The 72,089-nt window shown below is 38.3% G+C and overlaps 1 protein-coding gene across 1 annotated transcript; it reads right to left on the bottom strand.

Moving 5' to 3' along the window:
* Positions 1-29,104: 29,104 nt before the first annotated feature.
* Positions 29,105-70,770, bottom strand: OTOG (otogelin; the record flags this gene model as incomplete). Its single annotated transcript, XM_027887916.1, has 26 exons — positions 29,105-29,403; positions 30,647-30,726; positions 35,149-35,194; positions 36,471-36,590; positions 37,018-37,122; positions 37,914-38,092; positions 39,000-39,075; positions 40,195-40,235; positions 42,088-42,186; positions 42,621-42,722; positions 43,606-43,716; positions 44,084-44,188; positions 44,947-45,159; positions 45,952-46,146; positions 46,828-46,966; positions 47,809-48,029; positions 50,539-50,722; positions 51,080-51,169; positions 52,447-52,583; positions 53,544-53,712; positions 54,328-55,964; positions 56,220-58,088; positions 58,490-58,569; positions 59,228-59,345; positions 68,230-68,508; positions 70,603-70,770. Coding segments are annotated over 26 exons (6,764 nt in total), but the record flags the coding sequence as incomplete, so codon positions are not given.
* Positions 70,771-72,089: the final 1,319 nt, after the last annotated feature.

The raw sequence follows: 72,089 nt of genomic DNA, 5'->3' as shown, positions 1-72,089 counted from the left end.
GTTCGTCACGTTCTTTTCATCGCCCCACTTAAGCAGTGAAAAAACCCTGTACCATAAAATGATTAAAGTTTTTATCTGCTGAGTTCCCACTAATAATTTTCTCCTCCCCAAGAAAGCCACAGACAGTGCAATCATGAGCAGCCCAGGTTAGGCACACCAGGACCAAGAAGAAAAAAGTAATTTGCTTAATCATGACAAACTCAGCACCAAGTGTCCCAAAACAACAGACTTCTAGCCCCCCCATTAATAGCATTTCCACAGAGCCTGGAGAGTGGGGTGGCTGAAGGCAGAGACAGTCAGTCAAAGAGGAGGTGACAAAGGTCCAGACACCCAAAGGACCCCTTTTTTGCTGATGTAAAGCCAGAGAGGTACCTCTGCCCTAAGCTCCTGTATGCTTTTCCTACGTCATCAGCTTTAGGAAGACACTATTTCCAGTCAGCTACAAAATCAGATTGGGTGGGTTTTTGGGGTTTTGATTGGTTGGTTGGTTGGTTTTGGTTTGGGGGGATTTTTTTACACCTGGTCCTTTCCTCCAGCTTCTTGGATCATTCTTCCTGATTTAATACGCAATTTTAGCTCCCTCTGTCATGAGGTATTGGTACACTCAGCCCTTGTTTAATAGTGTAAGCAGTCTTTACACTAGCCTACTAATTTTCATGAGTATAGTAAAATACCTGATTAAAAGTGTTTCTAACTCCCTGTAAATAAGTAATATAAATATATAATTGAAGCTTTTTTCAGAGCTGGTATTCAGCTGATGTTACTAATCATAATTTGCTGCACTTTTCTGTCGCAAGCGGAACGCTTGGTCAATGTAACTCGATAGTTGTGGAGGAAAGGGCAGGCCCTTCACTGGGGTAAGTTGTCAGAAATCCACTGAAAAATGCAGGACTGTAGCAAGACACCAGCTGAGCATTTGCACAGCTCTAGCCTAAGATGCAAAGACCGTTTTGCTGAATTTTATCTTTGTATGTTAACATTCCTCATCTTAAAAATAAGAATATATATATATAAAAAAAAAGGTGTACCGGGCAAATTTTAGCACATCGTCGAGAAACACTGACATTGCCATGGCTCAACAGATATTTGGCAAAGATGTCCAAGTACAATTCAGAATAAGAGGGAAAACTAGTCCCATATTTAAATTCAGAGAAGACTTTCACTCCCATTTAGAACCTGAGTTGTGAACTGGTGGAAGAACAGACCTGAAAATTATACAGAAGTGAGGAACATCACTTTCTGGGGTGCTTATTTCTCCTTTGCAAAGCTTAGATGATGTCTAACACTCCGAAGAGAGTCAGGAGACCTGTTCAAAAAGTCAGTGGCAGAGGACAAAAGCATTGTTGTAACTCCACATTGCTAAAATACTTGCACACTAAGATGAAGTAGCAAAAGTTGCTACACACATGTAACATGGCCTGTCTTGCTCAAATCCAAAATATGTCAGTTTAAAACTTGTATTCTTCTTGGACATAATCCCGAAAGGCTGAAATACAAGCAATAAACAATGACAAAGGATTTTTCTAAATATTACTGTAATGAGTTGAGCTATTTTGCTATCCCACTCATGAAAATAGCAACACGTGTCACTACTACTGACAACAGCCGAGGCATAACTTAAAGCCAGGTTTAGGGCAGTGGCACACCATGCTGAGCTTTCAAAAACTTTTTGGCTTGTTTGCTATTTCCTCCCATTTCCCTCTTCTAAGTGCTCAAGGCCTGAACCTGTAAGCAGCTCGTTCCTCTAGGGCCCAGCATTTACCCTCCCCACCATATTCAGGTGTCAAAGACGAATACAAAAGTCCTGCCAGCAGAAAAGGTGAGTGCACAGCTCCAAAGGCAAAGGTTTGGCACAAGAGTAACTGGTCATTCTTCTGTCTGTGTGCTGTGTGTCATATTTTTGAGACTTTCTAACTTTCAACACTTAATGGAGGAACAACGAATAAGTATTCTTCAAAATTATCACAAAGGAGAAAGCCCTTCTTCAAAGAATAAAACAAGCTCCAAAGTAACCTAAATACTGGTGGCACCTACCTATCCAGTAAGAGGTCAGGGGACTGACTGCTTTGCCAGATGCTATGCAGACATATTTCCCTTACATTTTGTACGAATGAAGAAGCCCTGTTTCAAAAAAGCAAGAGCAGCTGTTAAGCTGAACACTGGGCTCTTTGAAAGTTATGTGACATCTTTAGAAGGAAAAAACTATAACTTTATCCACAGAAATGTGTTGCTTATATAAGTGATGAAATAGAGGAAAGAGATGAAGGATTTTTTTTTTTTTTAGCTGCTCACACCATGACTAATGCAAGTCCTCTTTGGTTACTTGCCACTGAAACATCAGAGTGTAAAAATATTACCCACCTATGCAGTGGCTGTTGAAGTAAGTCATTTTGCTTGTACCACACTATAAATAATGGTATTAGTGGCAACTTATCTAATACTAGCAGATCCCCAGCACTTTACTTGTCTGGGCAAGCAAATGCCTCAACTCCACACATCTTTTAAAAGAGCAACTGCTGGCCCCACTAAATCTTATGCTCATACTTTTGGATTCTGTTTGGTCTGGGGCTATTTATTTATTTATTTATCATAGTTTCTGCTTTACAAGAATGCACAGGAAGCAAAATCTCCTTTAAGAGGTAGGGTTTCTTTAACCATTTCCTTGTACTTCTGAAGGCTACACCCCAGCTTTCTACTTGTGTTTTGTTTCATAACATACTTGCAAATGGATCATAGGTAGAAATAATTTAGTATGCCAACTCCATAATAAGAAAAACTCTAGTCTTGTCACTGTAAGCACAACCAGGTCAAGATCTATAAACCCAGGAAATAGTGAAAAACCCTTTTAGAATCTGTCTCTGTTGTTCGCGAGTTCTCTGGTAATGGGAAGAAGACAAAGCTTTTAAAGGAGTCCTGATTACCTTATATTCAACTTGGCTGCCTTTTTAACTAAGAAATTACCTAAATTGAAATAAATAACATTTTATTTATTTGTAATGTTAACTGGACAACGTTTTTGCGAAGAGCCACAATAGGACCCTTCTCTCCATCTGGGAAGATTTGTTCAGTGAAGGCTTTAAGGTCCCTTAGGGCATCACTGTACTGCCCTGAGGCACAGAACACACCTGTGGAGCACTTGGTAGCATTGACAGCACACACAGTTGCACAAAACTCACCTTAATGGCCCACTGCAGAAATCCGTGGGTGAAGCTGCACTGTCATGAGCCAGAAGAGCACTGTACAGCCAAATGCATTTTATAAGGTTTCTCCTCTGGTTCTGCAAAGGTTTTTTCTAATCAAACATGTAGTATAGGCCCAATAAAATCAGGACCTTTGGTGTTTTTTGAGTCTATTTTATTTTATCTTAACTGCATCCATGCCAAGAAGCTGAATGAGATAAAACCACTTTAGCTAAAACCCCCCAAAAAATCCACAACCCCAAACATACATTTTTCACCATGTTTTGTGTTAAGTGCTCCCTGAATTGCTAAATCTGGAACAATAGCTTTTGTGATCTCTTCAGGGGGACTAATACATGTAATTAAAGCTTTACCATCTGAAGTTTTAATTAATTCAAGCAAAGAAAACAGCAACTTCTCATTCTTGTTTCATATCTTTCCTTCAAGGGGTGAAGGCTGCCATGAGTTGTTTCCAGCCCTGTATTTACACGAGGTTTCACTGTGAAGCCTTGCTCCAGAGCAAAGATTTCACCCTGTCAGTCATCAGCTCCTCATGCAGCACCACTGCCACCTTCATTTTGCTCAGACCTCTTGAAATGCCTTGGTCTGTACCATTGCTGGAGCATGCAATATGCAAGTACAGAGGGGATTCCTAAGGATTTAGTAAATATGGCAGTTTTTAGGAACTTTTTCAGGGTTCATCTCACTGTCTGTCTCCTCGTTAATACCTAGAAATAGAGTTGTTTGAAGATAGGATGAAGCATGTGAAGGAAATTCTTCCCATCCACATGCTGGATCTGTTACGTCATAGAGTCATTTTGTTTGGAAGGGACTATTAAAGGTCATCTAGTCCAACACTACTGCGATAAGCAAGGACATTTTCAACTAGGTCAGCTTGCTCAGAGCCCCATTCAAGCTGACCTTGAATGTTTCCAGGGATGGGGCATCTAGCACCTCTCTGGTAACCTGTTCCAGTGTTTAGTCACTCTCATGGTAAAAAAAAATTTCTTCTTTATATGTAGTTTGAAATTACTCTGTTTTAGTTTAAAACCATTACCCCATGTCTTTCTCCTTAACTTTATCACTTCATCCCAGCACATCAAGCCAAGAGCATGCGATGAGTCAGTTCATGAAACAAACAGCACCGTGTTAACAAATATTATAATTTACCATAAACCACGTAGAAATGCCATGTGCTGTATTATTAGAGGCAGGTAGTCTCAAAAGCAGTGTTAAAGACAGTCTGTGTGATCAGGATCAGTGCCAGAAACCACAGGTTGCCCTTGCTGCAGCCATACAGCACAAGGCAGAAAACAAACATGAAAAAATTGGAGAAGTCACAAAATTTTAGGTACTCCTACCACAAAAGATAATGCAAGGCCCTGCTAGCAACTAGAATAGAAACCACAGCCTACTTTTATTTGCTATTTTATAGTAGTAATATTTACTAGAGATGTACAGGTGAAACCTTTTGCCCTGTTGAAAGTCAATGGTTCTAACAGCATTTTTCTTTTAGATAAACATTTATTTATTTTGAGTTAAGCTTTGATTTACCTAAACCTTTTTGGATTGAAAGCCTTCAGTTGTTAATTTTCCCACCAGATTTGATTAGTCTAATTTATACTCTCTTCTCTGTTGTGAGTGAGGATGAACTTACACTTCAAAGTCTTGAAGCTGTCAACACTCATTGAAAACACTTTCTCTTTCAGGCTTCACTGTTAAGAGTTATTTTTATTTGAGCAAGGATTTACTTTTCTTTTTATATAGCAACTTGACCATCTAAATAGCTGTAAAATGGGATTAATAAAATGCTTGAATTACTTGTGCATCTGGTTCATCCTTACACTGATGCGCCCAACCAGACTCATCCAAATAAAGTGTCCAGGGCAGAGTCCACATTGCCTCCAATGAATCCTCCTCCACAATCTCTGCATTTGGCTCTGAATCTGAAGAAACTGCTTCGTATTACCACGTAATTAACATACCCCTATTGCTCACTATGATAGCAAAAAACAACCCCAAATGAAAACACACCACAAAACAGAAAAACTAGCTTCTAACCATATAAATTACTTAACCTTCGCAGGGATTTCCTAAAAGCCACATCATTTGCAGGTCTCAAGCTGAGATCAGTTTTATGAAATACATTCATCATTTTAGCTGGTATTAGTATTTCAGAAAAAAAAATCAAAAATGGGGATAAAGAAACATTCACTTCCTTCCTCATGTGGAAAGTCAATTATGAGAGTAGATTAAAAAGGAATCCAAGTGAGACTCAGTTTGAAACCCAGCTTCAGCTTTCATATTGAATTCAAACTGCTGTTTCTGTTGTTTAAGATCATTTATAAACATTTGAGAAGACTTTTAAAAGACAAACGTAAGGTGAACTTATTCTATTATATCATATTTTTACCATTAGGTTTCACAAGTGTACATTCATTTTTCCAGTAGTGAGAGATTTTAGATATATTGCAATCTGATGTCCTTAGCAATGTAGTAATATTTATAAACAAATTGAATGTATTTTTTAAATCAAAGACTGCTTTAAATATCAAAAAGATCATGAAAAAGTGTTTTGAAAGATGAAATTAATGAGGTTTCTTTTGCCTACCACCAGGAAACAGAGTCTGGAGTGTCTACATGCCTACAGGATAAATTGGAAATAAATCCATTGGTTTCAGCCTAAAACCACACATCTTCTGCATTTTAGAAGTGACTGCCCCTAGTCAAGAGGCATTAAACATTTATGAAGGGGGGGAGGGGGAGTCAGGCTCAGCCCCATCTATCTTGCAATGTGCAACACCAGTCCATGTCATCTTCTGGAGAAGTAACCAGATATCTTCACTGAGGTGAGGAGAGATCCTATTTCATGATCCATGACTTGTGGAAGTTCTGGTCTCCTTACAACCAGAGAGGTTGTAAGGAGGTTGGCTAACACCGAGTGTCATATTAAACATGGATATCTTCTCCCTGGCCCACATGGACCTGCAGCAGTTGCCCAACTCTGTGTCTGCTCCAAGGCCACAGGTCCTGCTCAAGGCTGATGGTAAAGACGTTTCACCTGTGACCAATGCTGCCCTGTGTGCCTTCCCAGGAAAAGCAAAAAAAGAACATTATTTCAGCTCACATTTTCCTCCCCCAACTATACTTCTCCCCACCACTCATATGAACTATGGCAGTACAGACTGCGTTCAGGTCCACAGCACCTTCCATGGTTTGATTTCACTGCAAGAAAACTTACTCCTCTCTTGCTGTGGGACCAGGGAGCTAGAACACAGGTAAATAATAAATGCATGAGACCATACCACACATTCACCACTATTGATTTCCTCCACGCAGTGCCATCACTCGCTCTGGGCAGAGTCACTGGAGGAGCTGCAGCTCCGTACACACAACATGAAGTTACAAAACATCTTGTTAGGGAGAGTGGTAATAGCCATGAACTCGCTAGGCACTCACAAATCATTTCCACCAGTGAACTCTCTAGTCACTCACAAATCATTTTCACCCTGCCACGCCAACCATAAGCCCATGGCTGTGAGATGCTGCCACCCACGAAGCAGCACAGGCATTAATTGGTTCTGCCTCTCCCCAGTGAGCACCGATGGCTCAGCCTGGCTCCCTGTGACAGGGACCACCGGCCGCTTTTTATTCCCTGCTCATCAGCAGTTCACTGGGCAGCACTGGATCTTCATATCCACCCTGCTCTGCCTTGGGGGGAGGGCACAACATGCCGCCCTGACAGCCAAAACAACTCTGCCATGACTTGACCTCCATTCTCCCGCTCCGCAGGTGTCCCCCAGTGTAAACCCTAAAGACTTTGGAGCATCAACTGCCAAGGAAAGCCACTCCTACACCCCAGAAAGACAGCTGTGCTGTGGCCAAGGTAGTCACCTCTGCCCCCACGGAAACGTATCACAAACATGACCAAGTCCTTCCAACAGCAAAAATCTTCCAAAACCCCAAAACAAGCAGGTCTATTTGTCAAGCTGCACTGAAACCAATTACTGGCATATTCTGTGATTTTCTCTGTGAGTTGTCATTTTTGCTGGACCAAAGCGAAGGCCAAGAAATATTTATATAATTGATATTTACCATGGTGTGGGTATATAAACGTTTTGGGTATGAACTCTTTGCATAACTTAGAAGATAATACAGAAGTTAAAACTAGTGGGTTTTTTCATAGGAAAGAATATATTAAACAGGCGAAAAATCCATGGCATTTAGCAAACATTTATAACATGAACAGAGAGAATTACAAGTTTCAGGCAAAAGTAATTGATATTTTTCATCTCTAAGTTTCTGAAAAATTTAATTTGGCACAAAGATTAAAACATAGCCCTGGAGACCACAGGTGACAAGTTGGGTGACATAGGTAGCCAACTTGGGCCCAGAAGTGCCTAATATAGCTCCAAGAGGTAAAAGTTTTCAAGTGTTGTCTTCACTGACTAGCTGCAATTGTACTAAACCCTTTACCCAAATCTATGTAGAGGAAATTCAAATACGAACAAGAACAGACTTGAAATTATTGAACATAATTTTTTTGACTTTATTTTTCATACCTGAGTTAACCAAGTGTATACCTGTGTCTCTTTCCACAAACTATTTTTTTTCTTAATTTCTGCCTTTTTCAAGTGAAAGTTCCAGTAAAAAACTGAAGGAGTGGACAGCTTTTATTGTTTATTACTGTCAGGCAGACCGTGAACCATCACATAGTCATGTTCTTTCTTGTATTCAAGAGTTTGATATTTCCACTGTACAACAAAGCTCTGGAATGCAAGGCCTTGCATAGCTGGAGGCATTTAAGAGAGCAAGCATTAGATAGGTGAATATGAAAAAAATGTTTGAAGAGTTTGAATTTCAGTCTTGGATACAATAGAAGACTGAGACATGCACTTGGGTACATAGTATAAGTTTCTGTGCAAAGCTTTTCACATCTTTTAATCATGCTGAAAGAAATTCTGACAGAGACATATATGTTCCAGGAGCTAAAGAGATATGGTGCCAATATTCCTCTGTGTGCTTTTTAGTAAGTGAAGGGCACACTAGTGTTTCTACATAAATAGTCAAGAAATGAAAGTACAAAGTTTTAAAATTAAGAAGTTGATTTCAACAGGTGGAAAATATTATTATTACATTATGACTTCTGTTGACAGATTAACCTTGAGTCTCAAGGGACACATCGGCTTTCACTTATGCACGTAGGTGTAAAAGGTTACTCTCAGCCTACCTGAACATTTTTATATGAATGTTGAGCTACTTTACATCCAATTTGGGCATGGAAATAGTAATAAGATAATTCAGCAACATAAAAATAAACACATTATTTCAGCAATTACCTGGACTCATATAGTAGCAAGAAGGAAAGTTGATGTGAAGACCTAGATTATTACATCCTTCAGTTAAAAATATGGCAGGCAGGCAAGTCTCAATATTTGCTAATACACAGTAGGGATCTATCCTTACTTAAATACAGAACACAGTAGTGTTCTCAACACCAACCTCAACAACCTGACTTGCAGCATCAGGTTAAATTTACTTTTCATACATGTTCATCTTATTCCCAACAGTAAGTAAAACAGCAGGCATTTACAGAGGAAAATAAATCCCACAGCAAAAACTTATCCCACTCCCCCCAAATCTAGAGCACAGATCACATTATGGGCATCAGTGTCTCATCAGTCCCTGATCCAAAAAGCATCAACTGACATGAAATAATGAAAAAGCCAAAAGGCATAACAACGTGATTTTGCCCTATTCCATTTGTTACTCAAGTTTATCAGGAACAGAAAGAGGGAAAGGAGTAGCTTTCCAAGTACAAGGCACCTCTAGTTATTTCTCTAACTTGTGTGTTATAAATAATTAGATTTGTTCCTATACTGATGTTAATCCTTAGAATATTGACTATCATGTATTAATGAAAAATTAAGAAAGGATATTAAATATTAGTTAAGAATTAATTTTCCAACATTAAAATCTGTATTACCCTTAATTTAATTTACCAAAAATAATAAAAGCCAGAGGACCTTATTTTGGCAGTATATCATACTTTGGAATAATTTAATTAATCTGGTCCTAGTAAAATTTGGAATCAAAGTACAGCTGTTGAGCTGTAATGATTCTTGAATCCCTGGTATCACTCTGAAAACTTTTCCTTTCTTGCATTATTGCCCGATGGTCTAACATTTGGGAAGTTTAGAAAAACAGCATTGCAGTCAATTAATATTTGTCAAAAGTCTTATTTTTTCTAAAAGGATTGATAATCAGGACTGAATTATGCTGCCTTCCCTGGTCACACTCTTTGGCAATTGAAGCGCTCCCCGATTTGCACGCCTTTGCTTTTAGCGAGAGCCCAGATGGCGATTTTTACTGCAGAAATAAGCGTTGAAGAGGTATTTCCAACAACAGTCTGAGGTTGTTTTCCCCTCTTATTCAGCATACCCAGTATCCACCTTTTTGTTGCTGTTTGCTTGAGGCTGAGGGACTTTGACCCCACCAGTAACAACCCACACCAGAAGCTAAAAGTCACCCAAAACACACCCCACCACTGACCACCTTTGCTTCACACTTTAATTCTCCCTGCACAGCCCCTGCATTACAACTGCAAGCAGAAATGCATTTCCTTTGCAGCAGCTTTGAAACTGCCTTCACAGTTTATCTTTACGCTTAATTCTGCGCAGCTGTCGGGGATGGTGGCAGGCACCAGCCGCACGCGGGACCCCAGCGCAGCGCCCCAGCGCCGCAGAGGCGTTTTGTCATTTCTGCCTTTCTCCCCCTAATCCCCTTTGTTGGCTGCAATCCGACCAACGCCCCATGAAAAAACAGATGGCAGTAACCGATATGGTCTGTAATTGTGGCTAGTTAATAGCAGAGGATAAGAGTGAGATAAGGACCAAGCGCTGGTGGCCAGCTGCTCCTGAGTTAACCCTTCCCAGCATCACCTCAGCGGTGCTTAGCTGCTTGCAAAAACCCTGGGATGAATTATGGTTACTTCCAGTTCTCCTTCTCTGCTTTTTTTGTCATTTCACTCATTCAGGGCTTTCGTGCCTATGAGAATAATTAATTTAAAGCCTGATTCTTCCCTTCCACCTTCCAGTCAAGGATCTCAATAGCTCCTGCCATTTTGGAATTTTTTAGTGGAGCAGGTAACCGTGGCTCCATTTTAAAGAGAGGTCAAAGGGCAGGAGAGAAGTCAAGCGACTTTTCCAAAAGCCCAGATCCAGATTTATGCTGGTATACACCCAATATAACCCAGTTTAAACAAAGGATTTGCTCTGTGTGCCCTTGAAGTAAATAATAAGAGAAGTTCCTTATCCCAAACTATGAATGACAGACTGAAAAACAAAGAAAAACTGAAAGATAAACTTCGAAACTAAGATACATGAAGTACAACCATTTAATGCAAAATCAAGCTCTCTCCTAAATCAAGTGACTGAGATATTGCAGCTTTATCTTCAAGACATGTATTCCCACCCCATAAAAAACCAAAATAACACATCACTTCATGAGGTCCTCATCATGTACTGCTCATGTTGTCAGCTTTTCACTCCAGGAAAAAAGCCCAACTGTGGCTAAAATTCATTCAAAAAAGTCCATCTTGTCTATTTCTCATTTTAACTCATGGATATTTTAAAGTCAAGGCATTGGGGAAAAAATGTAAATCTGACAACACAGAATGGTGTTAAGATGCTTAAACTTAATTCACATCAAAATATCTTGTTTCAGCTTCCTAGGAAGGAGTAATATTTAATTTTACTTCAAAAGTACAAGGGAACTTCCAGTTTTACTGATCCAGATAGTATGAATAGCAAAAAGTAACTCAAATATAAACATTTTGGAGGTTTTTTGCTAAAACAAAACAGTTTAATAACTTACTCAAAGTTTTCCTTAACAGAAAGTTTCATTGCTTTTTTTTCACTGTAGACTGAGAGAGTGATTTTTCAAACTCTTAAAATCCTATGCAAACCCCCAGTATTTTCAGTCTTCACAGGATCTGTGACAGCCCTAACTTGCTTAAGCAGAGGATAAGTACTGGCCACATTCAACACAAAACCCTCCTATTTACAGCTCAGGGTAGCCATAAACACACACCAGAGACTTATGGATTTGGTCTTCTAGCTAAAAATGTTCCTGTTAAATAAAAAAAAAAAAAAAGAAGAAGAAGCAGCTATGAGATAATTTCACTACATATACAATATGTCACTTCTTTTGACTAAAGCCTTTGGTTTATCAAACTTCTCCACCTTCTTTAGGAAAGAAGATTGAATGACCATTGTCAGGCATTCCCTGAGCAGCTGCAGGCTGTATTCCAGAAGCACGTTCCCAACCCCACATCAGCTAGTGCACTGGTAGGTGCACTCCTTAGGTAGCCAATGCCATTTCACAGTTATCTCAGCTCTGAATATAGTGTAAACCAGAAAGGAATTAAGAAGTTCTGTATTTCTGTAGTTGTAGTGTTTCTGGAGTGATGTTTACAAAACGAGAGATGGAAACGTTTCTTTAGATTGTCTTTGGTTTTGAGGATGCTAAAGAGGTGTTTTTAAAAAATGCAATAGGATTGGGTATCTCCACTGTTTTGTTTGTCAGTAAGGAACTGAAGGTGTGATTGCATTTATATTTACCCCTTAATCATCTTCAGGCCACTCAGAATTCTGTGAAATTCAACTTTTTCCTTCAGCTCTGTTAGATCAGGAGCAAGTTTGGCCTCTAGCTGTTAAGGACCTTCTTTTCTATTTTTACTTTTACTTCTTTGTAGATAAAAGATATTTTTACCAGAGATGTGGATCCTTCTTCTCTTGATTAGTTAGAATTTTGTATATAGTTTAATTGAGAATCAGTTCCCAGATCATGGTTTTTAAACTTGCCACTGGCATTATGGGGGGTGTCTGCAGCAACAAAACAGAGAAAGTATCTCCTTAAAACTACTGAGCTAAATTCCGCTGTGCCATAGAGGCGTTTCTTGGCTAAAATATACAAATGACTATGGCTTGAACCACATGGAGCCATATGAAAATTTCACCCAAGTAGAGACTTTGTTGGGATTAAGCCAAGTATGAGCCACACCAGCACCGCTGGAGCAACCGTCACTTGATGCTGTATAGTGCAGGATTGTAATGATTATACATTTTCTAATCCTGCTTCCTTCTGGCAAAACAATAGATTTACTATGACTTTATGGCCACTGTATGTCAATCACTTGGGTTTCCATCACCAGCATTCCTCCCTCACCGCTGACACGTTGCTTCCACTTGGCCATAAGCCGCACACTAAACCCTTTCGTGCTGTGGAGTTTGATTCAGGCAGGAGGAACAGCCCAGCTCACGTGCCCCTCTTGGAAGTGCAGAAGGCTGTGACTGAACATCTTGTTTTTTCATTTGCTATAGACATTTGTTCTCGCAGCTGACCATGTGCAGGAGAATTTGCTCATGTTCCAGAAAAGGACAGCTGCACCACAAATTACCTTAAACCTCCTTGCTCCAGGGATTATCCGGGTACAGTGAAGTGTGTGTATCCCTAGGGCAGGGGTCTTTTCTTACTATAAACAGAGTTATTAACCTCTTATTTACCAGAAGTGTTTATAAACTCAGTAATGGAGACAATTTTGATATCACTAGTCACTTCTTTCTGGTAATAATTTTTTTGGAAGGTCCATCCACGTGCACTCACAAGGTGGTTTCCTTGAATACTTCGATAGTTTTCCCTCATGAATTACATCTTCTACTAGCTACTTGCCCTTAGGGGACAACATAGACCTCTTGGGGCTGTGGGCACATGAGACTGAGGACTCCAGTCCCTCTTTCCCACACTCCCCTTTTCGGATCCTGCTACAGTAAGCTCTCTGAGGCCTTCCACCACCCTTGTTGAGCAATTTCCATAGTAATTTTGCCAAGCACCAGCCTTGGCTCTCAGCATAATTATCTTGGCATTTACAGGAACTGAAGGAGCATCATTAACACCAAAGACAATCTAAAGAAATATTTCCATCTCTCCATTTGTAAGCATCACTCCAGAAGCACTACAACTACAGAAATAAATCTAAATGCAGGCAGTGAGCACCATCATCAGCTGACTACTTGTGTTCAGCATCAGGTGAAAAACCAGTCAAGGGAAAGGAAAAGACCAAAACGTTGATACAGGTCCAGTGAGACTACCAACTTTTCACAAATCTAAGTAATAATGAAGACACAGCTATATGGACCTTCAAGACATAACAGCATTCTGGCTATTTAAAATCAGTAGTTTTGTCTTCTATTTTTATTTTATGTTTTCCATTAATGCAAACATTTTCAATGTAAAGAAGTTTTTTACGTTTGCTTCATGTAAAACTATTTAGTCTCCCTCTGTCTTAAATACATTTACTACCTTTTCACTCCTTTTCTAAACCCACTTCCTGCTCTTTGGCACTGCAGTAAATTCTCTGCCACTGCAAACAGCCCTGTCTATTTTCGACAGCAGAGGTCCTGGCTCACTCCCCTCAAAGTTCTTCCCTTCTCTCTTTAAAGCATCTCAATAGATGAGAAGCTGACATATTTAACACATCCACAAACACACTCATTTTACAAAACATCTATCTAAAAGTAATGAAGATAAACCAAGAATTAAAAGAATAGAAAGGGAGTTTAATGGGACCCCCCCATAGAGAGTTCTCTGTTTTAGCATCACTGATGCAAACATTTGTGCAACTAAAAAATGTCTCTTCAGTCTAACTTCAAACAGGAGTTAAGTGGGAATCTCATGCGTTCTCCAACTCTTCATTTGTAACTGGATGCTAATTAAGTGGTTTGGAAACACACGCGAATCAAAAACCTGGACCATAAGAGATAGTGTGCAAATTTAAAAAAAAAAAAAAACCACCAAGCAAAAAACCAAACAAGTAAAAACCACTGTGACCAGTAACTGCTTCCTTAAAATCATTTTTAAGAACTACTGCTTCATTAAGCTCAGCTGTCCAGCTGCAACAATGCTCAGCAAACACGGCATTCATGAAGTTTAATAGGCCTGATGGAAGTATTCTCTAGTCACTGGCAGTTAACCAGCTGCCTCAAGGCTTCAGTACATGGCTGAGCACTCAACAAGGTGCAGTTACCTTTCATTGCAGTTCCAAGATACTAAATCAACTTGCAACAGGCAGGGGATCTGCAAAAATGGCAGAAGGCACCGTGAACCCAAGGCTCTGACCCCATCTGGCAGTGCTGGCTTGATGGCAATTCTGAAAATTTTTTAGAGCTTTCACCCAAGTTGATCCGAAATTGTCTTCCAAAATTCCTACAAGCTGCAAAATTGAACATAACTTCATATCTGAGGCATCCCTCTTAGTGTGCATATTAATCAGTCAGATTTTATTTAAGGCATCTACAATCTCGTTAATAGATACCAACAGAGATCCAAATACAGGATATGTTTAGGAAGACATTTTTTACATGCAGAAAGCACACTAGCAATATTCTCATCAGCAATAGATTCCAGCTGTCAAGACAAAACTTAATAGCAGATTCTGTTAAATACAAAAAACCCACCACCAACAAAAAACCCCAAAAAAACAAACCCAAAACCAAACCAACAGAACCAAACCTACTTAGCTTCTTACAAACAGAAAAAAAGCCATCCAAAGTGGATTTCACCATTCTTAATCATAAGCTGCCCTGACAAAAATACTCATGACCCTCCATGTTCAATGGCACAATGTGATTTGGCAGTATGTTGACTGTTCCGTGTACAGCCAAACACTTTGTACATCCAGATAATCTTGTATTTAATTTTTAGGCCATTACTCCATTCGTAATTCTCAGTAAGAACAACTTTGATTTATTTACATACAACTCATAGTTTCAAGATCTTACCTAATAAAAGTAAGGATATCACTACATAATAATTCATCAACGCTTTTGCAAGTACAAGCTGTAGCATCTTTCTAAGAAGTCTTTCCATTTGTTCCAAAACTTTCACTCTGATTCCAAGTGGCATTATCACTGTGATGCTTTTATCTAGGATGTATATTGTATTACACTTCTAGAAGTCAGAGGTTAGATATTGCTGGGAAAACTATGCAAAACAAATTCCTGAAGTATACTGGCAGCTCAAACCACATCAAGACCCATCTAAAAATAAGTCAATTTGTTCTGGTCCAGAAAGCAAAGTACCAACACCATCTCTTTGGAACAATCTTCCTTCCACTGTTACCAAACAAGCCAGAATCACTATCTGTCAAAGAAGGAAGCACAAACCACTGTTCTTTGGTACAATAGCAACTTATGAACTGGAAGGCCTATTTGAAAATAAAATGTCAGTGGTGCCTCTGACATTAGATTGTCAGCCAGTTGTCATTTCACCACAAAGTCCTCCCTCTCAGCATCTGAGGCTGTCTGCAGTGTCTGTGGGTTACATACAAATCTCACTCTTGACAAATTACAAAAACAACAAGAAGGCCAGATAATTTCTTTATCTCTCAAAACCAAACCAAACCAAACCAAACCAAACCAAACCGAACCCTAAAAAACAACCAACACCAAAACAAGCCACATTTGTAGTAGTATTCCTTTGTATCCATATGAGCTAGAGAAAAATTTTGCAACTTTTCCCATCACTGCTTCCACTTCAGCATTTAGAGAAGTCCAAGACATTGAGAGCTGCCAGCCCTGTTGGCAATTTTTTGGTAACAATTTCCATTTTATTGGGAAGTGTGGAACACTCATATCTCCTGACCTGGAGACCACAAACCCACCACCTTTGCCAAAACTGTCAGCTCCATTCTTCTACCAGACAATTCATAAAAAAAGAAAACTAGTATCTTACCTTATAATGGGTACATTGAACCGGAATCAGTGGGGACACCCAAACAAAATATACTTTATACCATGTATATTCAGACTAAGTTTTTCTGGATACTGCACTCATCTTTACACTCATACTAGAAATATTTGTTGATCAGTCCCTAGTTTTCCACAAGACTTTGTGCTAGAAAAACCCCTACACCTCTCATTCCGCCAGAGTCTCAGTTTTACTGTCCTCCTGTACAAGAAAGGGCTCCCCAAACAGCTGGCACACACACTCCCATTTCCAGATAACTGTGTTTCCATACAGGGTCCCAAAAGCAGGGAGAGGAACAGAATGCCCTCACACTCCTGCAAAAAAAAGGAAAAGGAACATAACATCTCCTCCACCCAAACCAGAAAGGGAGATGATACTTCAGCAGCTGATGGGAAATCACTGTGCCTGAATGAGACTGGAAACCTAATGGAAATTTCCTTCCTAAGAAAGTCTTCTGGGGTGAGGAAGACGGAAGAGAGTTGAAGATGTTTTTTTTTTTTCTTTCCTAGAAACTTTGGAGTTAAGAAAACAGTTGGTCGATTGGGATGCCAAAGAGCCTGAAGTTCATGCTTTAGGTGCATTTATTCCATTAACAGGCAGTTTCATATTTAAGAAGCAGAAACTATAGAATGTTTATTGACTTTTATTCCCAGGAAGGAGCCACACAACATCAGGATGTTTATGACCTTCACAAACAGCTCTGGTGGAAAGCAGTGACAGACACTTTTCAAATATGCACCCACAGGGAGCAGAGCCCTGAGGGGGTGCCCCCCACCCTCCAACTGGGGCAGCCGAGGGCAGAATTCACCCTTCTGATATCCTCATGGTTATTGCATCTGTGGGATGCAGCAAAGCAGAAAAGGAAGCGCTTCAAACTTCCAGAAGAGCAATTTGAAGACAGCCTGAAGCGTATCCCAAAGCCCATTTTGAAACATTCACCTTTTGAGATGCAGGCCCATCACTGCTACCAGCATCAGTCAGTGTCCTCCTAACCAGGGAACCTTTGTGCAGAGCACATGAGGTGTTGCTGGCTGTTCAGTGACAACAGGGCAACCCAAGCTCTCACAGTTTGCTCCACAGCACATCCAGTACGTTTCAGCAAGACAGATTGACTAGGGCTGCTTTTCCACAGCCCTCAAAGAGTTAAACACATCAAAGCCCATACTTCCATAGTGCTAATTATACTGTTCTAGATTAAAACAATAAAATATGCTCCACTTGCTTTCCACATCCTTTCTGTCTTGCTTAACCTTCATTAGTTAAGGAAAGATAAGTTACTAAACTGAGTGACTGCAGTTTGTGAGCAAATAAGGAACAAAACCATCTCAACCTGGATGTCTTTTCACCAACAGATATTGCAGCAAGTGTTGGTGTTTTCTAAAGCATCCTCATTTTTCACATGGCAAATAAAAAATGACAGTCAAGCATCAAGAAAGGTGGACAACGTAAACTACAGTTTTCCTGGCATCTCATGGCAAGCTCCATATTGTCCAGGGACTGATCCACTACAGAGCATTTGAAACCACAGAAGATATTCCTGTCTAAATAGCATCTCTCAGCTTTTATCTCTTTGTTTTCATTAGGTCTAAACCAAAGATCCATTTTTTTAAGGCTTTAGATTCTCTTAAGGAAAAAAAAAATAGGACTGAAAGAGTTAAACAGTTTATTGTGCTTTTACACATTTTAAGAGATCATCTTTCAACAATGGCAGTAAAATCAGCATGTAGTCTTAATTTTCTATGGTTGAACCTTGAACGTGAATCATTATATTACAATGTACTTATTGATTTCAACAGGAAGAGGATTAAGCCCAGAAAATCAGGCTAGGAACCTGAAACTGGACTGAGGAAAATGGAATTTTTCTGGTACTAAAAACCTCTTATGTTATGTAAAATACATTAGAATTTTAAATATGAGATTTGGCCATTTGGAAAATATTCTTAACATCTTGAACTCAGCAGTGATGTGACAACTCAGTGAACTGAAAATCCAATTAGTAACCAGTGCTTTGAATAAAAACCCCCTATTACTACACATATCAGATGGTAGTATCTGATTTTACCTACTTGCACAAACATACACAAATAAAATGAATGGTGTTTTAATGGAATCTTCAACAGGTATAAAGAGAAAACATATGTGACCACTGAGTGCTGTTTATTGGCCACCAGTACACATTATAACATACACATACCATATGACATACACACACAGATTATACAGAGCATTTATACATTTCAAATAAAACCAGAATATCACATAATTGAAATTTATTTTTCAGTTTTCCTGTTTTCAGGAACATTTTCAGTTACCTGTTTCTTGGAAGTACAAGGCTAGCTTTGCCACAGATGCTGGCACTTACTCCTGGTTCTCCCTCCCACCACCACTTAACTTGTTGGAGAGCAAGTAACACATTTCAGCTGCACATGCATTAATTCTCCATGCATTATTATTTGCTAGAGATGATGGCAGCACCCCCACCCTCTGAATAATTTACCCATAACCCTCGCTCGTAAAAATATTTATTTTGGAAATTTACAGGTTAGACAAGCAAATAAATTGGATAGAAGTTTTCTGTAATGGACATAATCCTCCATTAGTTTGCAATGTGAGCTACAGAAGTTCTCAGCTGAAAGAGTTCTTTGCTTGCCTGTGTAATTAGAATGTATATCTGTCTGTGGAGTCATCTGCCTGGGAGTTTCTGGTACTTACAGTCTTTGCAACAGAAACATGGAAAGGACCAGCCTGAGTGCAAAGATGGTCACTTTAGCCTGTAGAAATTTACCTAGTTTGCCCAGACACAGTTGTTTCCACATACCCTGGTTCAGACAATCCCAGCTCAGCCACACTCCACCATCCTGTACCTCACAGATGCCAGCTAGACCATCAAGAAAACAAACCACTCGAGAGGAAGAAGACCAGAAGAGGCAGGCTTGGGGCAGGGAGAAACAGAGAAAGCTGGCAGTGACAAGAAAGGCTGCTCTGATTATTTAGGGCTTTTTTGTTACCATCTGTATTTCCACAGCTTTCAGATGACTCGCAAAAGGAGATTAAATAAAACACGATTAGAAAATATACCCACTTTAAATATGTGTGTGTGTGATGCCCCAACGTATCACTCTGCCTCGTCTGGGCATTTCTAACCTCTGCTGACAGTGGCAGTCCAGCCACGGGGACACATGGCACATGGTTTGAGCAGACCTGCTGCTTGCAGCGTGAAAACTGGGAAGTGGTGTGAATGCTGGCACAGGCTGGTACCCTGGCAGTCCCCAGGCACCTTTTGCTCAAATGCTTTAGAAGAAATTTTGCTCAAATTCCAAATCCAACAGATATTTCTCAATTGCTCTGGATAAGAATTTTTCTACACAGGGAATAGCCATATCTTAAGGAACATGCTGCAAAAATCTTCAACTGCTTTTCATTTCAAATGACCTGGTGACAAAAACAGGGTCTGTAAGCAATGAGCAGGATACGTAGTTCAGTGAGTAAGCACACAACTCACCGAAATGTCCAGCTTATTACAAATTCTTTAATCAAAATTAGCTGTGCCAGAGAAGAGGGAAACTTATTTGTTAAACTTTAGCAGGCAGACAGGGATGTTGGTACCACATTGGTACAAATCACTCCTGTGGTACTTTCTCATTCTTATTTGAAGCAGTTAGGGGCAAACATGAAAGGCTGATAAAAATATTTATAGCTGTGCAAGGTGATTTGAACTAGAATATGGAAGTACTGAAAGTGACAAAACATTCATCAAGGAAAAGGAAAAAAATGCAGCAAGGATGGGAAATTAATCCAAATGCAAAATCACAAGGCATCTCTCTCTATGCCCCCCCTCCCCAGCAGTCCCCAGCTACCTGCACACTGGTGCTGTTTGCTATCATCACTGAATCACAGAAACACAGAATGGTTTGGGTTAGAAGGGAACTTGAAGATCATCTTGTTCCAACACCCCTGCCATTGAGAGGGACACCTTTCACTGGACCAGGTTGCTCAGAGATCCCTCCAGCCTGGCCTTGAAGACATCCACAACTTCCTGGGCAACCAGTTCCAGTGCCTCACCACCCTCACAGTGCAGAATTTCTTTCTAATATCTAACCTAAACTTAATCTCTTTCAGTTTAAAGCCATTCATCCTTGTCCTATCACTACATGCCCTTGTAAATAGTCTCTCCCCATATTTCTTTTAGGTTCCCTTCAGGTACAGGAAGGCTGCAATTAGGTCACCCCAAAGCCTTCTCTTCTCCAGGCTGAACAACAACAATTCTCTCAGCCTTTCCTTGTAGGAGAGGTGCTCCATCCCTCTAACTACCTTGGTGGCCTCCCCTGGACTCTCTCCAACAGGTCGATGTCCTTCCTGTGCTGGTGACCCCAGAGCTGGGTGCAGCACTCCAGGTGGGGTCTCACCAGAGCAGAGCAGAGGGGCAGAATCACCTCCCTTGACCTGCTGGTCACACTATTTTGATGCAGCCCAGGATATGGTTGGGTGTCTGGGCTGTGAGCTCACACTGCCAGCTCATGTCAAACCTCTCATCCAGCAGCACCCCCACGTCTTTCTTGGCAGGGCTGCTCTTGATCCCCCAGCCTGAACTGAAACCTGGGTGTCACCCTGACCCATGTGCAGGACCTTGCACTTGGTCTTCTTAAACTGCATGAAATTCCCATGCGCCCTCTTCTCGAGCTCATGCAGGTCCCTCTATATGGCATTCTCTCCTTCAGGTATGTCAACAATACCAGCCAGCTTAGTTTCATCTGCAAAAACATTTGTGAGGGTGCTTTGATCTGCCCTCTGTGAGCCAGAGGCTCTTTGTCCCCACCATGACTTGGGTCCAGCTAACCAGCTCTCTACCAGCTCACACACTGAGGTACGAAAGATTCTGTTCGATTCTGCCCAAGTGCTTTGACAAACAAAGGGAAATAGATCCATGGGGTACATACTGCTTTAAAAGACACACCATGGGGGTGGTGCAAGCCCAGAGAAAGTGATATTACCAGATTACTCCAAGCCACAAGACAAAAGGAAAATGTCTTGTTAAGCTGCAAAACTTGTAAAAGAGCAGATGGCACAAAGTTGTTTAGGGTAAATTGCAGTCTAAGGTAAATCTGGACAAATAACTTCAATTCTGGTTTTAATAATTCCATTTATAATGGAGTTAATTGCATGGTCACTTGGGAATAAGCCCTTTGCACTGAATACAAAGGTTAAAAATTGCCATATGGAAATAAGCAAACACTTCCACTAAGTAACTTTCCAAGCCTCTTCAGAGTTAAATTAGCAACAAAACCAACAAAAACACAATTTTCTTTGGATTTTGGCTCTCCAAGCTTAATATTACACATTTCCAAAGCTGAAAGACACCATATCTCACTTGGGAGCAGACACAGGGCAGTGCTGGAAGAACATCAGAGAAGGCAAGAGCCACGTGCACCCCAGCACCTCTGCACTAGCTCCAACGTAGACAGAACAGAGCAAGGTGTGGATCAGGAATGTTGGTACCAAACTTAGGACACCTATTGTCAAAATGAAGCTTGGTGTAGAGAGTAGAATAGTCAAGCTCCACAAAGGTATGGACACGTTACCCCCAGGGAACCTTGTCACTGACCACAACCAGCAGCATGACTTCCACTCAGATAAAAGGTAGCAGGTAAAGGTAAAAGGCAGCAATAATGGAGTTTGCCACCGATTACTCAGTCATGCATGAAGTGGAGCATCTGAAAAATGTTGCTGCTTTCTGGAAAGATACTGCTCTTACTCGATATTGCTGTATAAGCATCAAACCATTTTGTTTTAAAAGCCATGGTAAATTTATGAATGAAACTGTGCAAGAGGGATTTAATGAGAGATCCATAGCAAGTGTGCAGTGGTCTGGATGTTGCCTGCCACCAGGGTAGCATGAAATCATTTGATAATTAGACCATGGCTATGCAGGATTAGCATACCTTAAAAATATAGGGCTGCATTATTTTTATTTATATAACAGATGGATATTTAAAAAGGTTGTGCATTTTTTAATGAATGCAACGTCACACCAGTGTTGACAGAAGATTTGGAAGTGCTACAATATGGCCAAATCTAAAGCTAAAAATGCTGTTTTCCCTTCCCCCTGTGCTCTGGTCATGGAGCTGAGAAACAAATGTGCAATAGTGTTGTGAATTTCCTTCCAGAGATCAGCTTAAGTACAGTACTTATAGGGCACTAGGTTATATTTTCTTTCATTTCATAATGATTATAGGTTATTACAAGACTCCCATTATTAAAACTATCTGAAGACCTCACACTCCTTTATCCCCCCAAGACAGAAGAAGATAGGAGAGTAATTACTATTAAAAAGAAAATAAAGACAATTTAAAAGTGAGAAAACTTTGTTTTTTTAAGCAGAGCAGTATTTACAATTTTTTTACCATTAAATACAGGTTTGCAGAATATTTCTTCTTATTAAAAAAAAAAAAAAGTATGTGCCAGTTCTTAATACTGTAACAACACAGAAATCCTTGCATTAACTGTGGCCTACAACTCTTTATTTTGTTAGGAAACCATGGCCAAGCTGCAACACACAATGAACTTTGTGGTCCTGTGCAGCAGCTACATCTCCCTCACTGCCTACAGACAAGTCCCAGACCGCAGCCCTGAGAACAGCACATCCCTAACTGAAATAATTTACAGAGCCAGAACGTTTCATCAAACATCCCACCAGCATTTGCTAGGGAAAACAGCAGCAGCCTTTAGCCCCTGCTGCATCAGCTTGCTCTGACTTTTTTGGGGCATCACCACAAAACACACAGAGGGGCACTGGATACATGTGGAAAACTAATACTACACCAAGGGCTGCACCCAAGCCCATTGCCATCAGCAGAATCACAGAACACGCTGGTTTTCACTCAATATCCAGGGAGGGGCTCTTCCCCCCTCCCCCTCTGAAGCCAAAATTCACGATAGGCCCCCCAGGTATTGAGTTCCACTTTCCTCTGTGTAACAACTTCAGGAGAATGGGGCTTGCCAGTCCATTTTGAAGAGAAAAATTTCTAAATGGTTTCATTAAAAATCTCATCCCTCATCTCCTTTCTACACCTCTTCCAGAGCAGAAATGAAAAGGGTGAGAGTCTGGATCTAAAATACTGGCATTTCAACAGAATTTTTGAAAATAAGGAGGTGTCCATAAAAACTTTTGTAATATTTTAGGGATTTTAACCAAAAGTGGAGGGCTTTTTCCATTCAAAGTTGTCCCAAGTAGATACAATAGGCATTTATTTATAGTTTAAGCCAGCCCTTTTGTTAGGCCTTCTTCTAAAAAGTTTTCATACTTGGAATTCCAGGAAAATATATAAGCAGGGGCTCAATGTGAACTTGTCCTCCTTTTTCCACGGGGCTGGTCCTGTCCCGGGTGGAACTACTGTAATACTGTCAGACTGGTAGTGGAAAAATGCTTTTAAACAACCGCTATTTTAAACAATAGCACAGGGCAAGGCCAAGGGGATGTCCAGCTGTAGAGCCTGAAACAAGTAGTGGTGAGGGGAAGCTATTTACCAAACAGCATCAACACTGCAACAGCAAAATCTGCTTCCAGTGTGCTCTTGGTACCTGCAGACAACATGGCCGTAAAAAGGGTTGTGGTGAACCTGTGCAAACAATAAATGGTACCAATAGCCAGGGCCCATTCTCCTCCTGTGAACTGAAACCCAGCTAACTGTTAAATCACGTGTTTCCTCACAACATTCAACTGGCCTGTGAAATCAATTGCCACCAAAGATAACTGAAAGGGATTTTTATGATTCATAAGATGTGGGAGACTTTGCTATTACAGCCCATCAGTATATTTGCCTAAAAATGATGTTTCACATTGTAAAATTCTAAATCACTTTTTTTATTCCCAAAACCCTAATTTAAAATTTCCTGCTTCTTGCAGCTTCCTCAGGAAAAAGAGAAACAGAATGCTGGGCTATACAAGCTACTGTTCTCATACAAAACCCTGATCTTTGTGTGCTACACACTGGGTTACCTGGGAACCCCTGATCACTTCAGCAACATTTAACAAGAACACTTAACTTGAGTGGTTAATTTTCATACAGCTAACTTCTGCCTCTCACTGAAACAGCTTTGCTTAGACAAAGTGGTTCTAGTGGTCCTAGTGGGGAGAAAGAAAATACAGCACTGTTTTCTCCTGCTAGGAAATGAGGAGCACTTTATTAGTGATATTCCTGTCTTGCAGTCAAAGTACACCACCCTCCTCCGAGTCAGGTTAGAGATCAAGCCTATTAGGCAGTTGCATGCCCTCTTCTCAGAAGGTCCTTTTCTGCCTTTTCCCTATTTAGTAAAATATACGTGAAGTTCAGTATGGCCGAGAAAAGACAATTGAGGGATTAGGCACAGAGATCAAGAACAGGCATGGTCTTGGCATTAAACGTAACTCCAGCTATTCTGTCTTATATATTTCATGCTTAAGATTAGACTTCTGAATTTTTAATCAAAAAGAAATGTTATTAAAGTGCTCTGCTATATTTTGTCCCAGTAATTGACTACACAAGGCACATATTGGACAAATCTCACATATTCAATTAATGAACTAATAACACTCCTGAGAAAAAACAAACACCAAATCCGATGTCTTTTCAAGTAGAGTAACTGAGGTCAGAATCTGCCCCTGGGCAATCGTATAGAAAACAGTCACGAAAAGCCTGTGTATTGAAAAACCTCTCTGCTGCCTTAAACTCAACTCCAGACAATCTAAAGAGCTGGAACACAAAGATACTTCATATATGGGTTTCATCATTTTCTGAAGAAGTGCATTCACTTAAAGATCTTGGAAGTCAAAAGCTTAGAAAGTAAGATCACAAATCACTTGGAAGACTCAAGCCAACATCTACACAATAAAACATCTATAAAACAGAAATATTCACTCACCAGCTAATATAGCACACTGTCATGGAAATAAACACATCTCGTCTTTGCAAATTCGGTTGTACTTTTCCATCTTGAAGATTTGGCTGATGATGTCTGTCTTCAGCTCTAGAGATATAGGGATAGTTTTATAGCTGTTGTACAAAGGGAGTATACTTTAGGACACAAGGAAAAGCCATACAAGACAAATTACATCCCATTCAGCTGCATGCAAGTCATATATTGCCATTAATCACCTCATATAAAGTGGTCAGATAAGACATGCCATAATCGCTATCAGAGTAGCTGACTTCTGAGCCTGTTGAGATATTTTTAACCATTAAAGGTGAATTTAATTCCAGCTAATTTTAATAACCCAAAAGTAAGGTGCCTAACCACATCTTTACATCCAAGTTCTCTCCACAGTGAAAAAGAAAGATGATACATCTTGAGGATGATTCACCACATCCATCTTAGACATTTATTTTAGAATGGGATGAGTCACTCTTTGGATGCACATACCTTTCTTTGGTGATGGATGACGCCTGGACACCTGAGTTAATTCAGTTATCAATGATTTAAACAGTTAATGTGAGCTGACATAGTCAAAGCCTTGGTCAAAAGTCCATAGAGAAAGGAGACCTGATGGCAATTTGTCAGGGACTATTTCTAAAGAGGTTAGGTGTCTTCATCACACTACGAGGGGATTTTTCCAAAAAAATTACCATCTGCATAGCAGCTGTTACCTCATTTTAATTATTCATAGCTGTTTGCACTGGAGAGAGAGATGATGGTGTGGGCAGAGATGAGAGTGAGGGCAACATTTTTGGAATGATTTTGATCTGAGTTCATGGATTGCATACTTGAGAGCTATCTGAGGGGGTGTAAGTTATTTAACTTGTGACTAACAGTTCTCATTAAACTGCAGACCAACAGATGCCAATATTTCAGATTAACTTACTAAACCACCAGGCAGCACTATCACTAATTAGAGGAAACATTACTCAAGAGACTGTTATTCTGAGTCTAGATCATGTACTAATAAGCCAGACAGTGAGCCTTTACATAGCACAATCGATATCATTACATTTCTTTTTAAAGTCCTTTCTCAAGGTCTTTCTACATAATACTCAAGACTTCAGCTGTCAAATTGCCTATATTTTCCTGTGAATCAAGGCTGGGTAAGCTTGCTTGAGGTAATGCAAATAAAGTGTTTTTCAAAGGGGATGACAATGAGGAGACAGCACCATAACAAACAAACAATGTTTTAATATCCATACACTAAACATTTTACTCAAAGATGGGAAAAAACCCCAGCATTAGAAAGATTTTAAATCCTAGATTTAACAAGATACAAGCCTGTGATGTTTCTACACCTACATTAGGAATCACTCTTGGGGAGAAATTCCATGCATGCAAACACGTGTGGAGAACATGGCCCTTGGGGCGGAGTGAAGTTCTGAGACTTACAAAGAAATGTAAGAGGCCTCAGTTTCCAGAAGGTCAGTTTCCAGCAAAAGACAGTAAAAAGAATATAAACTTGTTTTAGGACTCAGTCACTGTTCACAGTCCCAGTATCTCCAGCATGGAAGGGCCTGTGAAGATGTGGAAGTACTAATAAGGCACAGTCTTTCTCCAGCTGATCTGCTTTCTGCAAATTCAGGGCAAGGTAAATACACGATAAGGGCTTGGACGGCTTTGAACAACCACAGATAGGGTAAGGGCATGTGAAGGAATTTGACACAGAGGCAGGGATAAAAGTAGCTTCCCCTATCAAGCTATAAAGCAGTTTGAATCTTTCCCCTTGTTTCTCTCAGCATAAGCCTGAAGTTTACAAAATCAGAAGTAGGGACTTGACACGGTGCTTATCATTTTACTCCTGAAGTAGAAGCAGCAGCAGTGTTTGAATGGCTACTGAATACAGCCCAGTCTGCTTTCTACTCTTGCTACCAGTACTAACTTTGCTGTTCAACTAGAAGTTGAAAGTTTCCACCTCGAAAGGTTTTCAGAATTACTGCCTTGAGCTGCGGGAAACAATGAGCTCTTTTCTCAAGTGGCAAGAGGAGGGACAACGCTGAAGCTAAGGGACGGATGGTGGTTGGCCTAATTCCTGCTCTAATTCTGCCCTTCATGGTGGCTGGCACTTCACAGCAAATACTGTCTAGGTTGAGGGCAAAAGAAAGAGCCCTTTTTGTTAATTCCTACCCTCTAGGATGGCATGTGCCAGTTGGTGAACTAGGGGCAGCTGAACTTCACCTTTGCAAATGCTTGAATTTTAGGCACTTGGGTTCAAGGGTTTAGCTCTGTTCAATATCTGGTAAATAGCACTTTTTTTTTTCTGGTTTTCCAAAGGATGCATTCCTCCCAAATCCTGTCCTTTCTTGCTATGTAGAAGATGACAAGGAACACGTCCTGTGAAATGGGTAGGGACTGCACCTACAAATTAGAACTTAAGATTTATTTGGCCCTAAGTACTGAAGAGTGATCATCACCACACAACAACTATATTGTAACAAAATGCCCACTCAAAACACTGTCTACTGATTGCAGTCAATCCTGCAAGGAAGAAAAACATTGAAAGGGAATGTGCAGAAATTTATCTTCTTTCCCTCTCCTTCTTTTCCAGGACAGTCTATCTGGCAATGTCAGATATGCGTTGTTACACTTCCATGAACAACAATTTTCCAATTTTTATTTTTAATAAAATGACATAATTGAATTCTGCACTTCTGAGGATGGAAGCAGTGATGGAATCAGAAAAATATGTAGATTTTCAAACCCCCCTATGCAGATCTTTCTCCCGCTGTAGTACTACATCCTTCCTGCTGTAGTGATAGATCATTAATATTAGTGATAGCAGCAAACCCTAAAACTACTTACGTGCACTGCTAAAAGAAGAATGAGTAAACATTGTATGTTGTCGTTACATGACAGTAAATTGCTGGAACAATTAACAAAATAAGACTTCCTGTTGTTTATTAGATATTGCAAGAATGAAATGTACAGTATACAAAATTAATATCAAAAATGTTCACATGATTGATTTTAACAACATATTTTTCTTTGGATTAACTGCAGTCAAGCAGCTTTTGAAGACATTATGCTGAGATCTATTTTCTACTATAGGATCTCAAGTCTATCACTGCATGCTATCTACAGTTTTAATCTACGGAATGAAAGTTACTGAATTTTTGCTGAATCTCAGTGGCATTTGTTGAAAAAGAACAGAACAGTAGCTTAGAGGAGAAAAAATAATGTTAATATTTCAAATTCATACGCAAAATTGCTTTTGAAATTTCAAACCTTACAATTGTACATTTTCAATTTCAAGCACTTGCCATAAGAAGTTACATTCTACTATAGAGGTGACGAAGATTTTGAACTTTGTTTTTCTTTGTGACCAATATATAATCCTCATTTTCTTTTTCCTAATGAACTTTCACATGTTTAAAGTTAGTGTTAAACAATGTTCATTCCCTAGAGAAACAATTTAAGTATGGTTATTTCATAAGCTGAAAGTTTTCATTTAAGGTATATCTATACAAAGGAATGCAAAATGGTATTCATCTTTCAAATCTGTGCATTTTCAGTTTATGTCATATTGTTCAGCAGAATGATAAAATAACTATTAATGACTATTCTAGATAACCTAAAATCAGCCAATCTGTTCCATAAAATATATGCTTGCCATAATGGTTTTCACTACAATATAAAATACACTAGAAAAAAACTGAAATTATTACCAGGGCATATTACATAGTTATCAGTATTGATAATGTTTCCCAGATTAAAAAAAAAAAAAATTAAAAAATCTTTACATGAATTTCTTATACATGCTCTACTTAGCAACAGGAATATGATTTAAACTGAAAATTCTTCTCATGTCATCCAAACAATTTTTCCTAGTAGACTGTGAATGTATTTGCACAATTGCAATACATTCAAAACAGTGACCTACTGCCAGGTAAGTTGGTCGATGATTTAAAACAGGAATGGGTTGACAAAGAGTGGGCTAGCCTTCCAGAACAAAACAGATGGTGTTCTTTCTCTTGAGGTGTCACTGATGTAAATCACCTTGTAAGTTGGCACATATCACAAGAACCCTTAAAACAATCCCTGTGAATGAAAATGAAGGCAAATCACAATACAAATGATGCAACGCCATTTTACAGAAATTTAGGAGAGTCCAAAAGTATTTGTGCTCTGTTTTGCATTAAACTGGTGAAATTCGGGGGATTGGCTATTTTATTTTTAAGAGATAAACTATTAAAATCATCTTAGGCTGAGAACAGCTGGGCTTGCTGGTTTTTTTCCTTTTATACCTTTTTTTCTGTTTGGTTTTTTAAGACCATTGGCAAGAACAATCTGTGGGCTCTTGGATTGAATAGCTGACCCAGGTTGAGTTACTGGTGCAGTACAATTGCACAGTCCGTCTCTGCAGCCCGAGCTCCCTGCAGCACTTGCAGAACCTTGCGTACGTGTTGATGTTGTAGTTGTAAATGCTTGCAGAAGGGCACTTCCCATCACACGAAACAATGTTCACCTGGTAACAAGCATCAAGAAGCTAGTTAGGAGTTCTCAAGGAAGTCTAAAAACATTAGGCACCCAAATCCAATGGCAAAGCAACGAAAAACTTGGAGGTATTTCCTCCAGCACCTTATGAAATCCCACTACATCTGGAAATAAGCTCTGAAGTACATTGCCCAGATAGGTCTCACTTTGCATCTTACTGGTATCAATGATGACTTTTCTGTCCATTTCAGTAACAGGTTTTGGCTATTAACAGACACAAAGAAACAATTCTGGTTTTGAATTTTAAAGTATTCATAACAACTTTGGCTTGAACATGGCACCAAATGTTCTGTCTCCAGTTCCCTGCAGTATTCATTTCAGTGATACACTGATGCAGTGTTGCTGTACTGGTATCAGTAAGGAGGGATAAAAGAACCAATCCTTTGGAAAGCCAAGAGGAATTACTACTAATTATACCAAATCTGTAATACAGACTGTAAGAGAAATAGTCATAGAAACTGAATAATTTTTTCAAATTTAATAGTTAAGATTCGTGTTTCTGTTCAATGAGACACTGAGACTAAATCTCCTGGCTGCTCAACAGCTTATTCTACAAAATGTACTCTCAGAGTCATTTTAGAGGCTACAGCTGTTTCCCTGCACTCTTTTATTACAGCTTTTCCAGGCTCTCTTACACATCTCACATGAGACGTCTGTCTGCACTCTTGCTGCTGCTCACAGTCTCACTGCCCAGCAGGACATTGCTGGTGTCCTTCAACAGTAAATCCTTCTATAGTGCCTCATTCTTCCTTCACATTTTACAGCATGTTCATGCTGCTGTCTAAAAAAAGCTTTCAGGACCCAAGATTCCTCTCTTCATGAAGTTGGCATTTAAATATTTTCCCCAGGCAGATGAAGAATTACACACATCTGCAGCCATTTTAACTAGAGAATATCAGGGACAAAGATTCAGTTATATTGACGTTATTTGCATATAATAATTGCATTATAGGGTGAAATAAGACTTTGGATTTGCACTAAATCAACATGCACCTAGTGCTTACAAAAGCAGAAGTAACAACCTTCTTTTTACTATTTGAGAAGGTGATTGCTGAGAATGTAGGGAAACATTAAAACAGCTCTATGAAACACAAATCTCTGTCTCTGGGACAGAGATGAAGACAATGTGGAATTTGGGTTCCTTTTCTTCCTTCATTTTATTTCTCGTATTTTTTCCCTTCTATTAAAAGAAATTGTGATAGTTATCTACTTACTGGTGTGTTACTCCTGCAGTCGTTCTTGCGGATAGTCATCCTAACAGTCACCTTCTTACAGAATTTTCCATCTTCCTTACCTGAAAAATGGTCATAAACCAAAAAAATATCAGCTCAAAATTCTAAACATTTCAGAGACAAGAACATTCCTGAACATTTTACTGGGTCAAGAGACGCAAAGAAAAAAACCCCCATTAGCTATGCACTGAATCACTTTTGCAACTATTCTATTTCATGCATTATTCATCTCCTTATATCTTTAATAACAACTATAAAAAGTTCATTCTTCAGTCAGAATTTTTTTAAGAGTATTTCCACTGTGTTCAAAAAATTTTGCAAAACTGATCACTTCTGTGAGAAGACTTGTTAGTAAGGCATAAGATGCATTTTCTATGACATACCTCCAATAAACTTTAATAGCAGTAATTGCATTCCAGTGGTATAAACAAAGTTTAAAATTAATATGCAACAGCAGAATCTGATGAAGAATAGGGCATTAGGGGCCTTTACATTTGTTTGTATTATGTTTTTATTAAATAAAAGAACACCAGTGAACAAATGAAAATTTTTATTTGCCTTTTCATTAACATTATTTCCATAATTTTTCTTACAGAAGTGTTTACAAAGTACATGAATAAAACAAAAAAAGATAACAAGAAATCATGGAATTAAATAAGGAGTTAAGCTTCATTGAAGAAAAGAATCCTGAACATTTGAAGAAAAACAAAGATGTTCAGTATAAAGTTCAGTTGTAAGAGATCAAAAAGCACAGAATCTTCTTAGGATGATCCTTTCTGTGCTGGACAAACCACATCATACTGCAGATCTGTAAGAGAAATGAACAGCTAATTTTAATATAACCGCTTTCATTGTTTCACACCAGATTTTATGCATCTTGGTGCAGTCCCCCATAACTCTCCACTTACAGAGATGAGTTTTCTTTCAGCCAAGAAACCCAAAGATGTTGACAAAAGGTGAATACTGTTAGCTCCAGAAAAGCAAGGGCACTAAAGGATTCATCAGTTTGACAAATACCCAATACTGAACTGGGACACAGTCTTATCACATCTTAATGAGCAATGTCCAGTTCTCTGCTCTAATCACCGTCAAACCAGCAATACTGCTTCTCAAAGAGAAGCAACTTTTTGTTCTTTTTTTTTTTTTTTTTTTTTTTTTTTTTTTTTTTTTTTTTTTTTTTTTTTTTTTTTTTTNAAAAACAAATTGTTCTTGAAAATAAAAAACTCACCGTTATTTCATGTTTTTCACAGTTCTCTTCACGGTTCTCTCTTCTTTTACATTATACATGGTGTGTAGGGTGGAGAATTCAGTGCAGCTGTGACTATGACTTCACCCAGGCTACAGTGAAAGTACATCATATCCCATAAAAAATAAATATATAATGTATTTCCACGCATGTACATTAACATCCAGTGGCTTTTTGTGAGCTTTACAACACAATATATTTTTCCATGAACAACCTTACAAAACACATGTCGTATTACAGATTCTTTTTCACTGTCTGTATGGTTGAAAATCCTTGCTTGGTTTTTGGGTTGACTCATAGCACTGCTGTCACTTAAAGTGACAACATGAAAGAGAAATAATGAAGGAGAAATATAGATTTCTCCTTAGCAGTCCTAGAGTCAGAAGCCTAATTTAATATAGGATGTGTCACTTGCTGATGTACAAAATTAGAGTCAACATAATTTCTCTGAGAGAAATATAGAGTTGTTTTCACAAAATAAATCCAAAACAAATGCATTCATAATGTGTTACAATTCAAAGAATTAACATGCTCTATGAGAAGGAACAAAGATAATCTCCAATTGTCACGGAGTAAACACCGGATTCCTCTTTTCAGTATACTGTCCAAACTATGGATGGGAAAGAAATTCTTTGCTTTTACTGTATATGGCACAAAGCAAGCCTGTATGATACGTCATCTGCAAAAACGCTGCTTACAAAGTAAAGCTTTAACAAGCAAAGCCATTATTCTCTATGTTCTACAGCACTGTAAATCTGGTTGAATTAGTATACTTTTTCAAACACAGCAATTTTACACATGCAGCAAGCTAAAGACTATGCAAGTGCTTACTACCAACAGTACATTGTTGGCTAACAACAATGCACCGCCCACACAGTGCAAAATGAAAAACAAACCAAAACCATAACGTGAGCCACTCTGAACCGTGAGCAGTTACACTACACTGCAGCTTTTGGCATTATTGGGTAATGTGAGTTCTGATGATCCTAGCAGGGAGTACATTGTTGGAAATCAACAATGATGCTGTTTGGTTTGGTCCTACTTATTTGAGGAAAAGGTACCTGTGTGACAGCCAGCGTAGGCTGTGGGAGTGACTGGGCTAACAGGGAATGGGAGGAACACTGACACTGAAGAACCTGGTAAGAATATTACACATTGAACAGAGCACGTATTACAGAGGATTCCCTATAGGATGAAAATTATGAAAACTTGGGAATTGGGAGCTTTTGGCATATTTGAAAACAGAATTCAACTTTGAAATATCTATATATTGCAGGATCACAGAATGTCTGAGATTGGAAGGGACACTTGGTTCCTCCTTGCTGAAGCAGGGTTCATTGTGCCAGCAGCTCAGGACCATGTCCAGGCATTACTTGCATTTCTAAGCCTCATGTGAAAACCGGGAAGAATCTGATCTGCACTGGTATAACTTAGCCAGTTTGCTATCCTGAATTTAATGTGCCCTTTGGGGCTACAAAAAAGAAATAATATAATTTCCTCTCAGCAGCACTTGTAAAACTTCTCCAGGTTTTGACAGAACTCCTGGGTCTTAATTTTCAAATACCAATTAAAACTGAAAAAAAAAAAAATCACAACTGTTTCTAATGGTAAAGTACTTCAAAAAAAAAAAAAAAAAAAAAAAAGATAATCCTTCTCATAAAATGTCTCACACAATTACAACTGACAGCTCTCATGACAGTAGATTTGTTTGGAGTCAGAATGAACTTCCATGATTCATAGAATTACTGTGTTGTCTAACAACAGGTGTGAAATCAAAACTCTAGGAATCTACCTGTAAATGTTTCTCAAAAGTCACTGGGTTTTTCAAGGGTTTAATTTTACTTTGTTATGCATGCCACAGATTAATGACTTTTGTCTTTAATAGTTAAAGAGGTGATTATGATCTTTCTCTAAGCATAGTAGCATATTTCTGCCCTGCTGAAAAGTAGTTTAATGGATGTTTAACTGTCTTACTAAATCTTTCAGAAGTGACTTATTTGCCTGCCAAAGCACTGAAGGGTAATGTCAGATAATCAAAAACTGATGTCAGAGAGCCCATGGAGAATCAGCCACAGAACTAGGACAAGTGCTTGAAACACAGGTCCAGAGTGAAAAAAATATGAAGAGATATTACCATTCCCTTACAGTGGGAACAGAAAAAAACTCCCCAAATAAATCTTCCACAGTTTCAATCAAGTTTTTAGTACCAAGTGTAATGCAAATGAATCACACCAAAAGGTACCTCCCTGTTGGCAACATATGTCCAGATCTGGTAGTCATGACTGCGCAAGTTCCACTCCACCCACCAAGAAATACCTGCACTTTTCTCCATTTTTCTCCCACACTTTTAGGTCACTATTTCAGCCACTTATGCAAATTGAGTCAGAATTTTGCATGTTTTTAAAGATAGCATGATATTGCCCAATATAAAAATCTCCTTTTCTATTGCTTTTTATAGTGCCAACTTCAAGTATTTGAGTTTAAATTCATACGGTTAGGTGTCTCCCTCAGGCTAAGTTCTTCAGGAAATCAGCCAAAATGTTTCAGCTTGTACCACTGTGTTAAGAATATGTACTTAGCTCTTTATTTCTATTAAGAAATAGTATATTTGGAACCTATATCTTAGAGAATTTTTATTCTGTTTTGTTTTGTTGTTGTTGTTTTTTTTTTTTTTTCCCTAGAAAATCTTTATTAGCTCTCACAAATATCCAAACCATATACTGGTAATCAGAGGAGAGGGAATTTTTTTTAAATTATAAAAATATTCTAAAAGGTACTGCCTGAAGGTTTCTGTCTATTAATTTCTATATTCCAATCTGTTTATTATTTACAAAGGTAACTTATAAACTACTTAAATCAATCTTCATTTTTACCAAATATGAAGATATAAAGTAGATGGAGCATATTTTAAGTTACCTTCTAAAACACAGTACCTTTTATTATACTAAATGCAATAAGTAATATTTTGAGAAGTTTTACATGAAAACTACAAAATAAAGGGTAGGAATTTTAGTGACTCGACCAGCCAGAACCACTGTCACTGGAGTAATAGCATCAAAGTTAAAGTATTTTCTTTTACTCCACTAATTTCAGTGTTATTCATGTGAGTAAAACTGGGAAAAGTGCAGCCTTTGAGATCAGTGAATCGTGCTTTTACACAGGAAAGAATCCACCTTATTTCTAATGTAACAACAAATCAGAGAGACTCGTGAGGCAGGAAGTATCATTAATCACTTACATGTTTTGCAGCATCCTTCTAAGAATGGCACAACATAGCCTCCAACCTGAACAAGAGAGAAATAAAGGGGAAAAAATCTTGATTTTTTCAAACATTCATTCCCATATATCTCCACTATTAGAAATATCTTCCAGATAAAGCTCTACATCATCATTCAGGCAAATGCAGCATTCTGGTGAATGATCTAACTTTACTGTTTTAGCACAGGTGGCTTTCACCAAATGCCACTATACATCACCAGGTATCAATATAGTTCCCACATTTGGAAAGGGAATGACTGTGTTAAGTGTGATTCCATCATGTGCTATTAGAGTAAAACCCTGATCTCTCGTAGAGGCTATACTGACAATCACAAAAACTTGAATCTGACTTCAGAGCTGGAAGAAATCTCATCTGAATGGGAAGCCACTCACTCCCCATAGTGGAGATCCATGTCTTAATGCTGTAGCATAAAGCAGTCCCCAGAATACTGTGGGAAGAATAGCTGCAGCTATATTAAAAGGATTACATTGAAGGAGAGTTCAGTTTTTGATGTCCACCTCAGTATCTAAAGCCATGCTAACCTCTCTCTCCACCTTAACTTTTTAGTTTGCCTAGAACAGCAAAAAGCCTTTCAGCAGCTCTGTAACAGACTTCTCTGCAGAACCAACCCATTGTTATCTGCAAGGAAGAACTACAGCCACCCAGTTCCTTCAGGACCCTTCCCTGCTTCTGTGAGATCACTCATCAAGGAAAGTATCTTCCCATCCACATGTAAATGTAGAATTACAGAGAGGGAGATTACTCCCTACCTATACTTCCCGGCACTTAGTCTAATTTTGCAAATTCAAACAGAACTTTTCTTCTTGCTCCAAAACTAGTCTATAAAACTTCATGTGTCACTACATAAAAGTTGTTCCTGATACTCAGACAATCTTTCCCTTTCTTCTGTGTTTTTGAACATTGTGCTGAATCAAATCAGTTTGATACTAATCAGTTTTCACACACAGAAAATCAGTTAGAAAGGACAAGTCCACCCCAGAAAAGCATCCAAGTTCACACAGCTGTATGAAGACTTCTTTGATATTACAAGCCTATATTAAAAAAATAAAAATAAAATTAATTCTGAGAATAAGAAGATGTGACTCCAGCTGTGTAACTGGGCAGACTGGTGGCACATTATATGTGTATGGTTATACCTTTAAATGGCTGGGCAAAAATGCAGGCATTGCAAGAATATATAATTTCTCCCTTCTTGAGGTAAAAACATTTTTTGTCAGTGTTAATCTTTTCACACCAATATAAAACAAAGCTGGAATGCAAACAATGTATTGTACACTGACCTTCACACATTCAGTTTCATTAAAGGGTGGGCAACCAACTGCAGAGGAAACCAGAACCGGTCCTATTGCTGTGTTAGTGCATTCATATCTGATGCAGTTTGAAATCCAAACAGCACCTGGCTGTCAAAAATTGTAAACCAGAAATTTTACTTGGCAACCCAGCAAAAACAGTATTGCAAGTATGCATAAAACAGTTCCGCTGAATGTGATCTTGCATGAATCAACAGTAATACAACAAAATGCAATACTAATGCATGGTAAAGTTCTGTTTAAGTAACAAATTTGAAAGTCCACTAAATATGTAATGTTAAGCAGGTTCTAGAATAGTTGAGTTCGTGATAATTCTCTGATACATAAATAAAAATCCCTTATGTTTTTCTTGACAGCTGTATGGAAATTAATGTTGTATACATGCAAAACTACTCCTAGTATTTGGCCAAATAAAGCTCTTTTTTGCAAATTCTATATGGCAACATGCATACACTCTTTCATAATTTTCTTGTTTAATTCTAAATATTTTGAGGTAATAAAACATGTATAAACTCACCCTAAAACTGGAAACTGTGCCATTGCTGAAAGTGTGGAGACAAGACAAGTTCTTGCAGCTACCACAGCAAGTTGTTAAATCTTTTGGAGGCTGATAGACTTGGTTCTGTCAAAATCAAATAGATTACTCCTTCTATGAGATTATCTTGCAGCTCAACATTTTATTACTGTAACAGGCAGATTTTTTTTTTTTTTAAGTATCTAATTCTAGGGATATTTTTAAAATAACTTTCAAAATTGCATACACACTGTACATTCATGAAGCTTTCATGAAATACCTTTGTTCTTAACTGAAGGAAATGGGGAGAAGTTCCAACCCTGAGAAAATGAACTGGTCTTTCTACCATTTTTCAAACAGTGTAAGTAATAGCTTACTTCAGGAACCACTGAAATTTTGACTTTTCACACATCAGGCATCAAGTAATATAAAATTAGAAAAAATAATCTATAAAATATTCCTATGGTAACGTATCATATTTTGTAAAAAGACAATGCGACATTTGCTTATTTTATAGAGCTCTTTTCACAACTTTTCAGAATTCTTATTCCATTTATAATTACGCTCTTCTTATTGAGCTAATGTCTGCCAGGAATTTGTACCGGTTTGCTCATAATGCAGCTGAAGTTCTGCAGGGTGCCAGGAGGCAGCATGCTATCAACCCAAGGGGCAGTTGCTATATACATTAGTTTGTATAAGATGTACATAGGGGAAAAAACAGTGGAGGGAGTGAGACTTTCATAAACTTCTATTAGAAGTGTGGTAGCACATCATTAGAGGGCGATCTGGTTACTCTTTCCAACTTGTTCCTATGACTGTAATCTAGTCAACAAAACGCATCACAATGTAACTAAGAACACCAGTTACAATATATATGTCTAAATTTCTGAATTTCTTACAGCTTTGCACTTGATAGCACAGTCTATCGAAGATGTGTTTATTTGGTAGTATTTAGTGGAAGGATCAATCACATTTGTGCAGTAAGAAATATGGCAGATGCCATCTGCACTGTGTTCCACGATTCTCTGTCCAGGAAGCAGCACACCTCTCTCATTACTCAGGCAAACTTTGTCTCTCACTACAGGAAAACACAAACAGCATGGTCAGGACAATCAGCTTGGTATCAAAACTCCATTAAAAATGTTTCAAACAGTAAAAAAGCTACTCTACCTCATTAAGAATTATGGGTCACATTTGCAAACATGAATCGTTAATAGCAGTCTAATGCTTCACTTTAATCACCAAAATTATTTCAAATATAACCATGCATGAAATAAGTACAAAATATTCTATTACCTGCACCACCCCAGTGACAGTGCAGACTTCTTCAACTGTTTTGTTTCTTAAGACTACTTCAGGATAATGTCTATTTCTCCCCATTGATTAATGAGGGCATGGAGGAGGATACTTAGGTCAGAAGTGAACATCTTTATTGTAAAAATCTAAGCAAGGACAATCCCAACTCTCTTGGCCAACAGGGTGCCCCACAGGAATTATTTTTTCTCCAAGTTTTCCCAGACACTGTTTGGCACCCTTTAAGATGACTTCACATGCTGCTGAATGCTATTCCTGATCTTGTAAAAGCGTATAAGGATGTCTACCAGCTCCTGAGTAGTCTCATAGGGGTTAGTGGGACTTTTCTGTATGTGGACATTGTGTGTGTGTTCTAGTTTTCTGCTGGAGTCCTTGCTCCAGCTCAGGAAAATGCTTAGCCAACACCACTCAGCTATCCTAAAACTGTCTGCTATTTCCCTGCACAAACCTCTTGCTGCAGAAACTAACAGAATACAATGACAGGCCATAATCAACCAAATATTTACTGAGGGGTCCTGGTTTTTTGCCTTTTCTTACACAGTTTATTAATTCTGTCAGTTAATTCTTTTCTCCTTGGTGCCATGTTCAAAGTGAATGTCTGATTTTTAATTCCTAATCTACCTTAGCACTTGAAAGGATATTTCTTTGACTTAAATTATTTTCTGACTTACCACATTTGTACTTCACACAGTTGCAGGTGTTTTCTGTACTGTTCTGAAACTGTTCATCTATCTGAAGTTTCTGCCCCTAAGAGTACACAAGCAGAAAAAAAGAAATGAAACAAGAGTGTTTTCTTATCTATATGATCTTTTTCTTCTAAACAACTTTCCTTCAGAACTTGGGTAGTAGTATCTCTTGCTCCTAGAAACCTATTTGGAATCCACTTTCATCACCCACAGGTATATTTAATTTAATAATAATAACTAAATTGGAATTTTTTACACTCAGTAAAGCAGACACTTAGGACAGAAAAAAAAACTAAGATAGGCCAATGAAATGCAATGGCCTGCCTTTGTACAAAAATCTCCACACAGTGTGGAGTGTATTCTTTCAGAGAATATCTTCGTGGATATAAACAGTATTGCAATAGCACAGATACAATTTTTAATTTTGCCTGTTATTGTTTCTATGTAGGCACACTAAGATTTTTCTCCTGTGTTTATGCAAGTTCTGATTCTTTATACCCAAGTTTCTTCATCTAAGAAATGAAAGCACTAACAACAATTTCACCTTACAAACCATATTGAATTTTCTCTATTTAAAAATGGGTACTCTTTCCAATTTCTCCCTAGGACTCAGAATTATAATTTTTATAAATTATTCCCACACTAATATTATTTTCTGGATGAAACAGTGACAAGAAAAATCAAAGCACACCCAGTACTAACTGGGAACCTAGCCCAGTTTTTTTTTTTCCCCCTAAGCACTTTTGTAATGCAGAACAAGTCACAATTAAATACAGTTTAAAGGTTCTGCTTAGTCATCAGTCTAAGTTCATGACAAATGTTAAAATATTCACCACGGTAAATGATATCAACAAAACACTGGTGCACTAAAGCATTTAGTTCTAACACTTTAAAATAAAAATTTTATCCTTGGGTGCAGTTCCACTCTATTAATACTCTGGGGCAGGATATGGTAATAAACTCTAGAAATACCAATGCTATACAGCCACGTTATTCTACAAGGCATTCAGACTTAACTGGCTTCTTAACAATGGATATATCTTATTATGAAGTAATTTTTTAAAAAGAACAAAGAATGATGTGGCATTTCATATTTCACTGATAAAATTATAAGATGCTGATAAACAGATTTATTAAGAAATTAATAAAAGAATACTGACAATGAAGATAAATTTCATACCAGTTTGCACTGAGGTTTGGGGATTGTTTCACATGCACATTCTGAAACAAAATACAATAACAGAAACAATAGTTTACCAAGTTATACGCCCTTTATGTAAAACAGACCATCAGAGAGAACAGAAAATCCAGATTTGAAAGTCATCACTGAAGAAGTTCTTGAAATATACCCACCTAGGGAGTTCAGAATCATGTCAAATGTCTATGCCATTCTGAAAAATAATAGCAGCTTCTCTGAACCCCTCTACTCATTACAACAATCGACAGCAGAGTATCAACTGCAGTTCACCTGAACACATTAAAAAAATCACGGCCGTTCTAGCTGCTGGCCTCCTTGCAGTGGTGACAATCATTGCAATGTGCAATCAATATAAAGCAGTGGAGAACTGTGTTTAAGGCATCATAAAAATGTATGATATATATGCTACAGTCTTTGTAAACTGGCAAATTCCTGACCTGTGAACCTAACTACTTCTTTTGATAGAGAAAAACAATTGACTAACTGTGATGGGTTGCCCCTGGCTAGATGCCAGGTGCCCACTAAAGCTTCCCTATCACTCCCCTTCTCAAATAAACAGGGGAGAGAAAATATATCAAAAAGCTCATGGGTCAAGATAAGGTCAGGGAGAGACCACTCACCAAATACCGTCATGGGCAAACCAGACTCACCTTGGAGAAACGAACTGAATTTATTACCAACTAAATCAGGAAAGGATAATGAGAAATAAACCCAGATTTTAAAAACACCTTCCCATCATCCCTCCCTTCTTCCTGTGCTTAACTTAACTTTTTTTATTACCTCCTCCCTGCCTGCTGTGCAGGGAGATGAGGAATGGGGGTTGCAGTGATTTCACTACAAATTGTCTATATCCTCGTTAGGGAAAGGACTCTCCAGCATGGGGCCACTACCATGGGAGACAGTTCTCCATGAACTTCTCCAATGTGAGTCCTTCCCACGGGCTGCAGTTCTTCACAAACTGCTCCAGCATGGGGCCCTTCCATGGCATTCAGTCCCTTCAGGAACAGGCTGATCCAGTGTGGGTCCCTGATGGGGTACACAAGTCCTGCCAGCAAACCTGCTCCAGCATGAGCTCCTCTCTCCATGAGTCCACAGGTCCTGCCAGGGGCCTGCTCCAGCACAGGCTTCCCATGGGGTCACAACCTCCCTCCTCAGGGATCCACCTGCTCCAGCGTGGGGTCCTCCATAGGCTGCAGGGGGATCTATGCACTCCAATGGGCCTCTATGGGCTTCAGGGGCACAGCTGCCTCACCCGCATCGTGTGGACCACGGGCTGCAGGGGAATCTCTGCTCTAGCACCTGGAGCTCTTCCTCCCCCTCCTGCTGCACTGACATTGGTGCTTGAAGGGCTGTTTCTCTCGCAAATCTTTCTCTCACTCTTCTCTTTGCCTACAGTTGCTGTCATGTAGCAACTTTTCCCCTTTCTTAAATACACTGTGCCAGAGGTGCTACCACCATCGCTGATGGGCTCAGCCTTGGCCAGCGGTGGGTCCAGCTTTGAGCCAGCTGGCATTGGCTGTGTTGGACATGGGGGAAGCTTTTGGCAGCTCCTCACAGAACACAACTCTGAAGCCTCCACCCCAACAAAACCTTGCCATGCAAACTCAATACAAACTCCTACAAAATTTTCAAGATGATAGATCACCCAGTTTGGACAGCAAATTCTACAGGATGCTATTCAACCTTTTGAAGCAAGAAAAATCAATCCAGGCAGATTAGGAAGTTCTGTACTATGAAATGACTTTGCTACATCATTTGTCCATGAGCAGATCACAGTGGTATAGCTGGCTGAAACCAGACTCAAAACCAAGAGGACAAAGCTGTAGTCAATGTCTTATTGTCTAAGGCAACAACAATGAAAATTAGTGACTTTACCACATGTCCGAAAGGGGCAGCACTTCTCTGGGCTCCACACCTCCACCAAAGACATGCCCAGCATACATTTGAATTCAGGACAACGATGTATTTCACAAACTAAAATTAAAGAAAAGAAAGTCCAGTAAATGCAAGGTTGTCTTGTTTTGATGAATAGAAATATGAATCAATGTATAATAAATTACTTATAATAAATACCTTTCAAAAAGACTTAGAATAGAAATTTAAAAGTTAGATATCAGGTGATGGTAGCATGGAGTACAAATACACTAAGCAAATATTTAAATAGGTTTTAAATATCCAGAGTTTGGGGTCTGAAATTACTCATTTGTTTCCATAATACATCAGATACTGCTTTACACACATAACATTTTAAAAGTAAAGATTACTTGTTCAAGACTACAGATGATAGCATGCTTATATGCACAAGAAGAGCTGTACTTCTAATCCACAACTTTTGGCACTGAACCTCCACACTACAAAATTTGACATGTTCTCTATTATTTAGAATATCAAAATCAAGTCAAACTTACTACATTGGTATGTAGGGCAACACCTGTCAGTAGTGTTGCCATCCACAATAAGAACTTCTCCTTCTTGACATTTGGGTATTTGATCAGAGCAAGCCCCGCATGCTGGAGAAAACAATTATTTAAATCCAAAACATAGGAAGAAATTTTACTACTGCCTAGAAAACATTCCTATAAGTTTATCACAGACCCACATGAAAGAAAACTGAGGTGCTCTGAATTCATTCCTTATAGTCCCTATACAAGAGGCTAATTTATAGTGCAGCTTGCCTTTTCCTTTGTCCCCTACTATAAAGAAAGAACACATTGTGTGTGAGCAAACATGATTTTCCCTCCCTTTTTTGCTATGAAAATTTTGCTAGGTTTTCTCTCCTACTAGCTCACACCATTGTTTTCTGGAATCTTTGATCCCAAATAAAGGGCATCTGCATCTTATACAGAAGACAGCTGTTTAGTAATACTGGAGCTCCTATACTAATGCCAAAAGTGCAGTTTTATTATTGACTTAAGTCATTAAAGGCCAAATCCCAAAAGACCTGAATAAATTTGCATATTACTCCCATATGGGATATTTGTCATCGATTAAGATGGACCATGGCTGATACAGCAGAATATAGGCAGTAAAAGCATAAATAACTTCAGTCTTCTTTCAAATAAAATATTCATACAACTGATTCACACCTTGTGCATGGACAGTCTCTCAAAAGCCCTGAATTCCTTCATTCTTCATCCATGGACTCCACTACAACTCCTCTACGTAACCCAGGAATACTACTCAGTTGCACAAAGCTGTCCTGTGACTTTTCATGGTTGTTGCCATTTCTTATTTTTTATGTAAAATTAATGCCCACTGTTTTAACCACTTTCAAGCCTTACTAGGTTGGGAGAGCTAAAGGAGGTACACGGAGCCCTAGTTGGGAAGATAATAATAAATAATATTTAATATACAAAAATACACTTATAGTGTCAACCAGTCAGGCTACTGTACCACATATATAGGAAATGCAGCAGGTATTCTCCACCCGAGCAGCAATCAGTGTTTGATCGTCCTGGCAGCTTGGCATCTGCTCCATTGGTTCACATTTTTCTGGATCACATTCTGAAAAAAAGTACAACAAATGTGTTTCTTTATATGACGCTCAGCATTCCTCCTTTGTTATGCTACATTCCTAAGAAAGGCAGTGCAGAGCAGAGGGATACTACAAGCTGCTTTAGAAAAAACGTCTACCTTGTATCACAAGAGAGCAAAGACATTCTTGACTGATTGGTAAACACAAGACTCCATCATATCTTCTCAAATTGAGGCACAGACCAACCCCAAGCATTTGGATTAAAGCAAATTTTGTAAATGGCCACACTAACAACGGTATCCACACTAGCTACCTTCGTGCATCCAAGGTGATCTATTTCGTTTTCTGAACATCTTTTACAAGGTGAACTTTTTTACTCTTTGAAAAGAAACCTACCACAGACGTAGTTGGGACAACAGGACTCTTCACTGTAGTAAGTGACCAGCTTTTCCAAGACATTACACTCAGGGATTAGGTGTTCACAGAGACTCCGGTTACAAACTGTTACATACAGGGAAAGAAAAAAAAATAACAACCAGCTTCTAAACTATGCATTTTTAAGTTGAGTAGAGCAGTGACAACCAGTGTTTGCAGTTAGATGCCCCAAATCTTCAAATAACAACATGCATCTGAAGCCACAATGAACTACCAAAAAATCCCAAGGAAATATTAAGAAGTATCCATCATTTGCAATACTCTCCATGGAGGCAACACTAAACTAGAGTTTCGTAAGAATTGAAAAAAATAAAATCCTGTGGAAAACTCACTGCATCATACCGGATAGTCAAAACATGGGAACTGCATGAAATTTCTTCTTGAAGATGGGCTTTCTATGCTAAGAAAGGATTAAAAGAAAAAAAACCCTTTTCTATAATTTTTTACTACTCACTTCCTAAATTTGATAAACCATCACCAGAACACTTTTTCTCAGAATTACTTACATCTTTTGCTAGTATTCAGATGTTAAAAATAAAACAGTAACCTTTACAACTGAGAGAAACAATGCATATCCAAATCAACATAGCACTATTTTAGTCCTCTTAACCCTCATCTGTAACTCTACGTCTAACCCAAAACCTACCAGATATCAAGCCAAACGTACAAAGTTTCTACAATTTTCTGTGTAATCTCTTAATTCAAACCAAAGTAATTTACTTGTGCTTCAAAAGTAGGATACGTAACTGGAAAAAAAAACAGCACAGAGTAAAGGTATCTGCATACTTCAGTGGCAGTATTCATAATCGTCGAGGAATACTTACTACAAATCTTCTGGGGACAACAGGTCTGGTCACCAGGAACATGCAAGGCCACTTCTGCAAATCGCTGACAGTCTAAATTGTGGGTATCTGAACAGTTGTACTCCACTGGAATAATAGTCTCACTGTCAACACATTTTTGCATACAGCATCCGCTCGAAGAAGTGTTCCAGATCTCACCCACTGCGTGAGGTGTTCCTGAGCTGTCTGTACAAGCTAGATCAGGACAACAGAAAATATTTTTTTTTTTTTACTTCAGATTTTGACTACCATTTTCTATGAAGTATAAAAATCCCAGAATTTTAAAGGCTTCATCTATTTCCACCACCTCCCAAAAAAAAGTGAAGGAGGAGACAGTCTGAGACTGAGCTCCTGTGGGAAAGCAAGACACTCTAGAAGATCTGGGCCTCCACTTTTTTTTGTGTCTCCACACAAAATACTTTTTTATTTCAGACATATCAAAACTATTACTAATTTACAGTGCTTTATGGAGTCTGATTTATCATAATAAATCTTAATAAATCTGCATCTCTAAGGTTTGTGTTGTTTAGGCATTGGTTCACTATTTGGTGTGCTGAGGCAGAACTGTAATAAATACAAACGTGAATGCTGGCAGGAAGAACATAGGACATATACATGTATTCAAAGTGTGTAATTAACTGTTGCTGCATATCGTTTGAATGCCATTTAGTGTTGAAAGGCTGGACCCTTGACAAAGGGCTTAGGTGAAAAGGAGGCCAAAACTAATACGCTTAGAATACTGGAATGCATAAACAAAGACTTCCATTTTGAAGAGCACTCTTCAGCTGACAGGTGAGAAAATTGTATATTACAAGGACGTTCCCTGCTTGCTCACCTGCACACTTAGTGTTTGCTGAATATCTAGAATCCTCAACTGAATGACATGCAGAACCCACACAACACCAAACCAGAACTCAACTTATTAGTAATGAAGTATCTGACCACCAACTTGCAGATAATAAAGAAGAAAATCACATCCAAATATACCACATTTTTCTTCAGGAATACAGACAGCAGTATGAGTTCGGTGAAGGATGGTCCCTCCAGCACAGACACAGCCTTCTGTCAACACTGAACAGGAGTCTGAATCCAGAGAAGCAACCTCGTTATTCTGACAACTGTCTGCAACCTCACAGGCAGCTATACAAGGCTGATAGGAGAAGTTTTCAGAGCAGGGGAAGGCTAGAAAGGAAATAAACAAATCACATGTTCTGAAGTTGTAATTACATGAGGCAACACCTAAGAGAAGATCTACCAACCTAATACACCAATACAAACAGGTTACCTTCTACATGGCAAATTGAATCAAAAGGAATTTTCAAGCACTTTTACTTCTCTTGTAATAATATTTTCATCAGGCTTCAGTTTGCATTTTGGCAGTAGAGATATCAAACCATGTCAACAGTGTTGACACAAATTAATTCAAACTTCAAAAACCTTTGCAAATACTACACAGACTAGTAACAGTGTTCAGTTCAGTGCTATTTTTTGGTGGTTTCCTCCTCTCCGCAACCAATTCTGTTGCATTTTGGTTTTATCACAGGGAAGTGGCTGAGAAACAAAACACTGTGTTGCAAGAGAGAAGATTTAACTTCTGCATGAATGTACATAATAAGCCAGAGGTAGACTAGTGAGCAAGGTTCTTTGGATAACCTTTTCCATCTTTGAAATGGCTATAATGATCCTGATTCCTTTTGAATACTCCTTGGAAGTGTTTAATAAAAAATGCTGAATTTATTATCTCAGTAATAATTCCAAAGTACACAAAGACTCTATGGGCATTTTCAACTTGCAGTAACTCTTGCACTAGGCAAGTTTTATCTCTGTGAGCACTAGAGGTGCACATACATGCAGAATACTTACGGCAGTAATCAGAACTCCTCCATTCTATACAAATATTAAATTTGTGGCACATTGCCACATAGGCAGCTAGGGAAATGCATGGATTTTGAATGTACTCAATATCTTGAACCCATATATCACAGAACAGCTCAGGTGGAACCTAACAAAGGGAAAAAAAAAAAGATATGACACTTTCATAGAGACTATACTAGGTAGGAAAAAGACTGGTCTTTTAAAATATCTACAAACAACGAAGCCAAAAGTTCTTTGTTTACAGTAAGCCTTCATTGGTGTACAGAGATAATCTACTAGTATTTAAAAGTAAGACTTTCTGAATGTTTCATCTCCTATAAGTGACAACGTAAGAGGTAATAGAGGTTTTTTCCAGTAGAAGGCATAATTACTTGTTTTTTGTTCTTCCATACCTCTATATTTTTACCTGGTTTTGGCTTCCTCTTCATCAAACTCACCAGTATACAAAAGGTCAAATGGTAGTGCATTCATATGACCAGAAATAATTTATTTGCACACTGTTTGTTATTTGCCTTAGGCTTGCTTTATAGGAACTGTTCTACCCTTTCACATCTCTGAGCTGGAATTGTGCCTCTAGAGCCTTTGAGAATGCAGGTTCTCAGATTACCTATTGCAATTTGGGACTTGTTAAATTGCTGAAGGCTTAAGGATTAATTAAATCTTAAAACTATTTTCTTTTACTTTTCTCTACATCTTACTGATACAGTTGAATAAGTTGAGAATTAGGCATTATTTCAAAACTAATAGAGTTGAAATTCTGAATTTGTTAATTGTTTACTTCAACTCTCCTATCAAGCTGCCATACTCATCAATTAGTTTTACCTTGCAACTGTAGATACAAGAAAACTATACATCTCATTCAATAGATGTGCTTACATGCAGTCTCTCATTAATGGAATTATCAAGTATGCAAGATTATCTCTGAACTGCAGCTCTCTCAAAATGTAAGCTTTGAAATAGTTAACATACGTAAGGATGACAGCTGCTGAAGGTCTGGTTCAACACCATTCTTAAGCACTCTGAGCAGTCTGTGAGTGAGCAATTAGTTTCCTGATGCCTGTCTTCTCCAGCATACTTTAACGTGTCTGGCACTTGCCAGCTGTCTATAAAAGTCGATGGTGAACTGCTTTTGCTTAAAACTGTCCTGTTGGGTAGCATCAAGTCATTTTCCAAGGTTCTATCACAAAACCCTGTGAATTACCAGAAAGGAAAGAAAGGTTAACACCACGTGATTCATTCTGAAGAATGTTTGAAGTGGCATATTCAAATAAGTTAAATAGCTTTTCAAAATCTTATACAACACAACAGTATCACAAGCTACAACAGATGTAGAAAGCCTTTGGGAGGATCAAAATACACAAAATTCAGAAAATTTAAGAAAAACTAAAGATGCATCTATGAGTGGAAATCTATTGCCTATCCAAGAGCTGTTCAGAAAGCCCAGCTATGGCACAAAACTTCAGCCCTCAGTTACACGGGCACTAAACAAAAATCTATTTTAAAGAAGGCTACAAAGCACCTCTGTATATAGCAACAAATTAAAACTGTAAATGTTGTCAGAAAAGGGAACTCCCATTAAATGCAAGATGCTTGTCTGATACTGTATTTCAGGTGTACTGTATCATTCTACTTATGCTTCTGAGCAATCTTAAGCATCTGTGGCTGAAGAGCTACCATAGAAGTTTTGGCACTTCCAGGTATATCTAGATTACCACTCAGCAGGAGAAAAACAAATCCAACTTTTCTATATTTGCTTCACAGAAGGCAGCATTACCTTTTTTTCCCCTGTTTTAGCTAAGATAGCTGGCAATTTTGAATCACTTTGGAGCAAAAGAAGCAATGCAACATGAAGAGTGAGTTTGGTTAACACAGTTAGTTATCTGTTCAAAAACTATTTGTGGATTTCACCCTTTTCTAAAGAACTAATCTGTTTTACCATTTTTCACAATCCCTTATGACAAGAGCAAGTCATTGACAATCAGTGATACAAAAATAGGCATTCAGAGAGTACAACAGCTTTTCAAACTGTAACCTTTATCTGATAAAAAATGTTTCTGGTTGAACCCTTTGAGGTTGTGAGTATATCCAACACAGATAGGAAGTACTTGATGGTTCTGAAAGACTTCAAAGGATTGCTGTCATGTCAGGGGTATCTTTTTTCACTTCTCTTGTACACTGACAAGGAGATTTAACACAGCAAAACTAAGGCTTCACATTTGTCTTGGCAGGATCTGGTTACAGCTAAAACTGACATTCTTGCACTCTCTTTCACCAGTTTTGCTGTGGAGATGTCAATATTCCCTTCCCACATCCCTCCTCTCCCACACCAGCTCTTCACCAGCTGCCACATTTGGCCAATCCTTGTACTGTAAAACACACTGTTGTCTCTGACATGAATCCCTCCAAGGGATGACTGTGCCACAAAACTGCAGTGGTATCTTGAGTTTTAGATTTCCATGAAGCTGAGAAATCAGGATCTACCAATACTGCCGTTCAGCTAAAAGACATCTGAGAAAGGTCAAATACGAGCAGTAGAATTACACAGAAAGCACAGGAGATCAGAGTAGACTAATTTAGCCTGAAAAGATGCACCACAAGAAGCTCACTTCAAGCAGGCTCTCTGAGTTGCACCAGACAGCACTGTGCAGGCAGACCTATACAAAGAATCCCAGTCAGGGAGGAATACCAGAAATACACAGCACACTCTCTGAAGAAGTTGTACTTGCAACATCATCCACAGAAATGTGTTGTCATCTAGTCAAAATGCCTTGTAAACCAGGAACATAATGTTCTCAATGCTCCCTATCACAGTAATCAAACACATAAAGGCAAAAGATACTTTCAGGATAACTTCAACTAGGCTTATTAAAAAAACCACAGTCTTAACTTTCTTGTTTCTGTTTGATCTAATTACAATAACAATTAGACAAAGAGAGCCAGAATGGTTCTGAAAACAAAAGTTAGGGTAAATTACAGATAATAATCCAATTTCAAAATGGCACGAATTCAAACTCTGTGAGAAGCACATTACTGTCTTTAGGACTTGAAACTGGACTGAGCTATCACTGGTATTTGATACTGAGCTCCAGGCATTTGCCCTTTCTGAAACTGGAAAGACATCCACTGCAATTATATGATCTCTTTAATCCCGTTTTCCAGCTCCAATTTACAGAAGATAAATTTACATGCTTGCAAAAGCTATAACACCTACAGCTTATTCGAGGCTATGATTTTAAGAAAAAAAGAAAGTAGGCAAAACTACTGAACTGATCTAACAGAGTGCAACATGATGTTTAGTTAAGCTGCCACTATTAAGAAATTCCTTCCGAACTATTTCCTTCAACAGATAAAGTAAGATTAGTTCTCTCAAGTTAACATTTCCTGGGAATTCTGACCTTTAGAAACTGAAAATAGCACATATCGCTTCCTATCAGATGGATATCAAACACTGTATCTGTAAATGACCTATTTGACATTATGGACTTATACCTGTCTTATTTATTTGGGTAGATATCAAACATAATTTCAACAACTAACAAAATTAATAACAGACTAATTTTAATAGTATTTTAAACTTTGCAGTTATCTGCAATAACTCTTTTGGGACAGATCCTGCAATAAACAGCTTGTATAATTAGGAAACTGTCCCCCTAGCAAAGCATATGAATTCCTCTCATGCTTACACTAGTCTATACTTACCACACAGTCCCAAAGTGCTTGGTTCTCTGCTACTATTAAACTCAATAATCATCACACCTGTGTTGTGAAACCACTGAATTCTGATTTTTGATGGGGTCTCAACCGCATACTTGAAGCCTGAATCTTCAACTTTGTATCCATATTTTCTTACAGTAGGCCAAGCAGATCTTGAATTTACTGTTATCTAAAAACAGGCAGAGAGGTTAATTGTCAGGCAGAAGAACTAAGGCCAGATTCTCAGCAGCTTAGGAATCTAAATCATAACTAATTTCAAAAGAAGTCAGGCTCTCCTCCACAAAGATAATACAGGCACCAAAGGGACCAAGAGTTTATGTGCCTTACTCTGTGACTTACCTCATTAACTATTCTTGTAGGACAGTTTGGCTCTTTGAATTTAATAGGAGTTCACTAAATTATGAAATCAACGAATTATATGACTTTTTTTGTTCTACTCTAATCCTCAGTATCCATGTGAGAAGGCAGTTGGTTACAGAAGTAAGATGCTATCTAAAAGGAAAAGAAAAATCTTCATAATACTTACTTTTCTACTTAAACGATTGATAATAATTTGGTTTGATACATAGGTTAGATTCAACATTGCCAGGCACAAAGAAGTTGAATTTAAGTTACTCTGTGGAGAAAACAAAAATACATTTACCATAGTCACAATGTGCAAAAATCTTTCTACATTAGCTACTTACTGGTTTTAGGCACTGGGAAATTAAGGACTTTTTGGGGGGTATATTATTAAGAAAGGAAATCCATTGCTGATTACAGTTTCAAGTCAAGACTACAAAGTTTATCTGGATAGCATTCTTGCAAAATAAACAAGGAAAAATACTGTGATCTCATTTTTTACAGTAACTGTGCTCTATCACACAGTCTTATGATTGTATGATGCAATCAGTTGATACAATTGATACAATTACAACAGAAATACAAGTTTGCAGGGGAAAAAAACCCACTAGTGGACTAGCTGTTTGGACACCAAAAAAAACGACCTACGTGCCTGAAGGTGAGCAAGAATGAGACTAAGAGTGATGGATCTGTATGATATATGTACAGTACAGAAGTAATGGACGCATAATACAAGCATAACTCCTGAGCTAACAGGCACTGAACAAAACAGGATGCAAATACTGAATGCAACAGGAAAACAAATCTGAAAATCATAAACACATCTTTCTCATATCAATCATATTGAACTCCTGAAATTAACTTCCATAAGGTGCCACTTGGGACCAAACTTCGTAATGGACATTTATTTACAGATATCAAAATTACCTAGATTTCATAGAAGAGACTGGAATTTAAAGAGTTTTGTAAAGGCTCGTAAGAAATTAACTTTTCATGACAAAAGCCAATCCACACTACACATTAGAAAGGGTGCCCACCAGGCTTTCTCTCTTCCTCCCATGTCAGAGACTCAGAATGCACAGGGTGGTCTGATTCAGTCTGGCATTCCTACAGTCTTTTTGGCTCTGAAGACTGGTGTTTTCAATGTGAATTTCTCCACATGAACATAGGTAAAAAATCATGCATTGAAATACACTGGTAATATACTGGTGATAAATACCAGTCATGGTGGTATTTGTTATATGACAGCCCTCACAGAAGTGACTGATGATGTGTATCCACTTAATCTCTCACCACCTTGTCCACACTGCTCATACAATAACATGGATCTACTTCTCATCTTCCAGCTGTCTCAGAAGGAACTATGCATATGCAGTCAGGTGATAAAGTGTTATACAAGTTGTGAGTGTTGTAAAATGCAAGTATAATTCATAGATATTGCACAGAAGTCAATAACAACCACAACTATGTAATATTACTATGCTCTTGCTTTTAGGATACATCTTACTAGTAGTACCAAACACCTTCTGTTAGGTGATAAATGTTAGTTACCATTCTACAGTCAAGGACATGGATGGTTATAGTTTCATCTCGAGTTTGACTAACAATGTAGGATGCTTCTTTGAATAAAGCCAAATGATTTCCATCATAGGTTACAATGCTCAGATCAGAGAAAATGGTGCAACGACCTAAGGGAAAAAAATAGTAAATTTTTTTTCGAACTTATTTTAGAACTTCAGTAAATATTAAAAAATATGAAGATACATTTTAGAAGACTGACTAGCTTACTAGAGTTTCATATATGCAACATATATTTTCAGCTATATTTGATACCGTCGCACCTCTGTAAATGGACAGCAGAGTCAAATCCTGCATATTTCAGGGGGACAACCTGCAGACCTCTGCAATTATCTGTTTACTTACAGGTCTTGCCAGCAAGGCTTTGCCATTTTTACAAATCCTAAATTAGGAAAAATCACGAATGACAGTAGCTCCCACCAGACCCTTAGTTCCCTTCTAGTCTTGTTCCTAACGTGGAAAGTTTATATTTCCCAGTCTCGTTGCTAAAGCTTTTGTATTTCAAAGGTCTTGAAGTTCTACTCTGAGTTGTTTCAAACTCTAGAGCACAACCAGAAATTCCAGTTGCTCATCTCTGCATACTTTCCTTACTATTATGTACTAAAACAAATTTTCTTCAAAGTTTGGATTCCTTCTACCCAATTCCAAGTAACTGATGAGACTGACTACTGTACAGAATCCCCAAACTGCTAACAGAGATAGTTAACAGTCTGTGGAATCTTCTCATCCTCCAGAAGATATAAAATGAACCAAAGAATCCACTGACTATATTGTTAAGTGTCCCCTGATTAGACAGACCAATGACAAGATGTGTCTAAGTCAGACTTGGACATATTTACTGCAGATACCTAAAGCTGAGTAAGAGGAATATCCTAAATTAAAGGAGCACTTTGATTTAATGTCCCTGGATGTACAACTAGAATTATAACTTTCATTAGTCAATGAGCAACCTGTACAGGGTGCATCTTCTACGTCTATGCTATAGTACAGAAGTGTCAGTTTTTAGCCTTCTTACACATGCATTAAATTGTAACCTAAATCCACTTCAAAGGTACATAATTAAAACTTACATGCACATTCCCACTTTGGGCAGCATTTGTCACCATTCATTTGAATAGCAAATCCTAAAACTCCACAGCTGGGCTGAGTTGCATTGTATGGGCAGTTCTGGGACTTATTAACTTGGATCAGTTGTCCATCCAAGCAAATGTGTTTTATGCACTCATCCTCTGTGATTGGCTAAGGCACATTTAATAAAAGACACCGGTTACCATTCTTATCAATGTAGTATCACAATATTGCAAAGTTTTTGTTTAAAAAAAGAGGTTCACATTCTTCAGGTACAGAATACTTACTGATCCCTATGACACTCAAAGAAGCTATCAGTGAAGAGCATGTTGAAAACCTGACCGTTCTGAGGACACATTAACATTGCTGTCCTGCTGTAAAGGTGAGAACAGCACTACTGAATTTTTAACTTTACTTTGGAAAAAGTTGAGAAGGAAAAATACGGAAGCGCACAAGCAGGAATAATAACAGGAATCTCTGGAAAGATATGTTTTAAGGAGGGTGACATGACAAAAGCATATAAAAGCATCATATTTTGCCCAAAACCCCGTTCTTGTAACGGTCACACCTCAGAGGCCTAAAATTGAGTGTAGTATAGCATTTAGAAAAAGAAATTATGTGCAATGAAATCATCCAAGGTTTCAGATATAGTTGATAACACAATTGGGCTCCCTGTTTGATACAGATATTTTAAATCCTAAAGATGAAGGTATGGCTCATAAATTTTTAGTCAGTGTATAAAAGGCATATTCCAAAACAGACAGATAAATATTTATAGCTACTCACTGTACAAGTTTGAAGAGTTGCTGTTTCTTGAGGCACCATAAAAGGTGATGCTGTCACTCCTGACACGGCTTCAGCTGTTGCCAGTCCATCAGAAAGTGCTGTAGTTAAGCCATGAAGTGGTTTGGTAGATAAATAGGTCAACGAGGAAACTGATGGAGCTGTTGTGTCATTTGGATGATCAGATACCGTTAGCAGTGAACTCACAGAAGGTGTTCGCACCTCAGATGATGTTTCAAGTTTTGAACTTTGAGCAGTACTGACTGATGATGCAGCTACAGAAGGAAGTGGTTTTGTTTCAGAAGATGAATGTATAGTGGAGAGAACTGAAGTTTTATTTGTGAAATATGGAGAGTAAAATGTCTGAGGTGTTTCTGGGCTAACGGTAACACCCTGAGTAAGAACAGGTTGGACTTGGGTTGGTAATTGTGGCTCTTCAGATTTTACTGTGTCAAGGGACACGGCTCCTTTTGCTTCTGAAGTAAGAGAACTGGGCTTCACAGCACTTGTGGTGGGTTCTGTGACTGCTTCCGCTTTGCCTAAAATTGCTGATGCAATACTAACATTTTGCCCAGCACTGCTCATCACTGAAGAGGCTGAAGCTGCAGCTGTACTTGCCACAAACGTGGAACTGAAGGTGGTGGTTGAGGTCGTCACCTGCTTAGGCAACACTGCAGTTTTCTCTGTATCACTTTTGCTTGTTGATGTGGATGGCCCACTCCCCATCACAATGGGAATTTCTGTTGTTTCTGGTAACAAAACCATTGAAGAGGTTGACTTAGAACTTGGTGAAGATGAGGTTGTTCCAAGTGTTTGTCTTGAATCAAGTGATTCAGTGACCGAGGCCTGGCGAGTGAATTTTAGATCCGTAGCTGCCTTTTGTGTGGAAAATGAAGGAAATGGCTCCTTTTTAATTGTTGTTAAAGAGGAGGAAGTTGCAAGCACTTCTGGTGAGAAAGAGGGAATTTTGGTGCCAAAAATAAAGCCAGCTGTTGTTCTAGTTGGGACTGCAGACTGCAAGACAGAAGTTCTTAATACATGTGGCAGCGTGACTGAATCAGTTAAATGTAAATATTTTTCAGTTGGTAAAAGAACTTTTGTAGGACCTACTGAGGAAGGCAATACACTTGAATGAATGCCCTCAGGTAGTGAGGTGGTTAATGGGTATAAGGAAGTCAGTTTCACTGTAGCTTCCGTTGTGCCAAAGGCACGTGGCTGACCAGTGGATTTTGTTAGAGTTTCTGCAGGATACTGGTAAACTGGGGTAATGCTTTGGCTCACCAGGGAAGGTTCAGAAGTCTGATGATCAAGCTCCATAATCTTCTGAGTAGAAAAATGTGGTGTAACCATGGTCTTTGTGGTCTCTACTGGAAGTTTATCTCCCGAAGATGTCTGCCAAGAGAAGGGGCCTGCTGAAGATGGAGGCAGGGATGGCTGAGCTGCAGCTGATGTAAGTTCCACTGTATCTGTTATACTTTGGATTGTAGGTTTCAGTGCTGTAGAAACTGTTTTAGTTTCTATTGAAGATTTTGGTGTGGTTGTTACTTCTGGTATCCGTTGGGTTATAGAAGAAGAAGAAACTAACTTATCTCCTAGATACTGAGAGGTAGAGAAAGTGTAAGAAGACTTTGTTACTGGAAGTACAACAGAAGGGGAGGGAGAGGATTTTTCTCTGCCTGTCATTACTTTTGTGGTTGTTACGAGTTGGCTGCTAAATTCAGTGGATGGGGAGATCGTGGCATTAGTGATATTCAAAATGGCTTTGCCTGGTGATTTTTCATATGATACTGTCGTTACTAGACTTGATTGTTCTGTTATAGTGGATAAAACAGAAAAAGTCAGGACTGGAGAGGTCTTTTCTGTTGTTAACATAGGTTTTTCTGTAGTTCCTGGATACAAAGAGATTGTTTCATGGGATGTATGTATGGGACTGAGAGTTGTCAGTAATACTTCTTTTCCATCTGAGGGTAGTGAAGGAAGAGTAATGTTTAAAGGGATTAGAGAACCTGATGGTGAAAAAGTCAAGGCAGATGGCTGTCTAGTAGAGGTGGTAGTAATACTTTCCACTTGTGATTTATCAGGCTGTGTTGTCAATAATGCAGTTTCAGTTCCACTAAGGAGAGTAAGTGGAGATTCAGTGATGGATGTTCTTTGAGATGATTCTCTTTCTGTAGCTACAAAAGGAACTGTGGTGGTTTCTTTGACTTTCACTTCTGGTGTGGTAACACTACCTGAATATGCTGAAGTGCTTTTCTTGGCTGCACTTGAAACCAGAGTTGACTTGTGTTCGGTAGATGTTTTTCCAGAAAACAAAGTTGTCTTTGCTGCTAATTCAAAAGGGGATGTTATTCTGGATGTTACTTTAACAGACGAAGGTGTCGCTCTGATAGTCTCAGCCACAAGAGGATACTTAGTGTACAATGTAGTCAGGAACTGTGTTGTATTTAGAACTGTGTATGAGGGATAACCTGTAGTTGAAACAGTTTTAAATGTTTTTTTAAATTCACCTGAAGCTGGAGAAGCAGGAGTAGGAACAGACACTGAAGGTCTTTTTGTGGAAAAAGTGAAAGATCTTTCAGTTGTAGAACTAGGGTGTAGAGAATATGGAGGGAAATAGGAACTTGATGTATGCTCCACATGAGATGATGTTTTGGCAATTTCCTTTTTATGAGTTGCAAGTGATAACAAAGTCGTTTCTGATGACCTCTCTTGAGTTTGTAGAGTTGTCTTCTTTGGACCTAGAGTTGTAGTGAAAGGTACCTCTGGAGTACCAGTCAGGTGTTGAACCATTGCAAAAGCAGGTTCTATAGTTGCCTTTCCTAATGAAATAGATGGCATGGATGTTGGCGAAAATGTTGTCTTCACACTTTGCTTGGTTAAAACAGCTGCTGCTGTTGCTGAAGACACAGGTTTTAGCAAAGATGAAGTAGTGAGCATAGGAGAAACTGATGTTACTGTAACATTAGCTACTGTGCTAAAAGACTGTTCTACACCAATTTTTGTCTCTTCTGAAGTTCCTGTTAAGTTTACTGGTGGTGTATATGAAGGTTCATCCACAGGTGGTGATCTGGAAAACTGTGGCACATATGCAGTAGTTTTATCTGTTACTGATTCAAATGAACTGGGTGTAAACCTTACAACTCCTTCTGGCTTTACTTGAGCTTCTTTTGTGGGAAGTGTTCTTATGGCTATTTCTGATATTTCCATTGTTTTGGTTTTGACTGGCATTTCTGTTGTTCTAAGTATGAGTGGTGTCCCAGTAAAAACAGAAGTAGTAATCGGTTTACTTTCTGACTCTGTCACTGCATGTGTAGCAGTTAGTGTCTGAGATTCTGTGGCCCTCAGTAGTTTAGTGGAACCACTACTGATCACTTGTATCTTTGTGGAAGTTTCTGAACTGACAGTTGATGTAAACACAGGAGAAATGTCAACAGAAGCAAACAAGCTTACACCAGATTTTGTTGCCCCAGATATTGCTTTAGTGCTTCTCCCAGATGTCATTTCTGTTGACTGTGATGAAATATTTGATGATAAGGTTGGAAGTGTTATATTAGATGTAACAGCTGAAAATTCAGTTTTCCCTGTAGTTGCAGTGAGCTGCAATTTTGTAGCAAGTGTCGTTTCCACGTCCTTTGCTTCAGACACAGGAAATGAAGTTAACACTTCACCAATCGCTGCCAAACTTGCACTTGATGTTATGTATGGAACTGCTGGTGTTTGAATGCTGGGAGGCAAAGGCAGAATATCATCTGTAGGTTCAATGCCTGAAATCAGACACAAGGAAACAGTCTGAAATTTATGAACAATTATAGTGATGAAGTTAGTTTAGTTACGGGTTAGCTCATATAACCGATCTCTTCAGTTGCCTTTAAATTTCTAAAGCTCACAGATACATTAAAAAATAAATTCATTAAATCATTTGCTTGAAATATAACGTAACTGAAATGTTTTGAAGCACGAACATCTTTCTTAGTTTAAAATTTTTCTCATATTTTTGACAAATGAAATTACTTTAACAAAAGTGTATGTTCGGTGAGCTCAAGATTCATGTAACTAAGGTCATAGTTACACAAATGTAGGCACTGATATTTGAAATTATGAGTAAAGAAGTAAGAAATTAATGAGCTAAGTATAATACATAATATATATAATTTTTCAGACATACAGTCTTCAAAATACACGCATCTTTGAGTGATTTCATCCAGCAACATATTGAGAGGGCAGGCAGGGATACATCCTTCCACTCTAAAAGAAAAACAGTTATTATTAAATAATTGAACAGTATATTCTAGACTGAGCATTTAATTCTAGGAAAACAGAATTTATGTATAAAGTATTTCTGGTTCACCTCAGTGTACTCCCTCAAAATGTCATTGCCATGACTTCCATTCTCACTCAGACCTAAGCTAAAGCATGAACTCTGTGGTACTCGGCCTTTGAAATTAACAGTCACAGGTTCAACAGTGAATACTATTGCTTAAGAGACACCAAACATTTTTACACACGAAAATCCAAATGCCAGTTTTACCAGGCTTACCAAAAATTCCAACCGGGAAGGAAAAGCAAGGACAGATATTGGCTGTTGCTATGAGATAATGGAAATGTAGGGGCACAACTATTTGAAATCAACTTGTAATAACCTTTCTTTATTAATACCCCCTCAGACTGTACACATACAAATATACTAGTTGTTCCAGAATCTGACAGTACGCTAAGGACGGAAATGTCGCTTTTTTATGGCTGCAGCAGCAGGTTTTATTCTACTTCTTTTCTCTTTCCCCTATTTCCTTTAGAAGAACACAGTCCTGATATACTGTGTGTATCTGGTCCTTTATATTCCTGATATCCTGCTTAAGTATATTGCCCAAATTACACACTTTTCCATAAAAATACAGATACTTACTTTGGTACTGTCTGACAGTTTTTTCCCAAAGGGTCTCTACATGTCTTGAAACAAGGACTTGTACAGGCATCATAACGCCATTCACATGTAGAACGGGACAGAAATTTAAATTTGACATCTGAAAATCAACAAAGATCTGTTATTCTCATATATTTCTAGAAACACACAGAGATACATATCACTAAGAGACATGCTTTACATTCGCTGCAGCTCTAAATCTGCTACTGTTTCTACCTGTTTCCTCTACAAATAAAATTGGTAATATTTTTAACTACTGAGGTTTTTAAAATGGAAAGCCAACCAGTTTACATTTATGCAGCATATATTAGAGTATGCTTGCTCTACAGTGTGTTTTACTCTTTACAGTGTTAAAAAATACTACTGAATTAGCCACATTTACTATATATTACAATCATATGAAAATTAAAACCAGGCAAGTTAGAGCTGTTGCTTTTAAGTTTTAAAAAATATATCAACAATGAAACCACATGTTTGGTTATTCAAACAAATTTTAAAATTAAGATTATGATATTTCTGTACAATTATTGCTTAGAATCAAAATTAAACACACTATTTGGATTCACTGACGCACTTTACAGCATAGGCTATCATAACAATTGCTTACTTCATGTGTAAAATTTGCTGATATAACACAAAGGTGTACATAACCTGTACAATACAATTGTATTTCAAAAGCCAAAACAAAATACCATTTCAAAGTAATCAGAAATTATGCCAAGGCTCTTTAAAGCAGTATATCTTAATATTTAATCTTCTCAAAAGCCGTACAAGATATTCTGAATCTGAAATTCTAACTGCTTCCACAACGAATAAAGCAACTCACTTAAGATGAAACACGTAGTCTTGCAAAGCTTAAAATGTATAATGCACCACACAAAATACCAGCACCAGTAATGAAACTGGTACCAGTAATTAAACTCGGAAAATGTAAAAAAAAATTCCAAACCTAAGTCAACCAAAATACAACAAAAAAACACCCCAACCTGACTTCAGAGCATCTGTGCAGACAGTGCTTATTGAAAGATTTCCAAGTCACATAACGGGAGCCCAAAGTACAAATTCAGACAGAGGAAGAGTTAAACTTCAAAGTGAGAATAAACAGAAATGAGGATCAGATATACTTCCAGTACTTACTAAATTATGCTGAAACTTTAGAAAATTAATGTAAAGAAGAAACAGAGTGAATGTAAAATCTGAGAGCCACAAATTTATGGCAATCATCGTGAGGGTGACACACACTTGTATGTTCAGATGCACTGTCACGTTTTCTTTTTCACTCCAGCCCTCCCCTCCTGCCTGCAGAATGGTTTCCCACATAATACTACGTTAGTCCAGTGCTCTTCCAGCACCTGCAAGATTTACACAATATATCTGGATTTCAGTACCTGAACTGTGACAGCTCACCCCAGCTCCTTCTAGTAGCAGTAGGGCATTTATGCCTCCACAAGCACCATCATGATATATGTATTCCCTCTGAACTGGTAAACATGAACTTAGAGCAATGTTCTTCAGAGCCTACAAAGAGTAACTGCTCTTGATGTTTACATTAAACACCAGAAAGAAAATGCTAAATGCTTAGAAAGACTTTCCATTTTTGATGTTTCGAAGTATTTTTTCTTTAAGTTTTGCTGATCTTTGCTTGACTGGGATACAAAGAAAGTAGCTCTTTTACATCTTCTTGAAGACAGTCATTTTTTCTGTGAAGAGCCTAAGAAATTTTTCTTCCTGCAATTTAGGGACATCCGTACTTACAAGTAATTATCTCTCTGTCATTATTAACCAATTAATGTCTTCTTTTAAAATACAAATAATTCTCTTAAAACTCAGACAAAAGGGTGGGTATGTTGCCATCTAGTGTTACCCCTTTTACATCTCACTTTATCCACGGATGTTACTTGTCACTGCTTTTAAAAACATTATTCTTATGACAGTAATAAATGTTTTTATGAAGTTATGTGCCCATAAGAAATTAAGTACATGTCCCTGAATTCTTCTGTGACCCCTTCTACTGAAATCAATTTTAGTTACTTAAATCTACTGGAGGAATTAAGGAATTATTTCCATACAGTTTTCTGACTGATGTATAGGGGTTTGTATGCACGCCTGGTCAGAGTGATAAGGTTTAAGAACAAAAGAAGATACGTGACAGAAAGACAGAATACATCAGAGACCTGATGGCAGAGGCAATCACCAACAATAGTAACAACGAGCAATAATAGTAAAGCCAAGTGGAATCCAGGAAATCTCATTCATCAGCCTACCCTAGATTAAGTGCAGAGACCAATCCACGACTTTTAACTCTTGCCACAAAACTCACCATTAACCACAGAATAAATCTGAAACACAACAAAGGTACAAGCTTTGCAGAGGACATACTGTAACCCAAAGAAGAATGATAGTTTCTCAATTTAGCAGAACAGTGATCGTGAATTAACACTTCCAAGTGCTGGGATTAACATACCATCTCCCATTCTCCAAATAAACTTTATGACACGATAGCCATGCTTTCCTCAAGCTTTTCCACAGATTAAGTTCACAGAGTCTGGTGGTGTTGCATGCCTTGGTAGGAATTAGGGCAAATTTCTACATAAAGGCATAGCATTTGTTGAGTGGTTCATAAACACTGATTTGAGTCAAGAATGAAGTCATGCTTGTCTGCAAATTTTGCTCCTACATCTGCAGAACGAACTATGGACAACAGATGAATTCATGAACCTGGTCATAAAAATTGCTTTCAAAGAGATGTAGAACTAGTTGACATTTTGTTTTCCAGTCAAGGGATTTTAGAGAATTGAGTATGCCAGTCCAAGCTGTATTAGCGTGTATTAGTGTATAAATTACGTTACAGAGCACACCAAATCCCCACAGCAAGAGTTGAAGACATTGCATTATTTTCCATTATCTCTGCAAGTTTTCAGTATGTCTCAGTAAACCCAAGAGGTATAGTGAAATCTGTGCTTTGTTATGAGTTATTAGAAAATGCCTTTCAAGCATTAGGAGAATATCAGTTCAGTCCTTTATCATATTCAAAGTTTTTACTAATGTAAACATCACTTCTAAAATGCCTAAGCATCCCAAGGACCTAACACCGACTGCACAAGCCACTGTAAAGCAAAACAAAACAAAACACACAGCACAAAAACAAACTCTCTACTCTGCAGCCTCACCCTAAGACCTGTGTGCAGTTTTGGGCACCACAAGAAAAGATTAGAGAGCGTCCAGAGGAGGGCAATGAAGATGGTGAAGGGCCTTGAGGGGAAGATGTGTGAGGAACAATTGAGGTCACTTGGTCTGTTCAGCCTCAAGAAGAGGAACTGAGGGGAGACCTCATTGTGAGGGGAAGAGGAAGGGCAGGCACTGATCTCTGTGGTGACCAGTGACAGGATCCAAGGGAATGGTCTGAAGCTGTGTCAGAGGACATTTATGTTAAATATTGGTAAAAGATTCTTCACCCAGATGGTGGTTGGGCACTGGAACAGGCTCTCCAGGGCAGTGGTCACAGCACCAAGCCTGACAGAGTTCAGGTGTTTGGACAATGCTCTCAGGCACATGGTGTGACTCCTGGGATTGTCCTATGAAGGACTAGGAGTTGGACTTCGATGATCCTTGTGTGTCCATGTCCCTTCCAACTCAGGATATTTTATCATTCTGTGAGGATGCAGTTCCTGCTTAAAAAGTTAAGATGAAGTAGAGATTAGACAGAAAATGCAGGGGAGAAGAAACAGAGGCACAGAGCCATGGTCTGAACTAACATGAAGTCAAGAAAAAGCCAAAAGAACAATAAAGTACAATTATACCTAGCTAAATAATAGGTTATTTTGCCTTTTTTTAGTAATCTGTATATTAACTGTGACCCCAATACCCACAATCATTTAATCTTTAACATATAAGGAAAAGCAATAACAATGTGCTTTAAAGCCATTCAAGCACCTGTCTCCCTAAACTAAGGGAAATATTCCTTTCAGTCTCTGTATTGATTTTAGACATTACCTTCCACATCAGACCAGCCTCAGCTTTCTTATTACTACAATACTGCAACTCCCATGACTGAAACCACCACAGCACAGAAACTCTGGATTTTGCCACTGTCATGGCATGAATTCTTTGTGCTAGCCAGGATGCTAATCAGCCACCTCCACCACATACTTCCCATTTTTTTAATACTTAAATTTCCCCTCCAGCAACCATTAATACGAGATTACTATACCCTATGCAAGAGTAAAGTTCACTCACAACAAAAGAATGATACACAGTTTACAGACAATGAATCAAGCTTCTGATATCAGGCATGTGCTCCTCAAAAGGATTCGTCATGGCATTTGAAAATATCCATGTGTCTCCTAGTGAAGTCTACCAGCATTTGTCTTCTGTTTGGTGACACAGCAAATCCTTAACAAAATGGTGAATTATGTCCTGGGTGGCAGTTGCTGCAGTTGACACACCAGCTGAGCCCGCAGTTCTCCTACCTAACAGGAGCTGAGCGTATCAACATATTATAGTACTGCAGAAAGCTTTTGTAATGAATGCAGGCATATACACTGCCTAAGACAATATACTAAAAGATATTCCCCAGCTCCACTGCTTCCTCACTTTCTTGGACATCAGAGCAGCACTTTCTTCGCTGTAACTAAGGATTTTTTTTTCTCTGTGGCTTTCAAAAATAGTACTGTGATAACAAGAACAGTTGCTACCATTTAATGAAGATTTTAATTGTTTATCATTGGCAGACTGTGGTATTCCATTGAGTCACAACCACCTCTCCTAGCAGCTTGGCCACTTTTTTGGTGTTTACAATTCCCAATGTTCACCAGTCCAGACAACCTTGCTTTTCTATGCTTTTACCTTACAGAGACAAAATTTGACATTGTTAGAATCTGTATATTATGAATGTTATACCCCCCAAAATGGCTGTTTACTTAAAAGTAAACCCTAAAAATTGAAGTGTTCTACTGTTAATAAAAGGTGGTATTTAAAAAAAGGGTTTAAAAAATAATGAAAAAAAAAAAAAAGTACTTGGATTTTCACTCTGACCTGATACTTTTTTATGTTTTGATACCTTTCCCCCAAATTAAAAAACATTTTATTTGGTACAAAAATTGCTTTAGAATTAGTTCTATTTATAACGGTAGCAAAACTCTGCTTAGTAACTTAGATTGCCTATCTCCTCAGTTACAAGTTTAGAAACATGAAATCCTATCTACCCACTTAACATACACAAACTACCAGCAAACTCTGCTCATGACTTCTAAGTTTCTTCAAAGAGAAATGTAAGCAAATATCACTGGAAAAATTAAACTTCTTGCCCAGCCAAAACATCATGGAAAGAAAAATGTAATTGTCTACCTCTCAAATACTTACAGTTCAGTTTACCATTACAATGTTAACTGTTTAATCTCCTCCTATTTTTTCAGTTAAAAATGAGAGGTAAAACGTTATTCTACAGTAACCTCAATCTGATTTTAAGAGCTACCAAGCAGATGTGCTCAGTGACACAGTCTGGATTTGCAGGTTAAACACTAGGTGCTCAGCATTATCCAGTCCCAGGGCCCATTTCATGATCTTTTGGGCCAAGAAAGCCCATGAACTCAAATTATCTCACAAAAACTCATTATGAGTGAAACAGGACATTCTAGAAAATTAATTCCACTCATGGAACAGCATAAGTGTAAGTAGAAGCTAAAATAATCAGTGTTATCATGTATAAATCTGGCTTAAGGTGGAAAGATAGTTTTGCAAACAAAAAAAAAGTTTTTCATTAAAATTTATTAAATTTTCAATTTTTTACTATGTTTCCAAATGTGATCCAGTTAATTAAGATACAAACGTTAAAAGGAACCAAAAATGCTCTGTATCAAACAAACATTGAAAAATACCTCTGAGCAGTGTGCCTGTATCTTGAGCTTTTAATTTTAGCTTAAAACTCTCTAAAACAGGCCCATATTTATCACAAGTAAGCTATTAAAGCACATAACTAACACTATTAAGAACTTTGTTGCAAAATTTGTAGAGGGCAAGTCACATTTTTATAACAGACATAAAAATAACCCATAGTGATTTTAAAGGGGTGATAATTATATGAAAGATAGAAGTTAACTAGCTTGAGCTCATGATTTTGAAAAAAGGTAAGAAAACTGCAGCTGTATCCATAAAAAGATCATCAATTCCCTACATACACTGATTCCCCAGCAATTTCAAATGTGAATTGATCGCTCTTACATGACACCTCTGTGCTTGTCCATCTGGTAGGCCAAGTGCCTTCTTTCTTTTGACTGATTGCATACCAACCCATTTGCCAGTAAAAATTCCTAAATAGAATGCAAAAATGTATTTTCTTGTGAGTAAGAATAGGCTAGACATTAAAATTCAGTTATCAACTCAATTTCCTCAAATGTTTGTAGGAACAGGACAGCAGACAAATCTAAGTATAATGAAAGCAACCCAATTTAAAAGCTGAAGTGACTTCCCATGGAAAACACTTCGCAGCCTTAACCCATGAGCTATTCTATAGTGCAATTTATAGCCAAAGTATTCCCATGCAACAATATTTATCTTGATGAGACTGGAAGAAGTGACTCGTCAGCTGACTTTAAACAGATATGTATCTATTGCTGTGGCGATCAGGTCATTTAAAATTCTTCCTTTTGAATGTGCGTCACAGAGCATGAAGAAGTCTCATGAGGAACTTTCTGGCCAAGGGGATTTACTGGGCCTATTATTCTGCTCCCGATATTTATCCTCTGATTCCGCAGGAATAGCTGTTCCAGAGTTTCTGATCTAATATGTAAAGCATTTACAATAGTCAGCAGGAAACTCAATACGCTTTTGCCTGCGCACTCTGGAGCTGGTGTAACTTTTCCATTAACTTAAACAAATGCTGCTGTATTTTTAGACCATGTAATTACCCTACATCAGCAGCCTGGCCCTTGTGAAAGTACACTGGAGAAAGATTCGAGCCCTATGTTTCTCTGCTTATAAAACTCTGAAACCCAAGCCCTCGGATGTGGCGATTAATGAAATACCTCTTGATCATTTGATCTGGTCCCACTTGCTGAGGTAAATTGTTTTAGCTTTCCATTGGCATAGATAGGATTTTTTGGTATAATGACTGGAGGGTAAAGACTTCACACTTGAAAAGACATACCATTCTGTGTTAATGGACGACCACTGAGAATTGGAACGTTTTAACCTTCTTCATTCCTCCCTCAAAGATAAAAGACTGAGGAGATATTTTTGTTATGTCCAAAAAGGTTCCTTGCTTGAAATGCTGTACGCACATCCCGGTAATAGCATTAGCTCTATAATTCTGCTGTCCAAAAACCTCAACAGCTTTGTGATTACAAACATTTGTCAAGAGGCAACAGGCATTTGGCAATGACAAAATCTGTCATTTTTCTGAAGTTGGAGTGTGCCAGTCAACAGCTGCATTAGGCTGTCAGCATAATGTACTGCAAAACACCGGCAGATTCAAAATGACACCATTAACACTTTAATTCAATGTTTTGATAACAAGAAGCTCCACGGGGCATACAGTTGGCCTCTCCTATCATAGAAGTCAGAGGCTGCTTCAGGTTTGCCTGTAACAAGATTCAACATGGTCGCTGCAAAACACGGCCAGGCCACGCCTCATTTGATACAGTATTGTTTTTAATTTGTTTGTAAAACAATTTCAGTGTCAGAGAATGAAGAGACTATTTTTAAAAATGGTATTGCCAGGAATACTTATTAAAATGCTCCTGTTACCCAAATAACAAATTGCTAATCCATTTAAAACTACAGCACAATAAAAAGATTTAGAACATAAAAATAAACACTTGGAGTGATCTTGGAAGTTTATATACCACACAAAAGCCAGTGGATTCAGCAAGTAGTGGTTGTCAGTGAATTTCATAAAGTGATATGAAAATGTTTGATGTGTCTGATACGTCAAGTCAAGCAGAAGCTAAAGCAAACAGTGGTTGCTTTCTTTTATAGGCAAATATAACTTCTTGCATCTTTTTCTTGATCTGTAAGGCCATCTTCATTTCAGCACGTGGTTCCCAAGTGTTTAGGAATATGTAAAGACAGTTATTCCAATTGTTTCTTTTCCTTAATAATCTAAAAAAGAAAGACCCTGATTGATTAATGATTTTTTTATGTTTTTTCATCAGTTCTTGTAGGAGCAACTTCTGCAGCCAGCTCCTGTGAATGGCCCTAGGAGTATCTTCTTCATTTCTCATCCTAAAGTCTCAGTGGAATGGAACTATTATGGGAATGGGAATCTCTCAAATAGGTAGAAACACTCTCACAGCAGTCTGCGGTTTGTATTCAAGAAATGTAGCTGCTCAAGAAACATCAGGGAAATGGACATCTAGATCCTCAAGAAAAGGTGAATACCTCCAACTAGATGATGACTCAGACACTAGGGGTTAACATCACAAAAGTCAGAGCGTCTCTGAGTGGGCAGTAGATAAAAGTAAAGGTGTTTTTCAGGGGAAACATGACTTCTGAGGAGGCTTAAAGCTTGCAGTGAGAATGTACTCTTTTGGCAGCAGGCAAAGAGAAAGGAGGAGAAAATGTCATCCACCAACCTTAACTTTTAGAGATCCATTCCATTCTTTTCTATTCCCTTCATTAATCCATTATTCATGAGGGTGAATTTTCTACTCCTTTAGAATTTTGTTACCATCTAAAAGGCCAGTACTGCCCACAAACTATACACCAGGATATGTATTTCCAAAACCAGTTGGTAAACAAAACAAAATTGTATGTTAAGCTATTTATTGGCTTTTCACAAGAAAGAAGAATCTCGTCATCATTACAACACTCAGGGATTTTAGAACCTTTTTACATTTTCAGCCTGCATATCATGGAGTACCCACAGCTCCCCCTGAGGTAGGGGAGAAGCAAGTAATCTCATAGCCTCCAAAAATATCTACACTATTTAGGCTGGATTTTCACAGGGAGCAAACTGCTGCTCATAAAATTAAATTTTAATCACCTACCTACAAGTTTAAAAAGGGTTGACAGTCTGAATTCCTCTGAATGATGGTACTTCACAAGCTCAACTGAAGAGGCTGAAATGTGGATGAAATATCCTGGCTTTGCAAATGACTCAAAGGAACTGTATCCTGAAATCCATGTATTCTTGTGAATGACAAATGTGGATCTGTTGTGAAACTCTTCAGTTTTTTTCCATTTAGAAAGAACAAGAGTATTATTGGAGACCAAGTGAAGAAAATAGTTTGGTCTCTCAGCTGTTTCAAATGATATCAAGTTGGAATCTGAAAAACAAAACAAAATACACAGAACTCGTTTACTCGCTGATATATGCATAATAAACTAAGCTCATTCTGATGTACCAATACTGATATTAGTAACGTGAGGAATGAAAACTGACTTTGGCCTTTCCAGTGAAAACAGCCTGAACCTTGTAAGAAAATACACTATGTATGGATTTCAGATTGCTAGATTGTGATGGATATTTACTTTTCTAAATACTCTACAGATTTCAAGAGGAATACAACCAGGTTAAAACATTTGCCCACACCAGGATAAAGGAATATAGCCCTGCAGTCAAGCACAACTTAATTTGCAGTCTTTGCTAAACCATTTATTTAATAAAAATTTAAACTTCATCTGACTAGCTTTACAAGTAACATTTGCCATCAGGAATTTATAGCTTAAGAGCTCAGCCTTTCATTAAAAACAAATTACAAAAACATATTTTGCATTCAGCTCCCTACCCCTTCCTCTAAGAATGTTACAGCAAAGTCTGTTTTCTGGCAAATGTCCCCTCATGATACCTTACCCTGCAATCAGCACTGCTGATTTCAAGCAGCCTCTGTACAACCAATTGCAGAGCACCGGACCTTGAGCCTGTTACAGGCATCTGTCGCTTACAGAATTACTTCATTCTGTTTTGCTGTAAACTCTGCTGTTCTCTTGAAAACAGTCATTAAACTACTGTAAAATCAACTAACACTCCGGGACTGGGCAGAATTACTCAACAAAAAAAGCATAAAAAACAAATTATCTTTATTAAAAGGATACATTACCACATTCTGGCATAACACTTCTGGAAGACCACCTTGTTTTCTAAGCATTAGAACTTCAATTAATCTAAAAACCCTAGCAGTACTAGTGAATGGTTTTTTATTATTTGTCTGTAGCAAGAAGTAACAATGGACAGTCAGTGTGATTTTTAACACCTGCTAAGTAGCCAATCAGTGCATCAATGCCCAAAGCTCTCCAATGCCCAAGAATGGCCTGAAACTGATCAAAGACCTGCATTTTGCCAAGGTACGAAAGAATCCAGAATTTTCTATGAATGATACATCCTATTGATCATACAAACTCCTCCATGACCAAATGATGAAATTCCATTTGTTAAAATTGGACCAGAAGGCACAAATTCTATTTGGCAGGTTAAATTTTGAGCAAGAGATTTTTATATGGAGTAGAACAGTAGGACTGACCTTCTGTTTCCAAACATAAATGGAATGCAATGTACAAGTGCCTCAAAACTATGACTAATAAAAGAAATCTGGCCCTAGATATTCTGTTGCATGAGTTCTTGTGTCAGTTCTACAGGCAGCAGTATTAGTTATCAAATGCTTGTCATTTTTTCAACTGACCCATAATCCTTTGATTACACAAAGACAGCCACCTTTAGGCTGTCCAAAGAGCTGATCAGGGGACTCTGGGCAGTAAAATTCTATTGAGACTCAAGTGCTCTGTGGGCATTAAAGTTGTGTATGCAGACGACTCCAGCATTTAGTTAATGTCACAAAAGTTCTTCTAAGTTTTCTTCACCTGTGTGAAGGTGTGCAAGACATCTTTTGTCTGCTGAATAAGCACCATGCTCCTTTAGGGGAAACCTAAGCCAGGACCTTAAGTAGACAAATTTGTAGTACTCAGCCTTAAAGAGCTCAGTTTAGCGCCAGTGGGCGTCTCTCTGCAAGTGGGCAGACAGTGAGCAATGGTGGCAGAGCGAGTGAAGTAGGGAGCACTTTTCTTGCAACATTTCTCTCCCATTCTTTCCCATGTCCCAGTTTTGGCAGAAGAAAGGTAAAGGGAGCAACATACCAGGAACACTAGGCTACTATACCAGTTTGGTGGTTCTGAAGGTTGGGGGAGGCTGTTGCTTTTCAGCTAAAGGTATCTGCTTACAAAGCTATGATCACCCAGCTAAAAACAACCAAATGAAAATTTTGGCATTGAAGTGCACATTCAGCTGGCAGATAAAGAAAATATTTTTTTCGACCCAGGTCTATTCTTAAGCATCATCATGGCTAGGCTTTGCGAACAAATAGGTTTGCATTCAAGGGCAGAATTTGCTCTGTCTTAATTAAGATGCCAGGTTACTTTGACTTTACCATGTGCTTTGGGTTTATAAAGTCCTGAAGTCAGCATAAAGCTCACTACGTGTCCAGGAAGAGTATCTTCATCTCTCACTGGGAAAACAACTCCACCCATCAATTTCACTGCCATCAGAAATTTTCCATCCAAATAGCTGACCAGTTTGTATGGGCCCTTTCCCAGAGCTGTTGAGAGAAAAACCACAATTGTTTTTCATGCTAAGCGTCACAAATGCTTGAGCTCTAAACGTTAGGACAGAGCACATAATGCAAAACACATCTCACCACTCTGAAAATATATCTACGTGCCATGGACTAAACTATAATGGCAATCAAAATAAAGTCAAACTCTCTCAGAGAATACCTGTTCTTAAAACTGTCAAGAATACCTACTTTCAATTTTCAAGACTCATGATTAGCTTTTCTTTTTCCTCCCTCTTATCTGCTTTGGTTTCATAGTTACTTTATTAAAGTTACCTGACCCCTCCCTTATTTAACTTAGAAGTAAACAGTGTGTCTGTAATCCACCCTAGGATCCCTCTGAAATGTCTATTTGTATGGTCAAACTGATTATGTGCTTCTTACTATTCTTTAAAACCTCTACAGAAGTGTCTAAAGTGTGAGGCATTTTGCAGGGAATAAAAGTTTGTTGTCATTAAGTATCAAACAGCGGAGATATAAACATAACACTGGGAAGTAAGACAGGAAGAAACCAGCATCATAAGCAAAGGAATGGTCACATTTTACCTACAAGTTAAACATGCCAAAAGCATGCAAAGTTACGATTTCACAAATCTTAAAATGTCACACCTTCTCATTTAGTTCCAATTTCACTGTAGAAAAATATTTTAAAGTTTACTTTTTAAATCTTTGAAACTGTTTTTTGTAGAGTTCTCCGTTAAAATCAGGCGTTTTAGACCACACCTGAGCAATTCACCTCATAATAATTTTACTCACAAGCCAGGTAAGCACACATCTGAGATAGAAGTGTCCCAGAACTTCTCAGCTGACAGTTGCAGCTAATACCATTGACCTTTAAAATCTGTTCAAAGAGATTGAAACCTCGGACTGCAATTTGCAGCCAGCCCTCATAGGCTGGTTCTCACTAATCTTGAAATTTATTAAGAATTATGAAATCCTAAGAAGGCTGCACTACAACCAGAGGTTTAGATTCTAAAGCCTTAACAAAGTAACCAGGTAGAACAGAAGTCCATGCTCAGCTAAACATATACAATGATACCTCATCACCTTCAGCACAGGAAATTGAAAAACATTTTTAAAATTACTACTTAAAACATCCAGTGTTCTAGAAATATAATTATACCTTTAAGTCTCATATCCCAGCCCATCCAAAACCTGCGAGACCACAGCCACCAGCTGAGAATTTTCCCTTTTCAAAGACCATAGATTCTGCTTTCTAGAAGGACTGGAACTATGTCACTCTGGATTCATGACAAAGTTACACAGAGAAAACATCTCTCTTCTCTAAGATAATTTCCTAACCT

This window comes from Empidonax traillii, unplaced genomic scaffold (genome assembly GCF_003031625.1).
Source record: "Empidonax traillii isolate 1590-97213 ecotype Southwest subspecies unplaced genomic scaffold, ASM303162v1 scaffold224:size737649, whole genome shotgun sequence".
Taxonomy (NCBI): domain Eukaryota; kingdom Metazoa; phylum Chordata; class Aves; order Passeriformes; family Tyrannidae; genus Empidonax; species Empidonax traillii.
Note: the sequence above shows the minus strand (reverse complement) of the source record. Positions and strands in the feature narration are given on the sequence as shown.